The sequence below is a fragment of the Mercenaria mercenaria genome, chromosome 3 (assembly GCF_021730395.1).
Source record: "Mercenaria mercenaria strain notata chromosome 3, MADL_Memer_1, whole genome shotgun sequence".
NCBI lineage: Eukaryota > Metazoa > Mollusca > Bivalvia > Venerida > Veneridae > Mercenaria > Mercenaria mercenaria.
In genome coordinates, this window is record NC_069363.1 from 45,062,291 (window position 1) to 45,123,238 (window position 60,948).

The 60,948-nt window shown below is 34.9% G+C and overlaps 2 protein-coding genes across 3 annotated transcripts; one reads left to right on the forward strand and one right to left on the reverse strand.

Annotated features, from left to right (window-relative positions):
• Nucleotides 1–7,208: 7,208 nt before the first annotated feature.
• On the reverse strand, nucleotides 7,209–40,177 carry LOC123524923 (transmembrane protein 65-like). Its single transcript, XM_045303539.2, has 7 exons — nucleotides 39,787–40,177; nucleotides 22,376–22,417; nucleotides 18,724–18,791; nucleotides 12,475–12,529; nucleotides 11,177–11,219; nucleotides 10,403–10,508; nucleotides 7,209–8,422 (listed from the first exon to the last, which is right to left on the reverse strand). The coding sequence occupies exons 1-7, from the start codon at nucleotides 40,055–40,057 to the stop codon at nucleotides 8,321–8,323; spliced, it is 687 nt and encodes a 228-aa protein (XP_045159474.2). The 5' UTR covers nucleotides 40,058–40,177; the 3' UTR covers nucleotides 7,209–8,320.
• Nucleotides 40,178–40,363: 186 nt separating this feature from the next.
• LOC123524924 (palmitoyl-protein thioesterase 1-like) lies at nucleotides 40,364–59,569 on the forward strand. 2 transcript variants are annotated; one of them, XM_045303540.2, is made up of 10 exons: nucleotides 40,364–40,519; nucleotides 44,679–44,788; nucleotides 45,777–45,904; nucleotides 46,236–46,306; nucleotides 48,724–48,811; nucleotides 53,681–53,695; nucleotides 54,869–54,959; nucleotides 55,173–55,271; nucleotides 56,904–56,975; nucleotides 58,880–59,569. In XM_045303540.2, the coding sequence occupies exons 1-10, from the start codon at nucleotides 40,414–40,416 to the stop codon at nucleotides 59,003–59,005; spliced, it is 906 nt and encodes a 301-aa protein (XP_045159475.2). In that variant the 5' UTR covers nucleotides 40,364–40,413; the 3' UTR covers nucleotides 59,006–59,569. The 2 variants fall into 2 exon arrangements, with proteins under 2 accessions (XP_045159475.2, XP_045159476.2); XM_045303541.2 differs by lacking the exon at nucleotides 48,724–48,811 and adding an exon at nucleotides 50,880–50,964.
• The last annotated feature ends 1,379 nt before the right edge of the window (nucleotides 59,570–60,948 follow it).

The window sequence follows — 60,948 nt, forward strand, 5'->3', positions numbered from 1 at the left end:
ACATTGCAGTATCAAAGTATATATACTTACATTTGGTCAGTTAAAACTTTCAAATACACTAATTTATATTTACATAAATTTATATTTCCTTCTTTTCGTGCAGCTCGTGTTTTACGTACACTCCTTTTCAATAATAGGTTGTGCCTCATTATGTATTATAATGCAAAGGTCAACCATCGGGGTCAAGTTGCTTCCACTATATATAAAAGATATAGGCTAGATGCCAAAAAAATGACATATTTATTTTTACTTTCACCTTTGTGGTCTTGACCTTTGAAGGATCTAAGCATCAATACTTGACATATCATCTTATCATAATGAATGTTTGTGCCAAGTTCTGAGTATATAGACTGGACAAGGAAAATGAAGTGATAACCTTTAAGTGTGAAATTGACCTTTAAAGCTAGGGGTGTAAGTCTTGCATGCAACACATCGTCTAGTTATAGGGAATGTTTTTGTCAATGTATTTGAATAGACAGCCATTCATACAAAAATTATAGACTGGACAAGAAAAATTATGTAAAACATCTTTGACCTGAAAGTGTGACCATGTCCCTAAAGGTCTTTGTATGGGTCTTGAATGTTACAAGTTGTCTTTTTATGGTGAATGTTTGTGCCAAGTTACTGGATATCCATGCATGCAAAAACTTAAAGATCAGAAACAAGAAATGACTTAAAATCGTTGACCTCTAAGTGTGACCTTAACCTATATGGTAAAATGGTTTTGAATGCTACATGTCATCTTGATATGGTGAATGTTTGTGTCATTTTTTTAATATCCATGCATGCATAAAAAGTTATAAAGATGAGAGGGAAAATGACTTTTTTATTTTGAGCTCAAAGTATTACGTTGACTTTTAACCCTTACCCTGCTAAATTTCTATGATGAACTTGTCCATCTTTCAATTTGGACAGTACCATTAACTGTTAAAAGGGGTGCATACCAAAAAGATACTGACCGAATGGCGAATAGTGCAGATCATGATCAGACTGCATGGATGTGCAAGCTGATCATGATCTACACTGGTCGCAAAGGCAGAATCAATCATGTCCAGCATGCTAAGGGTTAATGTATAGGAATATGGGTCTTGAATGCTGTAAGTCATCTTCCTAATGTGGTCGTTTGTGCCAAGTTATTTCAAAATCCGACAAAGGAAACCAAAGTTATATGCCAAATATAGTTTTGTGCACAGACACGATGGACAGACACAGACAGGGCTAACACTATACAGTTGAACTTCAATGGCTCGAACTCGGATCTTTCGAACACCCGGGATCGCTCGAACTCTTCGCCCGGTCCCGGATTTATTCCTTCTTTATTCTATATAGTTCTACCTCGGATCGCTCGAACTTCGATAATTCGAACTCTCGAACTCATTTGGTGGTCCCCTCGGCTTAATTACAGTGATAATTACACCTATTCAGTCGAACAGACAATTTCTACCTGGATGGCTTGTGTTTACAAAGTTTTTCACACTTCTGCCTGACATTCGCCAAGCTTCCCCTTTAACCGGCACGTGCGTAATTTTCACACGCTTACGTAATTAGCGTCGGTATATGACAAACAAATTAAACAAAGTGACTTTCGTTCACTGCAATGCTTTAATGGGCTTTGATTTATGTGAATAAAATTATTTAAAATGATTGAGCAATGTACATACTACGTCTGTCTTTATTTTTTTCTGCATAAAAACGGGAGATCCGACGTCAATTTTCATACTGCTTTAGCATGGCTGAACAACGTAGTAAAGGACCCGGATACGGGGGGATAGCTAAGTCGGCTACTGGAAAGCAATAAATTTGATAATATTTGTACTGGACTATGATTCAAAAAGGTTTGTTATTCATGTCTTTCTATTTGATGCTGTCTTCACCAAAGTCTTATAATTATATTAGTGTTTTATTTGTGTTTTATCCGTATCATGTCATGTTTGAAAATAAATAATTAAGCATATTTCAGCGTTCGTTTTTTATTTGTCATCGTATCATACTCACATTTAGGTACAATATGACAATATATTACGATGTAAGGTTTGTAACACATCATGCCCTCGAATTCCCAAATTCAAAATGGCCGCCATTTGGATGGCTCGAACAACGGAAAACTCGAACTAATTTCCACGGGACCCTCGAGTTCGAGCCATCGAAGTTCGACTGTATGTCCCCATTTTTAACGGTTGTGGCATAAAAATAGTGACAAATTGTTCCAAATTCTAACTTAACAGACCAAATGAGTATTTACTAATTACACTTTTATCTCTAGTTACTACCCAAAGCAAATTCTGGAAAAGGATGACCATCAGATATGTAGAGCTTAAGCAATTATTAAGTACAACTTTGAATATATTTGCATAAGTTGGATTGAAAGTGAAAGAAATCTTTCTACATCTAATACTGGCAAGCTTCTGATGACAAGCAAACTGCTACACAAATATAAACCACACAAGACAATCCATTGAAATTTTAGTAAAAAGACAAGATGAGGATATCAGTCCACTGACACATAAGCAAACAGACAATACAACAGTATCAGTCTGCTGAAATATCCTTAAACAGCATAGCAAGGGTATAAGTCCACTAACAAAATGATGGTATCAGTCTACTTAAATATTAGTAAACAGACAAGACGAGGGCATCAGTCTACTTAAATATTAGTAAACAGACAATGGTACCACTCCACTGAAGTAAAACAGACAAGATGAAGGTACCAATCCACTGAAATATTAGTAAAACAGACAAGACGAGGGTACCACTCCACTGAAATATTAGTAAAACAGACAAGACGAGGGTACCACTCCACTGAAATATTAGTAAATAGTCAAGACAAGGAAACCACTCCACTGAAATATTAGTAAAACAGACAAGACGAGGGTACCACTCCACTGAAATATTAGTAAAACAGACAAGACAAGGGTATCAGTCCACTGAAATATTAGTAAAACAGACAAGACAAGGGTACCACTCCACTGAAAAATTAGTAAAACAGACAAGACAAGGGTATCAGTCCACTGAAATATCAGTAAAACAGACAAGACGAGGGCAACACTCCACTGAAATATTAGTAAAACAGAAAAGACGAGGGTACCACTCCACTGAAATATTAGTAAAACAGACAAGACGAGGGTATCAGTCCACTGAAATATTAGTAAAACAGACAAGACGAGGGTACCACTCCACTGAAATATTAGTAAAACAGACAAGACGAGGGTAACACTTAACTGAAACATTAGTAAAACAGACAAGATGAGGGCATCAGTCCAATGAAATATTAGCAAACAGACAAGACTAGGGTACCACTCCACTGAAATATTAGTAAATAGACAAAAAGAAAGTATCAATCAACTGAAAGAAGGCGTCAGTCCACTGAAACATTAAAAAACAGAAAAGAAAAGGGTATCTATCCACTAAAATATCTGTTAACAAGGCGAGGGTGTCACTCCACTGAAATAAAATTTGTACAATACAACATTATTAGAGATTAGAAGGGAAAGAAATACTGTATGACTGCACAAAGCAGCAGCAGAGAATGATCTCCCTTTCAACATATGTTAAGACCTATTTTACTAGCTATAAGTGAAAGTTATTTGCAAACTGAACATTTAAATAATTATCTATATTCTGCCCGAGAACTTTATTTTTACAATGATTGTTAAACATAACTTTTATCAAAGGGTTCTTTCAGCAAAAGAAAAATGGAAATATAACTTTCAAAACTTGAGTTTTTATAAATGTATATAAATATGAATTCTTTATTACATGTATGTTAAAAATGTTATTAAAAATGCAAAATGTCAACATACATATTATGTACCACTATGCATTAAATTGCTAAAAAAAAACACTCATCATAAGATATTGAAGGACCTGTGTAATTAAGGCTTTTAACATACACTGTAGTGAAGGGTGTATGGCACGTTGGCATTTACGACATATAGCTACAAAAAAAATGTTTCTCTTTGATAATTTTTGCATTTACATGAAAAACACAATAAAAAACAACCATGGAATGTTGGGGCTAAAAAATCAAAGGGTTTGAGAAAACACCCACTTGAACAACCTAAAACTTTCAAAATATAAAAAAAATTATACATCAGAAGAATCATATTTAACAAAACTTTATGCAATGAAACTTTTCTAGTAAAAGTAAAATTAAGAAATAATATATCTCATTTTATGACTTTTTGTTGAATAAAATCATTGTTTAGAGTTCAGATGCGAAGGAATTTTATCATAATACACATTTGAACAACAATGATTTTAATCAAGAGCAAATCACTACATGAGATGTATTATTTCAATTCTAACATGTTACCAAGGATTTTTAGGTACATCCTTGACAACATTCAACAAAAATTTGCCTTTTATTCTGTTGATTTATTTTCTAGCGTGACGCTATGCCATTTGACGTTATGAAGTAATAATTGTGACATCAGAAAAATGAATCACTGTATAATATCACACAATTTTCAGCATTCTTTGTTTAATAGGAAAATGAATCAGGTCGTATTAGAATTTTTAATTAAAAATGTATGTTCAATATGCTATCAAATACATTTGAGCCGTGTCATGAGAAAACCAACATAGTGGGTTTGCGACCAGCATGGATCCAGACCAGCCTGCGCATCCGCGCAGTCTGGTCAGGATCCATGCTGTTCGCTTTTAAAGCCTACTGGAATTGGAGAAACTGTTAGCGAACAGCATGGATCCTGACCAGACTGCGCGGATGCGCAGGCTGGTCTGGATCCATGCTGGTCGCAAACCCACTATGTTGGTTTTCTCATGATGCGGCTCATTTCCACTCTGAGGAAATAATGGTCTGAAGACCAAGAAATATATCAGATCTAATTTTGAATTCCAGGATGAAAATAACATTTTCTGAAAAGGTGTCCACTTTAAATACTTAAATTACAATATAGCAGGGCAGATGGAAAACAATCAAAACCTTACTTTGTTCTGTCTAAAATAACTAAGGTAAATAAATTTTTAAACAAATATATAAACTACTCAAACCATTAGCTGCCATGATATGTTGAGTTTAGGTATTTATACTCTACATACTGTAGATGAGTAATATTCACACTGGTTTTATTTTCCCTAATATTCATCAATAATGCAACAAACAAATTCCAAATATTCATAAATATGAACTTGCAGAATGTCCTTAAACAAAAACGGTCACATTTTGCAAGACGGACTCTTACCATCACATCGCTAAATAAAGCCAATTTTAAAGTTACTGTATCTACAGTGAACATGAAATACTAAAAACAAACTTACATCTACAAAAAGTTGTATGTAACATAACATCAGGAACAATAAAATTAAAACTGTCTAAATTGTCTAATATTAATATATACATGGTATATTACTCATTTGCAATATATGATAAAAGGCCTTCAAATGTTGCTTAGTAAAATAATATATACTTCTTAAAGTAATCTGTTTTTGTTAAAAAACCCACTTTTTATCCTTAATTTTGTATTATCTAAATGAGCCACACCATGAGAAAGCCAACATAGTGTGTTTGCGACCAGCATGGATCCAGACCAGCCTGTGCATCCGCGCAGTCTGGTCAGGATCCATGATGTTCGCTAACAGTTTCTCTAATTGCAATAGACTTTGAAAGCAAACAGCATGGATCCTGATCAGACCACGCAGATGTGCAGGCTGGTCTGGATCCATGCTGGTCGCAAACACACTATGTTGGTTTTCTCATGCATACATGTGATCTCCCGCGCGGGAGGGTCAAAATCCCGATATTTTCACCTTGCCTCCCGTCTCCCGACAAAAACCATAATTCTCCCGCTTTTCAAATTAAAAATCAGTATTATGACTGGGTTGATAATTACCGAGGAGTGCCAAACATGTTTACACAGTAATCAAAGTGTCACCGACTATTGTGTATTATACATGTTTGACACCCATGTAGCTGGAGGAAAGAGTTGTTTTTCACAGGTGAATTTTGATAACATGATTGTTTGTTTTGATAAGGGATTAGACAAGCAGGGTCTTTTCCACCTGTCTCACGGGGCCAAATGTCGGCCCATTCTCAATGCCAATTAGGCTCCATCTTTTACCAATCTGAAGCAAAAAACTCCCAGTCATAAGAAATAATTCCCTGCTGAAATAAATTTTTGATTATTCAAGGAAAAGTTTTGTTCAGTACTGTAATAAAATCGCATAACCAACCCATTACTATTTTTAGAACATGAATGTTATTTCCCTTTATGCAATTACGCCATTTTCTTCCAATGTTTACCAAATTAATTTGCTACTAAATCGGACTAATTTCATAGAAAATTGGATGAAAACACACACTCATTTATTTGATAACATCAATCTACATTATTTTGATAAGGGTAAATACATGTTGATGCATTTCTGTTTTCTGTTTTTCATGTCAAAATCATTAGTGATCAGTATTTTTATACGAAAGCGGGTGGGGTAAGGTATTTACATAATTTATGTGTTGTGTTCAGACCAATTTAGAGTCCTCGAGTAGAATAATGTTAATGCATGTTCACCTACATTTAAGACCTAAACTGAGATTTTGTTTCTACAAATTTAATCTGTTAAGAAAGTTTAAAGTTAGAACAAGAGTGAGCTTCTGGCATGCTCGACTTTTCTCAGTGATTGACTCTGAATTAAAGCTTTGCCAGTAAAAGGGGCAAAATAGTCTACAGCTTTGAATGTAACAGAGATACTGGACATTATATAAAACTTAACCAAAAAAATGTTAGTTAAAAAGTGGCATAACTGTCAAAATTCAGATCAAGAGTTATAAGGATTTTTCTTCTGGTGTAGACTTATGCATTATTGTGTGGCCTAAACTGTTGGATTTTGTCTCCAAGTTTTGTGTCCGCGCGCTTAATTTATGTCGATAAAAAACCTCCAGTTTTGAGACCCCAACTCCAGCTGAAAAATGGCAAACCTCCAGTTTTGGGATTCTGAACTTATCACGTGTATGCTCATGGTGCGGCTCAAATGTAACAATTCTTCTGCCACATGCCATAAACAGTTAAAACTATTATAGAAGGCAGTAAAAAAGGAAAAAGCATTATTGGTAAAAAGAAAATTGCTGTAGCAAAATAACCATCTGGCTACAACTTTATTTTGTGCAAGGTTAGAACTTGTGTACAAAGGGCAACACATAACATCTGCTTTGTTTCTCAAACAACAAGGCAGCTGGGTAATATTTTTTCTATTCTTAGAGTATCCATTTATTAGTATATCAAGATCAATGTTATGTATAAATCTGTACATTCCAACAAAGAAGAGATGTAAAATATTACATACGAATCTTACATCTAGAATATTACATATTATATGAATACTGCATCTAGATATTACATTTGAACACATCACATTACACCTTGAGGTAGGCAATGTTGAAGCATTCCATTTCATGTAATCAAATTAAGGGTATTTTGAAAGACATTTCTGATGTCCACATCCTACCACTAAGAGTGAGCTATTTTGAGTAAAGTCCAAGGTGAAAACTGTGCCTTAACTATTAAGTAATGTTGGTTAATTAAATTCTTGTCCTACAGATACAGACTATATTAAATTAAGCTGTACTCCATTCTTAAATATAAGGTAAAAACTAGTGTTGTATAGACAAGACTTTGTTTTAAAATTTTCCAAGATCTTCTTAAGTTTTTACCTCATGTCAGGTGGAAATATGAAATATCAATAAGGAATGCAAAAAACTATTAAATATTTAAAGCTTGACCAGTCATCCGCCACCTTAAAATTTAAAGGTCCTATCATCCTGAATATAAAAATGAAGAAGATTGGCCCTTTTAATCCTTTGTGACAAATTATCCTCATATAGGTATTTCTGACATTGAAAATCTAAATCTGCCAGCAAAAAACATTTCAGTCAATGTCAGTAAAAAAATGTTTCTGCCTAATGACTGGAAAAAAATACATAATTGTTTTTCATCTTGTGTGTTTTAAACACATTGAAAGATAAAACTTCTCTGACTGCACACTTTAAAAATGTAGCCAAGGATCAAAACATTCAAATTTCTAGAAGCTAATTAGCAATAAAAATATCTAAGTTTTAAAGTTACATACACTATTTATATCAGTTTAAAATAAGCAATTCACCTATAACTTGTGTAACATGTATAACCACATTCATTAAAACATTCCAGAAATCCATCCTCTAGCTTAAGCCTATGGAAAAGGTTCAGTGTCCTACTTGGATGAACATTACCCACTATAGTTAACAATCATCTATATGATATGCTGCAAACACCTGGGACCTCTACAAGGACTTGGATCTATTCCTACTAAATTTGTTATTAGTTTACTATCAAGATGGTTCCTCTTCTGGATTGGCCTTTTCTTTGGGTTCATAGAGCAGAAGTGGAAACATTCCTAGTATACAGCCTATAGAAACACCTATAGCTTTACCCTGAAATAACATATTGTATATAAATTGAAAAAGTATTTTTACAACAAGAAGTATATGACAGGACTAAGTATGTGCCAATATATAAGTTAACAGATATTGTCTATGCAGACAATAATTACTGCTACTAGACGAATCAAGAGGGCCATGATGGCCCTATATTGCTCAAGTTTTAGCAGGATTTCCCAAGGAACATCCAGATTTTTCCACTACATATCAAACAAGATTTTTTCACTACATATCAAACAAGAAGATTTTTCCACTACATATCAAACAAGATTTTTCCACTACATATCAAACAAGATTTTTCCACTACATATCGAACAAGTTTTTCCACTACATATCAAACAAGAAGATTTTTTCCACTACATATCAAACAAGACTTTTCCACTACATATCAAACAAGATTTTTCCACTATAATTATACATACATTATATAGGGAAAAATGACTATGCCCCGGTGGCCACAATTTTTGCCAAATTGAAATAATTTGAACAAGAGCTGTCTCCATAGGATGACACATGCCCCCGATGGCACTTTGAATGAATAGTTATGGCCGATGTTAGAGTTTAGGACCTTTGACCTACGGAGCTGGGTCTTGCGCGCGACACATCGTCTTACTGTGTCACACATTCATGCGTATTTATTTTAAAATCCATGCATGAATCACAAAGATATGGACCGGACACGCCCATCAATGCACTATCATGAAAAATGACCTTTAACGTCTAAGTGTGACCTGGACCTTTGAGCTACGGACCTGGGTCTTGCGCACGACACGTCGTCTTACTGTGGTACACATTCATGCCAAGTTATTTGAAAATCCATCCATGGATGACAAAGATATGGACCGGACACGCCCATCAATGCACTATCCTTTAACGTCTAAGTGTGACCTTGACCTTTCAGCTACAGACCTGGGTCTTGCGCGCGACACGTCGTCTTACTGTGGTACACATTCATGCCAAGTTATTTGAAAATCCATCCATGGATGACAAAGATATGGACCGGACACGCCCATCAATGCACTATCCTTTAAAGTCTAAGTGTGACCTTGACCTTTGAGCTACGGACCTGGGTCTTGCGCACGACACGTCGTCTTACTGTGGTACACATTCATGCCAAGTTATTTGAAAATCCATCCATCGATGACAAAGATATGGACCGGACACGAAAATTGCGGACAGGCTGACAGACCGACAGACCGACGGACGGACAGACGGTTCAAAAACTATATGCCTCCCTTTGGGGGCATAAAAATTTCTGTAGACAGTCAAAGAAGGACCATTTGTGTGAAATTATTGTAAAATCTGGCCAGCAATTTCATATAAGAATTTTTTTTAAGTTTCCACTATATACATATAGGGAAAAGTGACCATGCCCTTTGACAGCCATGTTTTTTGACAAATAGATTAATTTGAACAATCTTGGCAGAGGGTCAAACAAAGATCATTTGGGGTGAAATTATCTTAAAAATTGGCCAGCTGCAGTGAGTTTCATACAGAAAGATTTTTGTAAATTCCATTTAATACATAGTTACAGGGAAAAGCGACCACTCCCCCTGGTTGCCATGCTTTTTGTAGAATCCGAATAATTAGAAACATTTTGGTAGAGGGTTACAAAAGGACCATTTGTGTGAAATTATTTCAAAATAGGGCAAGCAGTTTAGATGTTGTTTGAAGATATTTCTATTTTTAGCTCTGGCGGCCCCTATGTGCAACCAAGCAGAACAGCTTGAACAATTTTGGAAGAAGACCACCCAAGAAACATCCTGGCCAGTTATAATCAACTTTTATCACAAGGTTTCAGTGGATATGTCGTTTAAACAAAAGTGTGGACAGATGGACCCTGGACAGTGAGTGATCACAATAGCTCACCCCAAGCACTTTGTGCTCAGGTTAGCTAAAAAAGGATAATTTACAAATTATAATCTCAACTTGTGAGATTTGTTCATTATTGAGGCAAGATAGATATATTCTTACTATATTGGAAGCCCATCTTGTGGAAGACATGTCAACTTGTTCTGGAGTTAGTGCTGGTGCTTTCACTCCAAATTTACTTGTAACCACCTCAACATAATGTGCAGTTCTACAATAGGAAGACAAACAAGGTTGAAGCATTAGCCTTATAGCCAATTCTGGATTTATACATTTGAGCCGTGCCATGGGAAAACCAACATAGTGGGTGTGCGACCAGCATGGATCCAGACCAGCCTGCGCATCCGCGCAGTCTGGTCAGGATCCATGCTGTTCGCTAACAGTTTCTTCAATTCCAATAGGCTTTAAAAGCGAACAGCATGGAGCCTGACCAGACTGCGCGGATGCGCAGGCTGGTCTGGATCCATGCTGGTCGCACACGCACTATGTTGGTTTTCCCATGGCACGGCTCATTTGCTTAATAACAGAATGGCTATGATTTAATCAATTTCAGACACAAACTTGTAAGAATGTAAGGTTGCTTAGTAATGAAGGAAAGGTCCTTTTTACAATCAAGTTCCATACCAGCTATTTATTTAACATGATCCTGGGGTTTATAAGGCAGCAAAATGTTTTTATACATGTATATCAACTGTAACTGAGTAGACAGTAGAGGCTCATCTGCCAAACTAACAATGACAAAGGAATCACCTACACGTTTCCATAGTGGCACTATATACAGATTGTCGAAGTTACAAATAATATAAAATAACAGATGATGGCGATATTTAATGATTTGTTTATCATTTCTTCTGTGTTTCCCCTGTTCAAGTTACTTACTGTACACCAGCCAAATCTGAGATCCAGTTCCCAAGGGCAGCAGCTAAAAGAAAAGAAATGTAAATGTGAAAATAAAATACATAAATACAAAATAGAGGTTATACAAAATTGATGGACTGTTACTTCAAGGTTTCAAAAGATTTCTCCTTCCTTGAAATCATTTGCTATGTTAATTACAAATACTTTTCCTTCCAACTAAATGCAATTAATACCCCACAATGTCCCTCTGTCTCAGGGAAAGTGAAATGTAGTGATACTGACCTTTGACCTTCAAGTGTAACTTTGACCTTGGACCTTGTGACTAGGGTAACACTGACACAAAGACATGCTCTTTGCATGTCATCTTGATGCGGTCAACAATTAATGCTAATTTCTTCAGTGGTAATAGAAGATAAGGAGTAGATACAAATTTAAGCTATTTAATGATAATTGACATTTATCTGTGACCTTGACCTGCATTGTACACTCTGCATGTCATGGCGTAGAGGTTAACAACTGATGCTAATTTTATGACATTCATTCAGTGGTTTAGAGGATATGGAGCTAAAATGAATTTAAGCTATTTCATATCTGACCTGTAACCTTGACCTTGGACATAGTGACCTGGCTTGTATGCTCTGCACCTTATATTGATGAAATAAACTACTGGTGTTAGTTTTATGAAAATAATATTCCAAGCAATTTAGACAGTATTGAGCTGACACAACGACTACCGTATTTGACTTTTCACCTCCAATTGTGGCACTGACCATGGACCTAGTGTTATGGGTTGTGTGTTCTGCATATAGTCTTGATGTGGGTGCAAACTGATGCTAGTTTTATAAAAGAAAAATCACAGCAGTTAAGGTGGGGGGGGGGGGGGGGGGAGTGTAATACGTCGTACAAATAATTTCACTCTGGCTGCGCCCTCGTAAAATTATTGCGCCCGACGTATAACCGCCCATTGTGCATAAATAGTGTTAAAACACTCTTTTGCTATAAATTATTTCTTAAGCATAGTACATATACTGCAGCAAACTGGATGATGATCAATATCTAACTTTCTTCATTTAGAAGGAGTCAGAAGGAGTCTTTTGGACTAGTAAGAGAGCAGCTGGTTTACAGCTTGCCGTTCAATTATTACAAAAAAGCAAGTTAAAAATAACCTCATGGGTACTCTTAACCTTCGGTCATTTTTTTGTTGTTTCCAAACAAATTTTAATTATACTGACCTGTAGAGATGGGCTGGAATAATTAATTTAAGTGTAATTAATTTAAAATTATAAAAGTATGCTGGTATGTGATTTTGCTGTAATTACCTGCCATAGTAGAGATACCGAACATAGCACCAAACTTAAACTCAATGTACTCTCCCTGTAAAGAAAACAACAATTTATTATACAACATGTATGCTTTGTCTAGTAAGTGATCAATACACCAATTCATTCATTTTGAACAATCAGAGAACAGCTGTATTCGAGTGGATCACTCCTTACAGTAATATTATTTGTCCTGAACAACTCTTAGTCACAACTTTTTTGTATTATAACACACAGATATTATATGTTTTAATTATATATAATGGAAAACAACGATCAATAATTTTCCTTATAATCATTTCTGTTGTGGTGTTGTTCATGGTGCTCAAATCTACCGAGACCAACAACGTCGTTCTTTAAATTGTGCTGCAGAAATGTGGAAAAGAAATGAAGCTACCGGTATTTGAGCCGCACCATAAGAAAACCAACATAGTGCATTTGCGACCAGCATGGATCCAGACCAGCCTGCGCATCTGCGCAGTCTGGTCAGAATCCATGCTGTTCGCTGTCAAAGCCTATAGTAATTAGAGAAACCATTAGCGAACAGCATCACCAGGATCCTGACCAGACTGTGCAGATGCGCAGGCTGGTCTGGATCCATGCTGGTCGCAAATGTACTATGTTGGTTTTCTCATGGCGCGGCTGACTTGTCTCAGCTATATCAACTTCCTTTCTTTTCAAGTCCTACTGTAACAGTGAACTGCTCCAAGTTTGTGTGTAGTAATGAAAGTATACAAGTGCTTTTCTAACTAAATAAGTATGCATAATATCAATTTTGATAGCTTTTTAAGATTTATAGAAATGTCAAAAAGAATTCTGTTTTTCTAAAAAAATGTTTTCTGAAAAGTATATCATCACAGGAGCTACAAACAAAAACATGAAGAAATATATAATATTTTGGACAGTCAGGGGTGTAACTGTTTTAAGTTATGTAACCTGTTTCAGTGTCTTTTTCAAGCATTTTATAACTTGTATTTTAATACAGTCAAACTTGTGCTAGCGACCACCTGTGAATAGCGACCACCTGTCGACAACGACCGGTCTCTGGTCCCCCCGTAGAAAAATGCTCATAAAAAGGCCGTGAATAGCGACCATCTGGCGACCGTGACCAGCGACCGGCCTAATTCATTCCCAAGAGCCATATTTGCCCCCCAATAACGACCAAGCTGGACCGTTCCGGCATGAAAATATTTGAAATCCACCTAAATTTCACGACTTTCGCATTATAGCAAACATAATAAGTACTGCGTGATTGATGTTTGCAAGTTTGCACCGGCCGAATTAATATATAGAACATAAAGAAAGCAAGAAGCTGTAAAAATACTTTTTATCAGCATGATAATGGCGAACTGAGAAGTGACCCTTCCCCCCGAATAAAGATCACCTGTGAACAAAGACCACTTTTGCTTGTTCCGAAGAGTGGTCTTTGTTCACAGGTTTGACTGTAGTTATAAAATATAGTTAACTCAGGTAAGTTATTAAAAAAAAAGTCCTTTTGCTGTTCTCACAAAGTGACCTTTAAAGTGAAATTAGTAGCAAACTGTGGTTAATTCAATTCTCTTTTAGTCTGATCATGACCTGATAAGCATAATGGGATGTAAAGAGTTTTATGGCTTTAAAACTTTTGCATAAAACATTATCAGCCTTGGTAAAAAAGTTTACTGTATAGCTAGAAAGATAAAAGTTCAAGGATTCAGGAAATAATTGCATTAGTCTCATTCAAAATGAGGAATTTGCACAGGAGGGCTTTGTAATATTTTATGATAACTGAAACAAGTACTGAAAGTATTAGCAATAACTCAAATCGTGGCCTCAACGCGAAACTAGTCTATCTGCTTCTATTTCTATATACACATAGACTAATTTCGCGTTGAGGCCACGAAATGGGTTATAAACTAGGCTAACTTGAAACAGTTACACCCCTGACTGTTGGACAAAGTGATTTTCAGAACATAACTATTCTTTGCACCATTGTGATAAGAAAACTGTATATTTACATGACTGATGGCTTACATAAAGATTGAAACATTGTTCCATAATGTACACAGTAATTCCTTTTAACAGAATTTCACTGTGTTTCATTTCGGACTGTAATGAGACCATCCTATTTTCCATAGCAAAAATCGAGAAGCTGACAAATAACAATCAAGAGGCTGTGTTTATTTAATGCCCCCAAGATGGAAAAGTTCTGAGAGGTTCGATCTGCCAGATAATTGAGGTCTGACAATGAAAATCAATCAGGAAATTTCCCATCTAAAGCTACAATACTGTAAGGGAAACTAACAGTGCAAATCAAATTTACACCATTGTCTTCTGGCATTTCTGTTCTTCAATAGCATATAACCTTTAGACAGTTTGACAGAAGTATTATATTGTCTATACAGGAGAAGAATACTGATGCAAATATTGTCACTGCCCTGTCTTTTGGTGCCATTTTAAGCAACTGATTTCAGTTATATCTTTGCAAGAATAAATAACTGGCTTTAAGCCTTTTACATTTTACAGACTATATTGGCAAGCAATAAAGGTCCATACCAGAAGGGGAATTTATGCATGCTGCTCTGGGAACTACAATTTTTTATATTAAAACTTCAAACTGAAGGACCAGTCACTAAATTACCCCAAAAAAGACCCATCTTGTACTTGTAAATTATATAATTAACCACTGAGTCCAACATTCTTGTGTGACTGACAAAGGCATAGAAATAGACAAATGGATGGACAAATGGACGAAGTAAAATACTGTCCATATTCTACCTATGACTTTCTATTAAATGTTTCAGGTTTCATGAAAATATCTCTAAAAGACTTGTACTTTATAAGTTACTGCAGAATCCAACACCAGGGACTAGAAAACCAACAAACAAACTGCATGTAAGTCCTCTTTGTTGACAGACATGAGTGGCAACCTGACTTTAGTTAAACATTGCAAGTTAAGAACATGCCACAAGTCTGTAGAACCCTGTCTTAAATTACAACAGTATTCCTACAGATTTGCACATTTTTTTTTAATGTGAAAAAAAGTTCTTTCATACCAGTAATATGTTGAAAATTGGATAATAGAGACAGCAAGGTGATTCAATCAATACAGTTACTGTACACTCAAACAACAAGTGAATCTGCTTATAGAAAGTATCCCAGATCCTATTAACATCCTAATTAGCCTTTCTATCTGACGTGATAACGGCTAAAGCAGTAGCTCCACTATCTGAACATTTCTTAGTTAAAGGAGGGCCATACTTACATTATATTGTTAGGAAAGACTAATTACGAGGGGTGTTCAATAAATACCCGGAAAAGTGCTCTCATTTCTTTATTTCTAGTCTCATTTTGCTAAAATTTAAAAATATGACGGAAATGAACAACTGAATTCAAATACCTAAATTACAGATTTCAGAACATGCACAATATTTATTTGTCGTCTCCTAGGCAACGCCATCACTTCAAAAGCGGCCCAACGTCATTATGATGCTGTCATATCACACTCAATTAATCAATACTACTTGTGATTACCATTGATTCAATGTTTATCACCATTAAATGCATTTTACACCTTCCTAAGAATAAATACCGTATTTTCCCGTATTAACGCCCCCGGGGGCGTAACATTTTCCAAAGAGGGGGCGTTTATTTGAGGTAAAAAAAAATAAAAAATGAAATTTTTTACAAAACTTAAAAACATGGTTCAAACTAGCTGTAAAGTGTTTCTGTGTTGTTTAATCCCCCCAAAACGTAACTATTTGGCATCCAATTTAATGCAGTGTGTCTTTTATGCATTTAAATACGGTACCTCGTGTATTTCATGTCTGGCTTTTTGACACGCTCGCGACACTACACATTACGTCATTACCCAAACAGCTGTGTACACCGATAACATTTTCCTTAGTACATGCGGGTAGCTAATTGCGCAATACACAATGTCAATGGTTTGACACGCTGCTGGGCCTGCTTTTAAATTAAAAGTTCTTAAAACTGCCGAAGAAAAGGGTATATCGTAGACACATTGCTGCAAGTTTGTTTAAAGTCGGCAGGAAGTGTGTGCGCGAGTGGAGTAAAAACAAAATAAAAAATGTATTTACCGTTTAATTTTCTGTTACGTACCGTACTTAGTACAAATGTTTTGGACTTACGGTACATGGACTGTTTAAAAGTGTGTTTAATTTTTAATACATTGGACTTTAGTACTGTAAATTACTTAATTATGTGGACTTATAAAAAAGAGGTAGGTGATTTTTTCCCTTCTTGTTGACTTTCTTTCCCTCCAAAATGGGTGGGGGGCGTTAATTAGAGGGGGGGCCTTAATTCGGGAAAATACGGTAAATACTGTTCATATGATGTTGGTGTCGTACTGGAGAAATTGTACTCTGAACTGATGCCCTATCAAGGAGCTCTTTAATTTATTAAATGTGACTGAACGTTATTTTTCATGTCTGTAACACAAGTCCTCAGCTTGACCACTTTTAAACGTCATGTCCCACTAATAAAATTTTGTTTTCTTCAGGGCATTGTCCCTTAAACCTTTTTCAGCATAGCATTTGTCTCTTTCCTTGATTTTCGATTCAAAACACAAAATGTTATCTCACATATCCGTTCAACACTGATTTTCAAGCGATGACCAACTCAATATGCCTGCCAAATAATTTAATGATGTCACATTTATAATTTGACATTATTGGCGTAACGCTTACTTTTCATATCAATATTCACCCAATTTAAGAAAAGGTAGCTTGAAAACTACGTAAGTGGCAAGTAATGTTTTAGCCCATGTAAAATAGAAAAAGAGACAAAATTGGGCCGGATGACGTCACATGACGTTGCCATGGGGACTCACATTTACTTATTATTTATCCAAAGACAATCTAATTTTGACATATCAACTCAGTATTCCCTAATCTATATTTTGTAGCATTTTCATTTATTTTTGATGATACATGAAGAATTGAGAGCACTTTTCCGGAAATTTATTGAACGCCCCTCGTACATAACCAAGTTATTTTATCAATTTTTTTATTATTAAGGCAATGATAATAACTTGCATGAAAAACTGTAACCAAAAACTTTCTAAGTTAAACAAGGGCCATAATTTACATTAAATTCAACCAAAAGTTATATTCCTTGGTTATTTTAGTATGTGTGAAGAAACAGAAGTCCTGCAAGTTTGTACAGTTTCAATCCAAAACATACAATGGTTACTGAGATATGACCTTGAACACAAAATGTTAACCAAAGTGATTTCAACTAATGCAAAGGTGAGCAGAATAGGTCTCACTTATTCTTCAAATTGTCCAGCTAAAATCATTCTACATGCCATTTTTTTATCGCCATGGCAACTATTTGAATACAGCTTGATAATTACTGCTAAAACCTTTGAATCACCATCATCATTTCACTAATGAGTCGCATTGCAGGCAAGTCAATGATTTTTCTTCTTATTTATACCTGTGTTTGATTTCATGAAGGACACAATATTGTAGTCAATAAGAACAAAAATAAAATGTTAGGAAAATAAAGTAACTCAGCCATACTGCTTTTACTTTGATATTCCAAACACTGGAACATCTCCCAAACACTGTCTTTTTATAATGTAGCTGTCAGCAATACATCAGTTTACAAAATGCTGTATGGCTTCTTTGGAGTATGGAAGACACAATAATGGGATGTAATCAGGAATAACTCAATTATTAAAATTGATGGTGGTCTCAAATTTTCTGAGAAAGTAAAACATGGGACATTGACAGAAGCTTAAAGATACTGCTGCAAAGCCTCTTCAGGGCGTAATGTGTATGCTCTCTTGAAAAAAAGTCTATATTTTGTTGTTCCTAAAGGACACTTGTGCATTTACTGCCAAATGGTATATGTCACAAAAAAGCAACATCAATAAAATTTTTGAAGATAAAGAGATACAATTTAATAAGGTTTTTTATTTACTAAGTATTTCATTTAAAAACAGCAGCCATTTTAGACAAAGTTATCACACCGTGTTAATTTAGTAACAGAACAGAAATGATCCAGGCAACAACTGGTTTCAAGAGCAATTTCCGTTAAAACAGACCTTGCGGATAAAATCAAGACAGATTATTGACTAAGCTTGGAATGGAAATGAAGGTCTACAGAGAAATTTCTGCCAACACAGATCTTGATGACAAGATTACTATACAAAAATAACTAACTGAGGAAATTACAAGTAAAATCACCTCAGCTAAAAGCTCGAGTGAATTATTGCAACCTTCTGAAAAATGTTGTACTTACAGCAAGAATCATCAAGAAGTTGTCGAGGAAACCAAAACCAATAAATGGTAGAGCATTATGAAGAGCCACTGAAAAACAAAACATATCTTCATGGAATATGATACTGTAATGTAAGGAAAAGGTATCAATTTTCAAAACTAATTTATATTCTATAACATAAAATGATACCTCGATCCATTCAGATTCTGGAATTCTTTGTTATAGTTAGTTTGTGCAAATTCCATGGGAATCTATTTGGGCCATTTTGAAAGTTATGTTTGTTCGATATATAGTTCTGTTTACAAGGTATAGTCTCAAAATGAATAAATGTCAAAAAATCTTTTATATCATGTGTTTTTTCTTAAGTTAAAACACCTGGTTTTTACCAAACACTAATAAATTTTGTTGAACACAAGCTATATATATATCCCTGAAGGTAACTGATACCCCCAGGTATCACTTTGGTATTAGGGGACACAAAATGATATCATCATGACCTTTAACCCCACAAGTGAGACCTTGACATAAGACCTAGTGACCTGGGTCATGCACTAAGAACGCATGACCCAATGTGGTTTTTTTTAGCAACTGATGCTAATATGTTTTATGAAAATCCTTTGATATAAAGAAGACCAGAGGCACAGTAAATAGATCTGGACCTGGGATGAAATAAATACAACAAAACAGATAAAATACTCTGTTTTCAAAGAAGAGACAACATCTGTCTGTCTGGTCATAATTTTTCATCCTATAGGTCCAACTCTAGTACCTGTGGAGCAAACACCAATCTCTATTATAATGAGCTAGTGACCTTGGTTATATCTTATGTATTTCTTGTGTTATTACAATGGTGAACATAAATCTTAATATGTGTATCTATTTGAAAATCAATGGACTTATTCAGTTAATAAATTCTATCAGTGGGTCATTTTTTATGCCAGTAATTATTATTGGAAAATATCAAAACTCAGAGAAAGCTGAAGGAAATTAATGATATCATCACCAATTTAATCAAAGGACAGCTGTGGGAAATTACTGTTATTATCTTCAGGACAAAACTGTGTTGCTTAGTTACAACAGTTTGTGCGTCTGAATATTACAAGGGAATACAGAAATCAGGCTGTGACTTTCCTGCAACATATGATTTATTCATGAACTCTTTATGGTGTACCGGATTGTTATGTTTTCTGAAATAATTCAACAATTATTGAAGTACTATACTAGATATTATTACAAGTACATATTCATTTTTAAAGTAAGTTCAGTTACATGAAACCTCAAGCATCAACATTTTTCCATACTGACATTCAAATTTATTTTCGGGTGTGTCATGTCATCAAATCAAGAGGCACCGTGCAGCTGGATATACAGCTGACATTTTGACACTGTTTCTTCCTCTTTACATGATTATGTAGTCACCAAATGGCAAATGAGCCACAAATTTCAATTTAAATGGTTTTTTTAAAACTTCCAGAATTTGTCGATGATATTAAAAAAATGACAAGGTTACATATAAGTTCTCATGCCATTTTTTCAACCAATGGAAGTGGATTGAATCCAGTTTGGCAATGCAAACGATAAAATCTGGGAGGATAGGTAACAAGAGCGACATTCCCAGAGTTCACAAGCCTTTTCATTGCCAAGTCGGGCTCAATCCACTTCCGTTGGTTGAAAAAAAAAGGCGTAAGAGTTAAAATTGTAACCTTGTCATTTTTTTAATATCATCGGCAAATTCTGAATATTTTAAAGAAGCATTTAAATCGAAAGCTGTGTATTTAGTGAGTATAAGTGTAAAGAATTTCAAATTGGAGAAATAACAGTTAAATCACTGCGGGTAGTCAACATGGCAGCTTTAATTTATGTCCAGCCGCAGAGTACCTATGATCAAATCATAAGCAGTAATCAGTCAGGGGCATTTTTAAGTTATGCAACCTATTTCAGTCACTTTTTCAAGCATTTTATAACCTGTATTAGTTATGAAAATATAGTTAACTGAGATAAGTTATTCAAAAAAAAGTCTTTTTGCTGTTCTCACAAAGTGACCTTTAAAGTGTAATTAGTAGCAAACTGTGGTTAATCAAATTCTCTTTTAGTCTGATCATGACCTGATAAGCATAATGGGATGTTAAGAGTTTTATAGCTTTAAAACTTTTGCCTAAAATCTTATCAGCCTTGCATAAAAAAATTTACTACATAATTGGAAAGATAAAAGGTCAAGGATGCAGGAAATAATTGCATTAGTCTCATTCAAAATGAGGAATTGGCACAGGAGGGGTTTGTAATATTTTATGATAACTGAAACAAGTTATGAAAGTATAGGCAGTAACTGAAATGAGTTATAAACTGCTATAACTTGAAACAGTTACACCCCTGACTGGTAATGTCTGTTTAATGTAATTGTCTCAGTGATAAAAATCAATCTTAGTCTTGTTCTTTCATGGATTAAAACTGCACCCCTAAAGTTGTGTCATATTTTGTCTGCACAACTCAAGCATATTTCTTAAATCTAATAATCTATAGATAATTCATGAACAAATCTCTGAACTATTCACTGCCTGCTCATGCTGAAAAAAATGACACAGTTAACAGCAGCTGTCTAAAGACATGGCGTTCGACTATTTGAGGTCCTTCCACCTAATATTTAGCTTAAAAGCTTTAGCAAAGGTCTCTATAAAGTTGAAAATTGGGCATATTTTTTGTCAAAGTGTAAACCTGAGTAACGCAACTTGCCATGTCAGGTCACCTCATGACTCCTAAAAGACATGACTTTTGGATACATGTAATCTAAAAATGGTAGCTTCTTAAAAACATACTTACATGCAAAACTTGCACAAAGCTTTTATCTTTGAAAGAAGCATTATTTATAAAGGGACATAATTCTTATAAAATAAAAGCTAGAGTTATGTAACTTGCCCTGTAAAGCTACAGTCACTCATACGGATATGTCCGTGCGTTGAGGTACGGTGCGGATACGATTAGTCTGTGGGTGTATAACTACGGAGCAGTACGTCTTAGTACGGCAAAAATGATGAGAAACAGGAAACAAACAAAACAATACAGGACGCGAATAAGTACAGATAGGTACGAGGTACTACGTTGAATTACGTTTTACTTCGCCTTGCAACTTGCCCAGTGCACGGACGGGTCTGCAGTAAACTACAATGGACTATGCTTAAGTATGAGCAGCCTCGGACAACTATGTTCAGCTACGGCGAGATACGTTACTGCATGGATAACTACGTTTAAGTATGTTTAACTACGGATGAATAAGTTTCAGCCAAGATGGCCTGAAGTCATGCTCAAATGGCTACGGATTAATACGAATGACTACTCTGAGGTACGGTTCAGGTACGGATCAATACGGATTACTACGTTTCTGTCCGTAGCTAGACGTAGTATCCGCGCCGTATGTGTGACTGGGGTATAAGGTCATCTCAGAATGCTGAAGACATGATATGTAAACAAATATTTTAATTAACCTTTAGCCTGCTAAATTTCTAAAATGGACTGGTCAATCATTCAATTTTAGCAATACCATTTATTATTCTAAGGGGTTTTCACTGAAAATTTACTGGCTGAATAGCGAACAGTGCAGACCATGATCAGACTGCACAGATGTGCAGTGCAGGCTGATCTTGGTCTGCACCCAGGGTTAAAATACAGTTCCAATTACCTTTTTTCAACTGTTCACCAGTTGGAGGTGCATGTGTTGAACCTGAAAAATATAATAAACATAAATAAGCTAATTTATATCTAAAAATTACTTACCCCTGAAAGTTTATCTCCTGCCAAGTTACGTTGAAGTATAATATCTGATACACTGACATACAACTGTATCTCAAATAATTATCTCAAAGTGTTTGGTGGGCTTCAAATAAATGAGTAATCTAAAGTGAACTGTTTTTCTCCAAATAAGAACAAACAGAAAAAAAATCTTCTGATAAAATAGAAAAGAGAACATAAATAAAGTGAAAACCTGCTTAATGTTTTCAACATTAATATTTTTCTATTTACGTCTTGAAGATATTATCTGCCCTTTACATTTTCTAAGTTACTGGAATTTTCTGCCAACATAATTAATTATATAATATCCCATTAAAACACAAGACTTTTTTAATAACAAGAGCTGTCCGTAAGACAGCCAAGCTCGACTATTCGAAATATTGACCCAGACGCAGGAAAATATTACCCAAAAAAGTTAAATATCAAAAGAGTTTTAAGTTCAAAAGCGGGAATAATTTGACCAAAATGCATATCAGTTATGGGAATTGCTGCTATCAACTAGTTTTATAACCCCGAAGGCACATGAGAAGTTTCAATTCAATATCTGCATTAGTTTTGGAGATAGAAACTTGCATGTAAAACTTTAACCAGTTTTCAAAGTCCAAAAGGGGGCATAATTTGCCCAGAATACATGCCAGAGTTATGGGACTTGATCCAGTGAGGTTAGTAATTGATCTAGAAAAAGAAACAAGAGATCACAGAGAGATCTTGGCGCCCACCAATGTGCCATTTTTGAGTGTTCCAAATTTCAAGACTTATTGACTACCTCAAGGTCAAATTTCATTTCCGTACACAACACTGTGCATGTGGTCCAAATTCGAAAGCTGTAGCTCGAGAAATGTGAAAGTAGGTCACTAGGTCAATGTCAAGGTCAAAGTTTGTTTCGGTACACAATCCTATGCATGTGGTCCAAATTTGAAGCCTGTAGCTACAGAAATGTGAAAGTAGGTCACTAGGTCAATCTTAAGGTCAAAGTTCTTTTCGGTATAAAAAACTATGCAAGTGGTCCAGATTTGAAGGCTGTAGCTTGAGAAATGACCTAGTAGGTCACTAGGTCAAAATCAAGTTCAAATTCTATTTGGAATACAAAACTATGCATGTGGTCCAAATTTGAAGCCTGTACCTTCAAAAATGTGAAAGTAGGTCACTAGGTCAATGTAAAGGTCAAAGTTCATTTCGGTACACAAAACTATGCAAGTGGTCCAAATTTGAAGGCTATAGCTTGAGAAATGTAAAAGCAGGTCACTAGGTCAAAATCAAGGTCAAATTTTATTTCAGAATACAAAACTATGCATGTGTTCCAAATTTGAAGCCTGTACCTTAAAAATGTGAAAGTAGGTCACTAGGTCAATCTTAAGGTCAAAGTTCCTTTCGGTACACAAAACTATGCAAGTGGTCCAAATTTGAAGGCTATAGCTTGAGAAATGTAAAAGCAGGTCACTAGGTCAAAATCAAGGTCAAATTTTATTTCAGAATACAAAACTATGCATGTGGTCCAAATTTTAAGCCTGTACCTTAAAAATGTGAAAGTAGGTCACTAGGTCAATGTGAAGGTCAAAATTTTTTTTCGGTACACAAAACTATGCATGTGGTCCAAATTTGAAGGCTGTAGCTTGAGTCACTAGGTCAAAATCAATGTCAAATTTCATTTTGAAACATGGAACTATGCATATGGTCCAAATTTGATGTCTGTACCTTCAAAAATGTGAAAGTAGGTCACTAGGTCAAAATCAAGGTCAAAGATTTTTCCAGTGCACAAAACTATGCATGTGGTCCAAATTTGAAGGCTGTAGCTACAGAAACGTGAAAGTAGGTCACTAGGTCAAAATCAAGGTCAACTCATGTCAAGGTTCATCTTGCCACTCAAAAATATACATGTGGTCCAAATTTGAAGGCTGTAGCTACAGAAATGTGAAAATAGGTCACTAGGTCAAAATCAAGGTCAACTCATGTCAAGGTTCATCTTGCCACTAAAACATATACATGTGGTCCAAATTTGAAGGCTGTAGCTACAGAAATGTGAAAGTAGGTCACTAGGTCAAAATCAAGGTCAACTCATGTCAAGGTTCATCTTGCCACTCAAAAATATACATGTGGTCCAAATTTGAAGGCTGTAGCTACAGAAATGTGAAAGTAGGTCACAAGGTCAAAATCAAGGTCAACTCATGTCAAGGTTCATCTTGCCACTCAAAATATACATGTGGTCCAAATTTGAATGTTGTAGTTATTGACAAGAACATTTTAAAAGCTTTTCCCTATATAAGTCTATATGAACCATGTGACCCCTGGGGAGGGGCCATTTTTGACCCTAGGGCGATAATTTGAACAAACTTGGTAGAGAACTTCTAGATGATGCTACATTACAAGTATCAAAGCCTTAGGCTTTGTGGTTTGGACAAGAAGATTTTCAAAGTTTTTCCTTATGTAAGTCTATGTAAACCATATGACCCCCAGGGCGGGGCCATATTTGACCCTAGGGGTATAATATGAACAATCTTAGTTGAAGACCACTAGATGATGACACATACAAAATATCAACGCCCTAGGCCCAGTGGTTTTGGACAAGGGGTTATTCAAAGTTTTTCCCTATATAAGTCATTATAAACTATGTGACCCCCAGGGCGGGGCCATATTTGACCCCAGAGAAATAATTTGAATCATCTTGGTAGAGGACCACTAGATGATGCTTCAAACCAAATATCAAAGCCCTAGGCTCTGTGGTTTTGGATAAGAAGGTTTTCAAAGTTTTTCCCTATATAAATCTATGTAAAATATTGAAATAAACAAAGGGCCATAACTCACTCATAAATTGTTGAACCAGTCTGATTTTCAGGGGGACACAACTAAGGTACCAATACATCATTCTGACAAAGTTTGGTCAAAATCCCCCCAGTAGTTTCTGAGGAGATGCGATAACGAGAAATTGTTAACGGACGGACGGACGGACGGATGGAATGACGGACGGACGGACCATGGACGCAGAGTGAATTTAATAGCCCACCATCTGATGATGGTGGGCTAAAAATAAGTTTCAAATCTATATGCATTTTAGTAATAGCTGTATGTACTTGCACGCAAAACTTTAACCAGAATTTGCTAAGTCCAAAAGGGGGCATAATTTGGCCAAAATGAAGGTCAGAGTTATGGGACTTGATCCTATCAACTAGTTTTATAACCCCGAAGACACATGTGAAGTTTTAAATCAATATCTGTATTAGTTTTGGAGATAATAACTTGCATGTAAAACTTTAACCAAAATTTTCTAAGTCTAAAAGGGGGCATAATTTGCTAAAAAAACGTCAGAGTTATGGGACTTGACCCAGTGAGGTTGGTAATTGATCTAGAAAAAGAAAAAAGAAATTTTAAATCTATATGCCTTTTAGAAATAGTTGTATGTACTTGCACGCAAAACTTTAACCAGAATTTTCTAAGTCCAAAAGGGGGCATAATTTGGCCAAAATGAAAGTCAGAGTTATGGGACTTGCTGCTATCAACTAGTTTTATAACCCCGAAGACACATGTGAAGTTTCAAATCAATATCTGCATTAGTTTTGGAGATAGTAACTTGCATGTAAAACTTTAACCAAAATTTTCTAAGTCCAAAAGGGGGCATAATTTGCTCAAAATACATGTCAGAGTTATGGGACTTGACCCAGAGAGGTTGGTAATTGACCTAGAAAAAGAAGAAATAAGTTTCAAAGCTATATGCCTTTCATTGATGACTGTATGTACTTGCATGCAAAAACTTAACCAAGGTGTGACGCCGACGCCTATGCCAGGGTGAGTAGAATAGCTAGACTATTCTTCGAATAGTCGAGCTAAAAACTTTCCTTAATCTAATTGAACTGGCAGATCTAAATTAATAATTTAGTAAATTATTGCTTCATTGTCTGGTTTATGCAAAATGCAAAATCATTAGTTGATACTAGAAGATATTTAAAATCTTTTAACATAAACTTGTAGTAACATCAATAGTAGAAAGCTGACAATGTATACTATATTATTTAGTTTAGTTTAATTTAGTTTACACTAATATTTTTATGCTTGATTGTGATGAAAGCTTCAAGCTTATTGTAACCACTGACTCGAGTCCGCTTCCTGGAAAACCCAGTACTGGTGTCATATGAGGTCCAGTGGGGCTCGAACCCATGACCCCTGGATTGAGCGGCCGACACCTTATCCACTAGACCACCCCTCCCCTTAAATACTATTACTTAATAGGGAACAGCACTTTAAAGGTCAAACTTTAATCCTTGTTATTCCATCATTAAGGATGACAGCTAATGATAATTAATGTTAAATCCATGTATAAAAATCTGTCATTGTACACTGAGGGTAATTTGTACCTTAATGTCAATTAAAAAACTTGAGCTTAGTATTTTCTATCTTAGTTTGATCATGACACTGATAACTGCAGTTTTTTCTCTAAATTACATGTCACTAGGGCTTCATTAACTTTCTCAGAAAAGGAAACACACAATTTGAATCAGGAAAAGGTTTGACAGAATCTCAGTTAATCAGACAGCTTTTCTTAAGTTGCACAAATACTGCTTTCATTCTATCAATATCTAGCTTCTAGAATGTGATTTCAAATTTTTGTTTTTACAAACCAGAATTATAAGAAACAAGAGGTCAATGAATACCCTGTACTACACACCTGACTTACTTTTTATTTTTTCAAATTTGACCTAGTTTTCAGAAAGACAACAAACCAGACAAGGCTTCCTAAAGGTTTATTTGACACAGTGACTTAGATTACATTAGGATGAACATTTTGTGCAGTAAAACTTTAGGGAACTTGACACTGTTTTACTGTCATTTGTCATTTGCACATTTCTGGGTAGGACTGCAACAAATGTCAGTTATGGCAATATTTAACCAATTTTACACGAACACTGCATGAGAAAGATAGGTCTGCAGCATTTGAAAAAGAAAGAAAAATTGAGCCGTGCCATGAGAAAACCAACATAGTGCGTTTGCGACCAGCATGGATCCAGACCAGCCTGGGCATCCGCGTTTATGTCTGGTCAGGATCCATGCTGTTCACTAAAGGTTTCTCTAATTTCAATAGGCTTTGAAAGTGACCAGCATGGATCCAGACCAGCCTGGGCATCTGGGCAGTCTGGTCAGGATCCGTGCTGTTCGCTAACGGTTTCTCGAATTGCAATAGGCTTTGAAAGCCAACAGCATGGATCCTGACCAGACTGCGTGGATGCGCAGGCTGGTCTGGGTCCATGCTGGTCGCAAACACACTATGCTGGTTTTCTCATGGCACGGCTCAAATATTCTGACAAGAATTCATCAAGGCTAGGTACTTAAGTAGGTAGAAATCATAGTCTCCAAAGTGATGACAAGGTTTCTTCATGATTTGACTCAGTGACCTAGCTTTTGAACCCATATGACACAGTCTCAAACTCAACCTATATTTCATTAAGACAAACATTCTTACTTTGATACATAAAGACCAAGTAAAAACTATGACCTCCTAGAGGCATTTCAACAATTTGAACTAAATACAGTCGAGTCCACTTAATACGAACTCGCTTGATACGAATTTTCGGATTAAACGAACAAAGTCCGAATTCCCCGGCCGAGTCCTTCTATTTTCTTTGTCAAATTATTTCGGTAATAGCGAACTCGCTTCATACGAATAATCGGTAGATACGAACACATTTTGGAAGCACCAATAAGCTTAAATATTATACTTTTCCATTTTTTGATATGAATTAATTTTAGAAGTCGGGGCCGTTATAAAATGTGTTGCAAATAATAAAAGTTGACCTAAACATAAAACTTAACCAAGAAATCTGATATTTTCTAAGTACAAAAGGGGTCATAAATCTTGCAAAAAGCAAGATGGAGTTATGTTTCTTGCTATACAGGGTCAGCTTATGATGGTGAACAAGTATTCAAAGTTTCAAAGCAATAGCTTTGATAGTTTAGGAGAAAAGCTGACCTAAACATAAAACTTAACCAGGCAACAGACGCCGACACCGACGCCGACAACCGCTCAAGTGATGACACTAACTCATCATTTTTTTTTCAAAAAATCAGATGAGCTAAAAATGATTTTTTTATTATTTAAGGGCAGCTCCCAAGGCATTGCAGATGTTTCATGAAAAAGTGAAGACTAGAAAATAGAGGGGGATCTAGGGATCCATTCATTTTGAACTTTACTTAATTGCTGCAACAAAAGTAGCCAGAGATTCAGACTGTTACAGTAGGGGAAAATCCCAAGAGAGACATCTCTAACAGATATCTGGTGTCTCAGACATAAGGAAATTCAAGCAGACTGATTAATTTCTGTATATCAAATTATCTCCACAAAAAATTTACATTGTCCCACTTCAAATTTTCCAAATCAATTTACACTGAGAAATGCCAGAAAAAGCAAGTGTCCCATAGGAATTTTTTTCATTAATATGATTGCAAAAAAGGAAGTTCCAGCAGTCTTTATAAAATGTTAACATCATAAAGAATGGAGAAAATTTTATTCACTTTATAAAATATACCTTTTTATCCTGTGCCTACTTTGATTTTTTAACTAATACAGGGGTGACTGAACAAAAATGTTAATATCTTAACAGAAATGGTTTATCCAGTCACCGCTGATGTACATTCCTACATGCCGTAGTGCAAGGATAAATCAAATACATGGTTCCTGCCGAGATGGAGGACATTCATCCCATTGGGCAAGCTTCACCGGAAAAGTTTCTTCTAATTATGACAGGAACCATGTACTGTATTCTCTATGTCGATGACCTATCTAAAATGGCAGTTTCCAACTCAACTCACAGCAGAATTTAAAATTTTAAATGATATAAGAACAGGTAGACAATTTGCCTTCTAGCAAGTTAACAAATTGAATATGCATTTCAATTGTTGTTGTATTCAGACAGAATATTAATTGAAATTTTATCTGTTTGATAAAGGCTATGAGGCCGAAACTTTTGAAATAAAATAGGCTGAAATCTAGAGTCTATAAAGAATACTTAAGTTTTAAAGTAGAATGTGTCTGTAGGACACAGGGTGTGTCCCCACTAGTATATTTGTCACAAATAAGGGGCAATAATTCAAATGTTGGCAGTCTTAAGGGGGTTATAGCCTCAACAAACATTTTATATAAAGGATTCATTATTCTAAACCATATACTTTTTGAGTTATGAGCAGCACAAACGAAAAATCCACCATTTTTGACTATTTCAAGGCCTGTAACTCTGTAATTAGCTTTAAAATCTCAAGAAGAAGGCCAAGTGTGCAAGGTCATATCATGATTAAGACTCATACAAGGTTTCATGAATTTATATCAAATACTTTTTGAGCTAGGCACATCATTAGGTGAAAATGTGCATTTTCGACTATTTCAAGGGCCATAACTCTGGAAATAAGGGGCGAAGCCAGACAAAAAAAGAAGGTGCGCAAGTTCATATCATGATAAAGACTCATGCAAGTTTTCATCAATTTATATCAAATTCTTTTTGAGCTAGGCACATCACAAGGTGAAAATGTGCATTTTTGACTATTTCAGGGGCCATAACTCTGGAAATAGGGGGCAGAGCCAGACGAAAAATAGGAGGTGCGCAAGTTCATATCATGATAAAGACTCATGCAAGGTTTCATCAATTTATATCGAATTCTTTTTGAGCTAGGCGCGTCACAAGGTGAAAATGTGCATTTTTGACTATTTCAGGGGCCATAACTCTGAAAATAAGGGGCATAGCCAGATAAAAAATAGTAGGTGCGCAAGTTCATATCATGATAAAGACTCATGCAAGGTTTCATCAATTTATATGAAATACTTTTTGAGCTAGGCACGTCACAAGGTGAAAATGTGCATTTTTGACTATTTCAGGGGCCATAACTCTGGAAATAGGGGGCAGAGCCAGACGAAAAATAGGAGGTGCAAAAGTTCATATTATGATAAAGACTCACGCAAGGTTTCATCAATTTATATGAAATCCTTCTTGAGCTAGGCGTGTCACAAACTTCGGACACACGGACGCACAGACAAGACCAAATCTATATGCCCCCTCCACTCTGTTGTGGGGGCACAAAAAGCATTTGAGTGGTTTCGTTATAACATTAAGACCAAACAATACTTATAAAGTCTTGATTTGATCACTTTAAGCTACTGTTAAGCAATTCTGAAACCTCTTATATTCCATACCGATCAAGCCATTGATAAATATGTAAACCCCAATATAACTGGATTTGTCATTGCAGGAAGAAGTTGATCGTATTTGACTGTGAAATATATAGTAACTGTTGTCAAATACATGCATATTACATGCATATGAAATTATTTTTCTGAATATTTCTGACACCAAGTTTTGGATATCCTCAAACAGTTGATTGATTAGAAAAGTTGTGGGTTTTGAGATCAAAAGAACATGTAACTTTTATAAGGAAGAAATACATGAAATAGCTGGAGGTATTGACAGTTCATTAATACAAAGACTGATGCTGTCAGTAAATGGAAGGTCCACATGCTGCTGATTTGTATGTATATTTAAATCATGCAGACTCAGCCTAGATGCTTTTTTATATCATTATCATTACACAGGCATGAAGTTTTGGACTCTCGCAGGATTTGTACTTGTCAATTTTAGTCTTTTTTAATACACAATGTGTTAAATAAAAGAACTTTAAAAGATTTACAACAAAAATTCAGAGACTACGTATACTAAATAAAATTCTGCGAAATATCGAAATAATTGAATAATAAAAAGTACTTTAAATCAGTTAACCTATCTAAAAACAATTTTATTTTTTTTATTTATGATGGATGTGGGTCTTGAACCCATGCTTTATAAAATGATCACTATTATATCATCTTACTTCTCTGTGTTACCACTGCCCATATTTTCCCATTTAGGTCACATGTCAGTTCAATTTAAGTGACAATAATAACAAGTCTGTAATCTTTTAGTTTAGCAACTTGTTCAAGGATATCCAAAACTCCTCCTTGAGCACTGTTAAAATGGACTTAGCTGCTGATCCATTAAACCTAGTTGTTGTACTATAGTACAATGATTCTCTAACAAAGCCCTGCTCAAGGGCTTACAAATTTACAGTATTCACCCATTTGTTACAGAACAGGATAGTGGTCTCAAAGAAAAACTTGTTATCTAATCTGCCTTAAATTTTGCAAATGCTTTGACAGGAATGTACTTTACACACAAGAATGCAACACAATTTATACAGTACCAAAATACTGAGAATGTAAATGATGTTTTTAGAAGATGGATGCAAAAATGTTGACAGTATAATTATTTATGACTCACTGCAGTGATAATGAGAATACTAGAGAAGAGAAAAAAATGTATTCTGTGTGTGAAATCAACAGAAACCACTCAAAACATTGTCAATACAAATAAAGCATACTAAAATCTTTTTTTCTTTTTTGGTGTTTTGATGTTTGGTATATTTACTAACCATTTTCTTTAACCTGATCGAGACACCCGAGATTCTGCTTTCTGAATCAGAAAAAGATCATGTACATAATATAGGAATTTTGCTTTGAAACAATCCTAGAAACCATTGTACCATGGCCTTAATTAACAGAGAAAGAGCATTGTTAAATATTTAAATAGTGATAACATTTTTCTTTCCAAGTCATTGCATGTGAACAGAATTTCAGAACATAAATTTTATAACTGGAAATTAGTTTTATTGATTTCATGAAATGTATCTGCATAGAATACACAAATTGCAGTCCTCAAAAGCAATGACTTGCAGATTTACTGAATACAGTTTAACCTCTATATGAAACAAGAGGGCCAAGATGGCCCTAGGTCGTTCACCTGAAAAACACACCATGTTTGACCTAGTGATTTCATGGAGACAAAATATTGTGACCAATTTTCATTAAGACTGGACCAAAAATGTGGCAAGTCTTGAATGTGAACAAGTATTTTCTTTGATTTTACCTAGTGACCTAGTTTTTGACCCCACATGACCCAGATTCCTGCATGTCCATTTAGATTCCATAAAAACAAACACTCTGACAAAGTTTCAGGAAGATTGGAGCAAAAAAGTGGCCTCAAGACTGTATACAAGCTTTTCCTTTGATTAGACCTAGTGACCTAGTTTTTGGTCCCATGTGACCTAGATTCGAAATCATCCAAGACTTTATGATAAAAAATATCCTGACCATGTTTTATGAAGATAGAATAAAAAATGTGACCCCTGGAGTGTAAACAAGCTTATTCTTTGATCTGACCTGGTTTTTAATCCCACATGACCCAGATAAAAATTCACCTGAGATTTCATGCAGACAAACATTCTGACAAAGTTTCATGCACTTCAAATATAAATTGCAGCCCCCGGTATTGCATACACAAGGTTTTTATTTTATTTTAAAAGGTGACGTAGTTTTTGACCCCAGATGACCCAGACTGGAAGCTGGGCTAAGGATCATCAAGATAAACATTTTGACCAAATTTCAGGAAGATGTGGTCATAAATGTGGCTTATAGAGTGTTATCAAGCTTTTCCTTTTATTTGACTGGATGACCTCGTTTTTGATCCAACATGACACAGATTCAAACTTGACCTAGAGGTCATCAAGACAAACATTTGACCAATTCTCAGGAGTTTCAAACTTAAACAGTGGACTCTGGAGTGTTAACAAGATTTTCCTTCAATCTCGCCTAGCGACCTAGTTTCTGACCCCACATGAGCCTGTTTCAAATCATCAAGACAAACATTCTGACCAAGTTTTGTAAAGATTGAGTCACAACTGTGGCCTCTATAGTGTTCACAAGCTTTTCCTTTGATCTGGCCTACTGACCTAGTTTCTGATCCCACATGACCCAGTTTCGAACTTGACCTAGAGATCATCAAGACAAACATTCTGACCAAGTTTCATAAAGATTGGGTCACAACTGTGGCCTCTAGACTGTTCACACTTGGCAAATGTGGATCCATGGACGCCGGACAATGACCGGTCACGATACTTCACCTAATGAGCACTTTATAATTGTACATTTTGGCTAGGAACAAGGGCGTAGCGCCCATTACGCAGTTTACGCAACTGCGTAATACTTTTTTGGCTGACTTGACTTTTTGAAATATGAAATATTGAAGAGCATGTTTTTTTTTAAAAAAATCAAGTTCATATCCAATGTATTTCATTTACTACACGTATAATTTATAAACATGATATGGTGTAAACGGGTTTGAACTTAGTGCAAGAGTACTGGGTACCGAAAGTAACCTAAATCAATAATCTGGGTCAGTTTTGACACCTGCCAAAATGTCACATTTAACTCCGTCTATACCGATGACGTCACTCCTACGTAGCACTAACTTATCGTTTACATGTATGTGTAGCGATTCCGTTCTGGTCTGACTATTTAGAGTACAGCATTATATTAATATAATACACGTACGAGTACGCAAATATCTAACTGAATTTTTTTTCATACTTTGTAATTTCTGTAAAAATTACAGATTATATATGTGATAAATATATATCTATATACATGTATATATATTACAAAGGCATTTTTGAGCTCTATATAGATCTCTCTATATATATTTTTAATAGAGATGAGCTCCAGAAAACCTCCTCGACCTCTTCCTGGACAAAAGTCCATTTTTCAGTGTTTTAAAACCGCAAATTCTACTCCAGATGACAGTGAAAGTTCAGCAACTGTTCCTGCTGATAATTCTCAGTCATTTTCGGATGACAACACAAAATCTTCTCCCAAAGAGTCCACATCTTCCCCAAAACAATTTCAGGCAGATCACTGCCATAATGATGGGTACTCAGCGGTTTGCTCCCTGGGTGCGCGGTTTCTAGACATTGGAACCATTTATGTCACAAGAAGACTCCGGATGTCTGATTCCATGAAAATGTCGACTTTAATATCAAGGTTTGAGCCTTCGCGGAGTTGGGTAAAGCCTAAAAGCACTCACAGCAAAAGCGGGGCAGCTAGGCGTGTACCTGACCTAGTGTTTGATACTGAAAACTACCCGTATTTAAGGTATAGTCCTTCAGTCAATGGTGTTTTTTGTGCACATATTTTTCTTTGTTTTTTTTGTTTTGTCTTTAATTCATCTGAAAACACTCTCGTTGCTAAGCCCCTTGTAGACTGGAGCAATGTGTCTAGGATTATAGGGATGCATAAAAAATCACCTGATCCATGACAGCAATGACTAAAGCTGACAAATTCATGAAAATATGTCAAAATCAAGAAAAAAGTGTTGTTGAGTTTGGCTCGAACGCTTACAGTAACAAAGTCGATAAAAATAAGAAAGCCTTGACATCTATTGTTAAAACAATAGTTTTGCTGGGAAAACAAAACATAGCCTTTCGTGGCAAAACAGAAGAAAAAAGTAACTTCAGAGCTTTGATAAATTATCGCGCTGAAGTAGACAGTGATTTGCACGACCATCTAGCAAATTCTCCCAAACATGCACAGTATTTAAGCCCCTCTATTCAAAACGAATTCATACATATATGCGGCAATCAGATTTCGGACTCTATCGTGCACCGTTGCCAAGATGCGAGGTACTTTTCTATTCTTGCAGATGAATCTGCTGATGTCAGCAATACAGAACAGTTTGCTTTTTGTCTGCGTTATATTGAACGTCAGAGTTCCGGGAAGCATGTGCTCCACGAGGATTTTCTTTCATTTGTTCAGACAACAGAAACAACAGGTGAAACACTACACCAGTTGCTACTAGATGAAATACACAAACACAACCTGAACCCAAACTTTATCATTGGACAAGGTTACGACGGTGCTGGGAACATGTCCGGTTGTCACCGTTGAGTGCAGGCAAGATTTTCTGCAGAATTTCCAAACGCAAAGTATATTCACTGTCGCAACCACCGTCTAAACTTAGCAATATGTCATGCTTGCAGGGTAGCGTTTGTGCAGTCGATGTTTACCGTTGTTGGGGATGTATTGTTTTTTATCACAAGTTCTCCGAAACGTCTCGGAGTTTATAGCTCTCATAACGATGACGGAGAAGCCTTAAAGAAGTTCTGCCCAACACGGTGGTCTCAGCACTCGGAAAACATCACTGCTTTCTATACCCACTTCAAGTCAATTCTAGAAACACTTACTGACCTTCAAGTTGGCATGGACACCAAAACTATGTCCACAGCGTCAAGCCTTCAAAAGGCTGTCCTGTCTTTTGACTTTGTTGTCGCTTTGTGTTGCGTCAGCGGTCCCTTAGATACATTGAATCCTTTGACGGATTCAATGCAAGACCCTCAATGTGACTTGGTCAAAGCAGCACAGCATGCTAAAGTTCTTCATGGGTTGCTATATGCGTTTCTTAAAATGCACCAGAATGCGTCTTTTCATGTTCTTTTTTTCAAAATTTTCCCGGGGGAGGTCCTCCGCACCCCCACCGGTGGGAGGGGGAGACCCCCTCCCACACTCTCCCCCCTCGGCACTTCATGCCTCGTACTGCGTACATTTTTCAAAATCCTGGCTACGCCCCTGAGGAATCCTATTGAACCAATCCAAACAGCAAACTTTTTCATTTGGTCTAATTTAAAAATTACTAATATAAATCAGTCTAGAAAAAAGGGCATAAAGTGTAGATATCATTTATAGTTTAATGAAAGCTGCAATTTGCCATTACAGACTCAACATTTGACAAGAACAAAATTATACATCAAAGTGCATGCAGTTTCTTGCTGTCATAATTCTTAAGACAGTATAATGGATTCTTAGTACAAACATAATTAAACTGAAATTGATATTGAATGATAAACAATTTTTCAACACATTTTCTTTATTTTTTAAGCCACAAGACTGCCATAAAATGTTCTTGTTCCCCAATATTACGAAAAAAAAATCTATATATTGAGGTCATAGGATTTTTAATGCGGTGAAATGTCATACTGACATTGACTGTCGGCCCCCCTTTGGTGCGCCACCAAAAAACAATATGTAAAAGGATTGCACCAAGGGTGTTTCCTCCAAAAGTTACTAGCATTTACATTGTACAGGTTCCGAAGGAGTGTAAATTATAGAGGATATTGTGAAAGAGCATAGAAGTTTGTAGACTGGTACAGGCCAGAATGGCTATTTCTTGGTGATGTGGATTTTAAATTTTGAACATAAAGTATTTAAATGGGAATTTCACTTGTTCACTGGGATTTAATTAATACTGATTCTACCACAGAATCAAAAACAATTATTCCACATGAACATTAATAATTTTACAGTACCTCAATTCCAGAAGTTTGTCATATTATTTTATTTGCCAGAAATGTAAAATCTTGATTTAAAGCTAAAATCCAAAGTGTGAGACATTTAGAAATGAGTGGGACAGGGGATCAAACACTATTATACCCTTACAGCTTAGTCTTATAAGGCATTTTCCCCAAGCAGGCCACAAATCTACTCTGTTTTTGTTACTTATGTCAGGTACATGGGTGTATAAGGTCAAGATTTGAAGACAACCATATACTGATCACACTGCATTACAGTTTTATAAACATATAACCATAATTATATTGTTTTATTGAAACATATAAAATTTGTCCTGACTTCAAACTTATTAAATTTATTTTCAAGTAAGGCAATAAAACAGAATCTGACTTCAACATGATGCCATAAATTGACATGGGTACAATATATTAACATCTTTATTGCATCACTGAGTTCTACCAGATTTTCTCTGAAATTGACATTGTGATTATACTGTTCACCCAGCAGAGAGTCACAAAATACTCAGCCCTCAGCAGCTAACACTGTATGAGATTATATTCCTTCTTTTGATGTCTCTCCAGAGAATTTTAACATCACATTCTGTAAAACAGTTTCTGATACATGTGTACATGTAAATTAGGCATGGAAATTTTGGTTTGGAAATTACACCTAATTTCCTTTCTCATATACAATTATAAATGAATATAAATGAATGGATTAAATTTTGGAGACACAGTCATCTTAACCATTAAATGCAACTTCATCAATATTGCATTAGCAGTGAATTCCAATACAATAATAATAACAATAGAAGTTGCAGTGAAAAACTTGCTTTTTAACATTTTTGAGGCGAAATTCTTCATTGTAATATTTATTAAAGCAAATGCTTGAAATTAATAATCAATTATAACACTATAAATTAAAATTGTTATTGTTTCTCTTATATTATCTCACATAAAATTTATGAGCTCAACTACTCAAGAAAAATAGCCTTAAAGGGTCAATTGTTTCACCCGACCCAGGATACATTGGTCATATGAGCATGTAGCGAGAAAAATGCTGCTGCTACGTGAGCTGCAAGTAAAACATGTAAATAAAACAACAAAATTCTTATTCGTTCTGATTTTTTATTGCAACCTTCAACTCAGTCCTTTTCAAAGATCCAAATAATATTTTAATGTTTGAATACTGAAATCTTCCTTTTCATATGTTTCTATCATTACTGGTGTTTGAAAAAATCAGGGTTAATATGAACCAAGAAATCCCAAGCCTAAGCTAAACATTAAACAGACCTTCTAAAATTATTGAAATAAATTAATCCAATGTATCACAGCAGCTTATATAATTGTAAGCCAATAAAAAAAATTAACTTTGAAATTGAATTCTAATCTCATAATATGATTAGGAGATCAATAACAGCATAAAACTGGAAGCTACTATAGCAAGAACAATTAAGGGCATGTGAAGCAAACAAACTACATTGTAATTTAACTTCATTCTGATCACTATGTACATTAAAGTTCAGCAAAATGCGCATGTAGTCACCTACATCATGGTAATTTAATGACCCTGCCATCATACTGTAACCAGGTTCATTTCTGTCAATTAAGGGTTCAAGTAGAGCAAGCAAAATTACTTCAAATAGATCCTAATACAAAATATGGAACAGACTATAAGGTAGATCTGCAACCTCACGACTGTGTGATATACCGTATGTGAGATGTTTCATATCGAACTTCAGTTGGTGCATGCATTTTAGATTGGAAAGTTAGTTTTTTTCATTTTCAATACTTCACCCAGCAGCCTCTGAAAATGCCAGCCAGAAATCTTGAGGTCACTCCTAGGTTCGTAGCTTTAAAAGGCTTAAAAATGGAAAGAAGCTATAAATCAGATCAGGAGAGGGTATGAGGTTAGTGTCAACACCACCTAGATCTACATGTGAACTTCAAACTGAAAATCTTTTCATATCACTGAAGAAAGTATGGTATCATCCTCATTTGAGCAGGTTATTTTGCCCGGTGAACATCTTTAGTGAAATAAAAATGCATGCCTGCAGTCCATGAAAAATGTGAAATATTTACTAAGCTGTAGGTGGCCTGATTATGTTACCAACATCTGCATTTAGGCCAACATCAAATCCATATTCACCTACATATATTTTGACTGTATCCTAAATTTCAAATATATGCGTAATGCATCAGAAATGTTTTATCACTCACTGTACCAATAAACTTCATTAAAAACAGAATGGTTGAAACATCAAGATCTGATATTTCTTCAAACATGTCCTTGTAACCAGCTAGGAGACTGAAATAGATGGAATCTAAAGCATTTGTGCAATGACTTGTGACAGTTTTACCGGGGGGGCATAGGGTGGATGGAGAGAGGTAGCCTTCAGTGTCTACAGATCTGAGCTGATAATCAATTATCTGAATACAGAAAATTGTTAAAATTTGCAGAGGATACTGTAATGAAGTAAATAAAATAATTTCAAATGACAAATTTTTTAAAAGACATTTACAGCTTTTGGTAAAATTAACTCTTGATCATTATTTCTTTGTCTACTTATAATATTTGATAGGATTAACAGAAGTATTACAATACTTATAATTCTTCAAAAAGCACAAATTTGATAAATTATTCACACTTATTAGCAATTTGTGTGATGCAAAGGAAGCTTTTATCAAATTCCTGTTTTTGTCTTTTTTGAATTAAGAATTATAATAATAATAAATTAACATTTCTTTTATTAGTATTAAAATTTGCACTTGCAATGTTCTCTTTTATAAACTGTTTAATTTCTTGTACTTTCTTAGTGATACAATTGTTATAATTTCATAATAACTCATGCATTCGGCTAATCTGGATGGCTTATTTTATAAATTCATGACTCTAATATTTTTAAGCTGCGATCCTTAGTAACATGACAGCAGAAGTCGGAAGTTATCACGCGGTCCCTAATCATTCTTTTATTTGGACTTTATAACAGCTTTTTGAAAAAAAACAAATTATTGCCCTTTCCCTGCCATTACAATACCGTAAACACAAGTACAAATAATTGTAAATTGTATTTGTTAATGGAGCCCTAATTTCACTCTTCCATCAAATTATTTCATACTTACTAATGTCCTGCATATCCAACTGAAATTTCTGAAGTTCTAAATATAAAAGCTGGCGTTCTTTCTTGCTTAATGCAAAGACAAAATCTTTAGCAGTTGACGGTTCTTCGATTGCCCCATGAAGATCTCTATAAACAGCCTTAAATTTATTTGGTTTCACATCCGCTTGAGCATATTTGTGTGCCACTCTAACATTCGTCAATGAAACAAAGTTTGTTCCAAGTTTAAATCGTCTAAAACATTGTCCACACTGACGAGCACAATTAACAGCCATTTTTTTCTAATTACCTGACATACAATTCACATAATTATAACACATTACATCATTAAGTATAACTGTCGATGTCATAACTGTCTCTGATTCACATGTTTATTTGAAAGACATTGATCATGTGACTATTAACTTTTGTCACGTGACTGCTTAGGGAGCGAACGTTATCTTTTTTAAAAAAATAAAATATGACACTTTTTAAGAACTCAAATAGTTTGTTTTGTATTAGCAGTAACGGTGTGAAACAAATAAATAAATTTTAATTTGTATTTTATGTTTTAGAACACATTATTTGTTTCAAAGAATTTATAATAACAAAGTGGTGTGCCTTCTCCCAGTTCAAGTCATATGATACGAAAATGGCTGCTGACATGAAAATTCTCGCTGCGGTGTTTTTGTTCTGTTTCGCTGACTGTGCATCTGTCTCAAACGGTCCAGTGCCAGTAGTAATCTGGCATGGCATGGGTATATATTGATTCATTTAAAATTCAGTTCAAATTTCTGTTGACAATCGATAAAAGTAGAGTCATACTGAATTATCACAGAGTCTATTGCGGAAATAAAATTTTAAAAAGGAAGTGTCTAGGGGTACGGATCCGTACCTCTAGACAAGCCTGTTAGGTGTTTTCTAGGGGTACGGACCTCCGTTTTTCTGGAGATTAAGGGTCATTTACATTTCAAATTTTGTTGAAAATGAAATAACAAATAACATTTCACCAGAATTCACCTTAAACTTGGATCTAAATGGTTTACAGATAACAACGTTCATCCGATTTGTTACATTTTCTTTCGGAACGTAAATAACCGAGGAACACCAAATAAATCACGAGGATTCGAACTGACAGAAAAAAAGATATAAAGCTTAAACAAAATAATGTTAAATATGTTGGGGGAAAAACTGTTTTTAATTGATAATTAACCCTTAGTGTATTTATGTTTTTCACACATTTGGTAGCCGTTACGAGATACATGGGGCGTTTTCACAAACAGTTTCTTTTACTTAATGTCGCTTAATTGATTATTAAACAATCAGTTCCGTGCCGATTATCATTATACCTTGTTAAATAACAAAATTAATTGGTGCATATTATTATGCCTAATATTTATTTATTTTTTTTTGCTGAATTTGAAAAAGACTTTATTTAAGGGATAGATTCATTCATTAATCTAACTGTTATCAACAGTTTATTTGACAACAAACTAATCGGCACGGAACAGTTTATTCATTTGGAAATCCTCGGTTATTTAGGTTTTGAAAGAGAAGGTAAACAATCAGGTGAACGCTGGTATCTGTAAACCAATTAGATCCAAGTTTTAAGTGAAGACTAGTTAAAACTTATCTGTTATTTCATTTTCAACAAAAAATAAGATATAAATAACCCTAAATCTCTAGAAAAAGGAGGTCCGTACCCCTAGAAAACCCCTAACAGGCTTGTCTAGAGGTACGGATCCGTACCTCTAGAATCTGATTCTAGAGGTACGGATCGTACCTCTAGACACTTCCTTTTAAAAATGTACGCAGAATGTGAAATTGACAGGTAGTAAAATAATTATAGATTGTTCTAGTTTATTATTTGAGAACAGCAGTGCATTTTCAATATGAGAATGTTTTTTTACTACTAATATTTTAACAGTCAAAGTGACTTAATATATGATATCAGGTTATGTAATGTAATAACTCTTTTACTGCTTATAGTGCATGGGTGTGACAAATTAAGACAGATAACCATCAGGTTTAAATAAATAAATCTAGATCGAAGGCAGTGGTCCAGTGGTAACACTGTTTGATTAGGAAACCAGGGTTTGTGAGTTCGAGGCCCCGCTCCTCCAACTAAAAATTACTAACATTAAATTGGGATAAGAGTCCCGTATGTGGGTGCTTTAAACCTGGCATGCTAAAGAACCAGGGAAGCTTCTGGAATTGGAGCATCTCCTGTATCTTGCATCCTCCGACTAACATTACTTACAGTCTTGAAGGCTGGAGGAGTAGCCCATATGGGTTACCGGTGGTGACTATAAGTATAATTAGCTTACATACAAATTTAACAAACAATTAATTTATCTCAAAAATTTAATAGGAATCATTACGTAATTATAAAATTAAGCTTTCAAAACAAGTTATATGCATTTTAATTCATTTTATAAAATAATCATTTTTTCAACTAAATTGAATGATGTTCTGTAATTGCTGCAGAGAAAACTACTTCCTCGCTGCTAGGTGTGCCTTAATTGTTAGCTTTGGACAAAAAATTTAAAATCCACCGCTAAGTGTGAAAGTATACTTGCTTTGCCATAAAGTTCAGTTCTCAAGCTGAGGCGCTATAAAATGTACAGCTTGGTGCATTTTAAGATAGCTTCCTAGTAGCCTTGCTTGTCTAACTTATTGGGATGGCTTATTTTATGATTTAATATTTCATAGTTGCCATCATTATGTGTTTCCAATTTATTTTTAAATTATTGGTAAGTTCTTTTTATCAAAGACTTGGAGTTACCCGGTAGTTTTCATGCTGTTCATCCTTGAGTATCAGGATGAAAAAAGTTATATAATGATCAGATCAACAAAAAATGGGTTTTTATACCAACTATCAAGACAGAATGAAAAATGCATATAGTGAAACAGAAGTTGCCCCTTTCAAATGATATATGAGAATATGCCATTTGGTATATGTCATTTGAAAGGTGTTGATATTACTGTACTTATTTTTCATTTAAACTTGATTGTCTTACGTTTTTGTACCAGGTCATAGCATGCCTGTGGGTTATTGATGAAGATGGCTTATTTTTTAGCTCGACTGTTCAAAGAATAGTCAAGATTAGCCATTCTATTCACCCAGGCTTCGGCGTCGGCGTCACACTTTGGTTGAAGTTTGCATGCAAGTACATATATGGCTATCATTTAAAGGCATATATATAGCTTTGAAACTTATTTTTACTTTTTCTAGGTTAATTACCAACCTCACTGGGACAAGTCCCATAACTGTGACATGTATTTTGGCCAACTTATGCCCCCTTTTGTACTTTGTAATCCTGGTTAAAGTTTTACATGTATGCAAGTTACTATCTCTAAACTGATGCAGATATTGAATTGAAACTTCACTGTGTCTTCGGGGTCATAAAACTAGGTGATAGCATAGTAACTATTTTACAACTACTGATACCCAACTTATTTTGTGTAAATTCATAGATTATAAAAATAAAAAGATACGAAGTCATTTTGATAAAACAGTATCTGTTGCACAGGCACAAGTTTCAGATCTGGGATGAAAAAAGTATGATCAGGCCCGTTGATCACAGAACAATTTTCGGTGAGCTGAGTTTGAGTTTGAAATTTTGATATCAATTTTACTAAAACTTCAAGGTAAAATTCCAGCTGAAACTGGCTATCAGTACTGAATAGCCACCTGAAAATAGTTATTAACTTAAAAAAATTTTTTAACCCTTACCCTGCTAAATTTCTAAAATGGACTGGTCCATCATTCAATTTGGGTAATACCATTTATTATTCGAAGGGGAGTTCACTGGAAATTTACTGACTGAATAGTGAACAGTGCAGACCATGATCAGCCTGCACAGATGTGCAGGCTGATCTTGGTCTGCACTGTTGGCAAAGGCAGAATCACTTGCCGCCAGGCTGAAGGTTAAACAAAAACTTTACATATTAAATGACAAATATTTTTAAGTTTGATTACAAACTCAGTTGAGACTGAAAATGTTCTGTTTTTCGATAAAAAACATGTTTTCATACCAAATGTCATGGCAAATACATACCGGTATATAGTGAAACTTAAGCCCTTTTCAAATGATGTATAAGAATATAGCATTTAGTATGTATCATTTGAAAGGTGTTCATATTTCTGTACTTTTTATGAAAATTTGAATTTCTTGGTTAAATTTTTTGTTTAGGTTCACCATTTCTTAAAAAAAACTATAAGTGCTACAGCTTTGAATCTTTGCACTTGTTTATCATCATTAGGTGACTGTGTAGGCCAGAACCCATAACTCTGATGTGCGTTTGTCAGAATTATGGCCCTTTTTGTACTTAAATAATTTGAGTTTCTTGGTTAAAATTTTTGTTTAGGTCTGCCTTTTCTCAAAAACTATAAGAGCTACAGCTTTGAAACTTTGCACACTTGTTTATCATCGTTAGATGACTATGCAGGCCAAGAACCATAACTCTTACCTGCATTTTGTTAGAACTATGGCCCTTTTTGTACTTAGAAATCCTAAATTGTAACTCTTTTTCTTACATAGTGTCCAGCACTTGCAGACGAGCAATGGCACCTGTAGGCAGTGCTGTTTTTTTAAACCAATGCTGTAATTCACTTATTATTGAAACTCTTTTGGATTTTTTTTTCTTTTTAACTTTTCAAAACTCCCTAGCCATGAAATTGGTGTTATATCCCCCCCCCCCCCCTGTAAAGAGTACTGACAACCCTTCCCTTGGGCTAAAAGATCTCTATAAAGGCATATATTTTTTTCCTGGCTTTCACCTTGGCATAATACATTTTAATAATCAAAAAAAGTTACAGGAAAAGTGTTATAATGACACGATACTGGTAATTCGTAGAAGTGCATTTCTAGCTATATGGAACAATGAGATATGAATGTTACACTAATTTTGCAGGTGACAGCTGCTGTAACCCACTCAGTATGGGCTCCATAAAAAGACTCATAGAGAAAAATATCCGAGATGTGTATGTAAGGTCTCTTGAAATAGGATCCAGTATTGAAGAGGTAAGCAAGTAATTCCAGTTCAGGACCAATATTGAACCAGGTTTTAAGTATGAATTTTAAACTTACACTTTGAAATGTTAAATTTTCTTTTCACTTTCACAGTGACTGTTAAATCAGCAAAAATGGTTATTTCCCAGGTCATACAGACATAAATATTATTCCCTTTATATTTTAAATAGATCAGTTTTCACATAGCTGCCACACATAGCTAGATACATATCAGAGTACAAATCCTTACTCTATGTTAAAGAATGTGACAAAACTGACATAAAATGAAGAGAAAGTAGGGGTCATACATAGTATATCTTCTGAGAGATATTTTTCCTGTCATATTTGCTTATTGCAAAATCACATCAATGTCACACTGCTGCAACCTGATATAACTTCTCATCCTCAACAAAACAAAATACAACCCTCCCTACCTTTTCTACCAAAATTTCAAAACTACAGTCTCATGAAATTTAAACAAAAATTAGCTTTAACTTAGACCTCTGTGGCCTCTCCAAGCGAAAAAGTTATTTGCAAGAACCTGTCTGCCACTACGCAACTAGATCAGATGGCTCTTGGCTCAGATGGCTCCAGAGCTTGTTCTTTTAGTACATTCTCACATACCAGAGGCCAGCCACTGTTCCCTGGTCGGGATTATGACAACTTTAAAAAATGTGAGAATGCTTTAATGCTGTTAGGCTTGTATGGCATACTGTTAGACATATTGTTAGGATTTTTTTAAATCTTGCTTATTTCATGTGGATGTTTCTTGCTCATGGGGTAATTTCTTAATTTAAAATGTAGTTTAAAACTTGATATAATACTTTATAATCCTAAAAAACTAGAAAGAGATGCAGAATTTAAAAATTTTATTTTTCAACAATATTGTCTATCGTAAATATATAGATGTATATAAATTTTGAAAAATTACAATTTATATACATAAATATTTTAATTAAATCATTTTTGACATTTATATATGATATGTATTTCATCACAGGATACCTTGAATGGTTTCTTCATGAATGTGAATGACCAAATCAACATGGTGTGTCAGAAGCTTGCTACAGACAAGAAACTTCAGGCAGGATACAATGCTATAGGATTTTCTCAAGGGGGACAATTCTTGTATGTTGTAAATTATTCAAGCCTATCGTGTTTATTGAGAGAAGAGTGTTAAGAATGTCAGTGTGATCACCTGTTGAAACAAATAGTAATTTTTGTCTTTTAAACATATAAAATACTAGACTCAACATGTTACTGACAAATTATATTAATAATTATAATATGATATCTACAACTTTTCATGTAGATGTCTAAAACATTTGCAAAGATCTGTACATTATGACTGGCGCATTGCATCTTTTGTTCATTTAAGGAAAATATACCATTCATTTCAAATGGTTATAAATGTACAAAAGTATTGCATATTTCCAGTTTCACAACTGTATAATTTCAGGAGAGCTGTTGCGCAGAGATGCCCAACACCGCCTATGCTTAACCTGATCTCAGTTGGTGGACAACACCAAGGTAACAATAATGCATAACACTGTCTTATGCAGAGATGAATAATTATTGAGCAATGTTTCATAATCTACTTAATCATTTACTCATGCTTAGCTCAAAGACAGAGTTAACTATTTACTCAGCATTCATGTTCCATCTAAGTTTAGAGATAATGTTTTACTTGCATTTATTCCAAACCTTGGGTTAAAGATAATATTTTACTCGGTATTCATACTCAACCTGAGTTAATCGAGAGATAATATTACTCAGTATTCATGCTCAGCCTGAGTTAATCGAGAGATAATATTACTCAGTATTCATGCTGAACCTGAGTTAATCGAGAGATAATATTACTCAGTATTCATGCTGAACCTGAGTTAATTGAGATATAATATTACTCAGTATTTATGCTGAACCTGAGTTAATTGAGAGATAATATTACTCAGTATTCATGCTGAACCTGAGTTAATCGAGAGATAATATTACTCAGTATTCATGCTGAACCTGAGTTAATTGAGATATAATATTACTCAGTATTTATGCTGAACCTGAGTTAATTGAGAGATAATATAACTCAGTATTCATGCTGAACCTGAGTTAATCGAGAGATAACATTACTCAGTTTTCATGCTCAACCCGAGTTAATCAAGAGATAAATTTTTACTCAGTATTCATGCTCAACCTGGAGTAATATGTAGTTCATGATTTACTCAGTGTTCATGCTCAACCTGAGTAATTGGGAGGTAATTTTTTACTCAGTATTCATGCGTAACCTGGTGTAATCTATAGATCATGATTTACTCAGTATTCGTGCTCAACCAGAGTAAATCGAGAGATAATATTTTACTCAGTATTCATGCTCAACCTGAGGTAATCTGTAGATCATGATTTACTTAGTGTTCATGCTCAACCTGAGGTATTCTTAAAGTTTCTGTTTTTTTGCCCTGCTAGGATCAAGTTAAGTCTTGTCGTTTGATAAAATTTTCCTTGTAATTGGTGGTTATATTGAGTCTGTAACGTTTGTTATCTAGGAACCACAGATCTTAAATATCTAAGTGTAAGCTAAACTTAGATGTTCATACCACATATTTCCAGACAGAATATATTATTTTTCAAACTGAAATTGAGGTGAGATGTTTAAGATAACTTCATTTTTTTATGAAAATTTTACACAGTAAATACTACATATTAGGAAAACTGATAGGAGTGTAGAAAATGCATATTCATAAAAGCATGTCATTCAAGTGGTGTGTAGTGTGTCTGGCTAGCTTTGTAGACTGAGCACAAAACTATGAAAGGAAAGTTTAATCTTTGGACCAGTCTCTTATACTCATAACCCTCAAATGTAGAACTAGTGGGGGTAGTCACTGCCGGGAGTTTGACCCCTAGGCAAGTCCTGTGTTTTCTTGGCCAGTCTGATAGAACCCATTGTGTTAGCAATCATTCCTCTTCACCTCTGATGCATGTGGAAAAGTTGGCAGTGAGAGAACAGGTTAGTACAGGTACAGAATCCAGGAACATTTGTTAGAATAATTGTTGTGCGTTCATTGATTTAAAATTTTGTATCAATATATCAACTGATTTATATGGTCAATACTTCTATATTTCCATAAGACTGTTCTGGAGAAAAATGGCAGGAAGAAAAAAGTTCAATCTGAGCTAATTTAAAGATTAAATAACAGTTTTTAGCCTTGTAACATAAGGAGAATACCTGTTAAAAGGAAGCATAGTATAAGAAATAATAAAATGACCCATGCCATGGGAAAACCAACATAGTGGTTGTGCGACCAGCATGGATCCAGACCAGCCTGCGCATCCGCGCAGTCTGGTCAGGCTCCATGCTGTTCGCTTTTAAAGCCTATTGGAATTGGAGAAACTGTTAGCGAACAGCATGGATCCTGACCAGACTGCGCGGATGCGCAGGCTGGTCTGGATCCATGCTGGTCGCACACCCACTATGTTGGTTTTCCCATGGCACGGCTCAATTTAATGTTCACTTAAGACTAAAGTTATTTAGTAATATTCATCTTCTTTTGGATATTAAAAGGAAATAAATTTCATTTATATTTGCTATTTCAGCTTCATTTAACGTTTTGTGACTGCAGCAGTATCCACAGTTACATCATTACAATATTATACTAATGAAAAACCATGTAAAATAAAAAACAAAAAAAGAGTCCTGTGACAAGAAATATTTACAGGCCGAGAATTGATTAGTATTAAGTTAATACCTGAATGCAGACAATAATTTCAGGACTAAGCGTAAATCTGTTTTTTTGCCCTTTTTACTGAATATGAGTAACGGCAGTTTTCCATTCCTCCACTGTGCTGTTGCGTAACTGGAATATAACAAGCAATAAAATTTTCATGTGTCATGTGGGACCAGTACATTGAAAGTCCTGTTTGTGGTGTCTCTAAATATTGCTATATTTATCATGTAGGAGTGTTTGGCTTTCCTCATTGTCCTGGGGATAATGAAACCTTATGTGAATATGTGAGGAAACTGCTAAATTTTGGAGCCTATGTTGAGTGAGTTACTTCCCTTTAAAACAGCATCATATACTTACCCTTGCACAGTTATTTCCTTTATATATTGTAATACCTAAACACCTGAACAGTTTCTGCACTGTTCCCAAAATTTACTTTAAGCTGGGTTTGAAGTTTGAACTTTATGAAAAATATTCTTTATATGCGCTAATGGCATTTTCCATTTTTGAGTGGTGGGGGCATATAGATTTGGTCTTGTCCGTGCATCCGTCCGTCCGTCCGAAGTTTGTGACACGCCTAGCTCAAAAAGTAATTGATATAAATTGATGAAACCTTGCATGAGTCTTTATCATGATATGAACTTGCGCACCTCCTGTTTTTTGGTCTGGCTACACCCCCTATTTTCAGAGTTATGGCCCCTGAAATAGTCAAAAATGCACATTTTCACCTTGTGACGCGCCTAGCTCAAAAAGTATTTGATATAAATTGATGAAACCTTGCACGAGTCTTTATCATGATATGAACTTGCGCACCTTCTACTTTTCGTCTAGCTCCACCGCCTATTTTCTGAGTTATGGCCCATGAAATAGTCAAAAATGCACATTTTCACGTTGTGGCGCTCCTAGCTCAAAAAGTATTTGATATAAATTGATGAAACCTTGCATGAGTCTTTATCATGATATGAACTTGCGCACCTACTATTTTTTGTCTGGCTCCGCCCCCTATTTTCAGAGTTATGGCCCCTGAAATAGTCAAAAATGCACATTTTCACCTTGTGACACGCCTAGCTCAAAAAGTATTTGATACAGATTCATGAAACCTTGCATGAGTCTTAATCATGACATGAACTTGTGCACCTCCTATTTTTCATTTTGGTCTGTCCCCTATTTTCAGAGTTATGGCCCCTGAAATAGTCAAAAATGCACATTTTCACCTTGTGATGCACCTAGCTCAAAAAGTATTTAATATAAATGGTTGAAAACTTGCATAAGTCTTTATCATGATATAAACTTGCACACCTCTTATTTTTGCCTGGCTCCACCCCCTATTTTTAAAGTTATGGCCCCTGAAATAGTATAAAAATGCACATTTTCACCTAATTATGTGCCTAGCTCAAAAAGTAAATTCATGAAATCATGTGTCCTTGCACACTAAGTCTTGGCATTCTTCCTGAGAATCTTCGCATTTATTACAGAGTTATGGCCCTTGAAATAGCCAAAATAGTGGATTTTTTGTTTGTGATGCTCATAGCTCAAAAAGTATGCTCATAGCTCAAAAAGTATATGGCCTAGAATAATAAATCCATTTCATAAAATGTTTGTTGAGGCTATACCCCATTAAGACTGCAAACATTTGAATTATTCCCCCTTATTTTTGACAAATGTACCAGTGGGGGGGCACACCCTGTGTCCTACAGACACATTCTAGTTATGTGCACATTGTGCTACTTTATGTCCAAAAAATGTTGAATCGCCGAACAAGAATATGTAATCACACAGAAATCGTGTCATAACGGGAACGCATCTTTAAACAGGGGAAAACATAGAAAACTGTAGAATAGGTTATATTTCGGACAGATTTACTTTCAGGACACACAGACACACAAATTTTAAGTCAGTAGTGAATATCAACAATCCTGCACAGTGTCCGACAAATCAATTGCCCGGAACCCGTGGGCTACCAGAAATTTTCGTCAGGCTACCAAATAAATCCTGACATAACAATGAGCAAATATACTCTCACAATATATTGATTCTGCTTTATTGAGGTTTTTGCATTACACTTTGAAAACCAAGAAACAATTGGGAAGCTAACTCACATTGTTGGAATCCAGCTGTATAGTTACATGTATTGAAATAGGTCACTAGTCATATTAGAGAAATTGTTAAAGGAAATATATTTTTACAGTTCCACAGTTTCATTCATGATGCTAGTCAAATCACATTTTGCCTTAATGATTTACGGAAATGTTTTAAAAAGTTTTTGCAGGATGATTAAGGATGTAATTCTGTTTTAGAAGAAATAGTTCTTGTTCATTTTCTGTATACTCACCTTTGTTTCCAAACATTTCATATCCTGTATTTTCCATACCTGTATTATATTATCCCAGGTGTATTTGGTCTCCCACACTGCCCTGTAAACAGCACCATCTGTGAGTATGTAAGGAAACTACTAGATGAGGGAGCATATCTGTCGTAAGTTTTTCCTTATTTTTAATTGAGACTTCTTTTAGTATACAATAACCATAGGCATGTATATCAGTTGGGGTATAATAATATACTTAAATTTTCAATTACATTACATGTATAATTGAGCCGTGCCATGAGAAAACCAACATAGTGCGTTTGCGACAAGCATGGATCCAGACCAGCCTGCGCATCCATGCAGTCTGTTCAGGATCCATGCTGTTCGCTAACAGTTTCTCTAATTGCAGTATGCTTTTAAAACAAACAGTATGGATCCTGACGAAACTGCGTGGATGCGCAGTCTGGTCTGGATCCATGCAGGTCGCAAACGCACTATGTTGGTTTTCTCATGGTGCGGCTCGTATTAATATTTCAGAAGTGCTATTGCTTTTTCTCTTGTTTCATTTGGGGTTAGAGTTACAATGGTACAATTTAGGTTATTTGACCACAGTTTCCTGCCTTTATGACGGAGGATGACAGCAGAATGCTCCTCTGGCATTGTTTCATGCATGAAAGGGCACCTGGGTAGAACCTGCACTGACCTTCCATAAGCCATTTCTACACCCTGAGCAAGGTTTTGAATGGACATAGATGAGCAGACAGCAGTTCCAAGTTAGCAACCTCAAAATTTAAGGCACAAGAATGCCACAATGTAATAAATTTAAGGCATTAAAATCTATAATACTAGTGAAAGTTAATACTCCCTAATAGTCATTTTTAACAGCAGTAAAAAGACAAATTGTACTTTTAAATTAGATTTTCTCTCAGGAAATGTTGTAAGATAATTTGATAATATTAAACATATAGAATATTAACAGGATTGATTGTGTTCGATTATTTTGAAATATAAGAAGATATTACTGAAAAATAGATCAATATATTAGTTAACCTTTAGCCTGCTGATGGCAAGTGTTTCTGCTATTGTGACCAGTGCAGACCATGATTAGCCTGCACATCCGTGCAGGCTAATTATGGTCTGCACTGTTCGTTATTCAGTCAGTAAATTTTCATTGAACACCCTTTCGAATAATGAATGGCACTACCAAAAATGAATGATGGACCATTCCATTATAGAAATTTAGCAGGGTAAAGGTTAAGGAGCATGTCGTGTTTGTATTCACAGTTTTGCTCTTTACATTAATATTTTACTGATGTTTTAGCAAAACTTTTTTTGCGAAAATTTGATAACAGTACCTGGTATACAATGTCATTATTTATTTGATTTTGAAAGTTGTTCATGCTTTAGGATGAAGTGAATAATTTAGCACTAATCTTATATCATGATATAAATGTAAAGAGCGATTTTCTGAAATGGATTGGTGTCAAATACAGTGAATTTTATCTTATAAATATACTGCTGACTTTGCCATACCTAAACAATCCTCTTAACTATGATCTATGTTTCAGTAATCCAGTTTAAATAAAAAAATTTATCACATTGTGACTTTCAGTTTTACAATGGGTTTCTTCTGTAGCACTTGCAATGTAGTTACAAGAATATATCATCTTCATGACACTTTGCTAAAAAAAGAGTGACATAAACTGGCCTTTAAGGTAGTTCTGCTTCTTTGATTAAGCGGTAGTGACAGCGTAATGTTATTTATTTGGAAAACCTAGTAGATGAATGCCTTGGTAGATCTTACATGGGTTGTATAAATTTTGCCAGCATTATCTATTATATCCTGTGTAAACTATAAAACTGTCAGAGTTACTTTCTTTCTGAAGGGTTTATTTTGATTAGATAGGATGTTAGATATTTAAAAATGATAATAAAATAATCATCACATTGTAAGAACTTCAATTGATTTATAACAAATTGTGAAAAATTAAGCCCACACAAATATATATTTTATTTGACTTGAAGTATGTGATTAAAATCAAGTAAATCTGAAATGTAAGCTTCATTAAAATCGACATTGCGGAACTTTTTTGCATATTAATTGAATATGTCATCAGAAGTGTTTTTTTTCCAGCAAACACCCATTGATTTGAAACTAAAAATGGTTATTTACTATCAAAGTTTACACCAAGAGAAATAATTCCCATAACTCTGATTTGAATTTTGACAAAGTTATGCCCCTTTTTAACATAGAATTTTTTGGTTCAAGTTTTTGATAAAGTCAAATATCTCTGTTTCTGTCAAAGCCTTTGACTTGAAACTTAAAATAGTTATATACTATCAAAGTCTACACCAGGAGAAATAATCCCAATAACTCTGTTTGAATTTTGACAGAGTTATGCCCATTTTTTGGTTAAAGCTTTATATAACGTCCAGTATCTCTGTTACCTTCAAAGCTATTGACTTGAAACTTAAAAAATAGTTATTTACTATCAAAGTCTACACCAGAAAAAACAGTCTCAGTAACTCTGATTATATATTTGATTGAGTTAAGCTCCTTTTACTGGCAAAGCTCTAATTCATAGTCAAGCACTGAGAAAAGTTTAGCGTGCTGTCTTATGGACAGCTCTTGTTATTGGCTGAAATTTCTTTTGATTCAGTGATGCTTTGAAAAAAGTGTGGTTAAATTAAATTCTAAATTGTAGAACAATGCTATTTTCAAAGATGCAGAACTACCTTAACTTGAAATACATTTATTTAAGTTCATCTAAGTTTTGCATTATTCAAGTATAATATGTTTCCATTGTTTGCAACATGCTATCTGTCAGTTCTGTGTGCTGATTATAGAAAATTAGTGTAATTGTTTATGGTCTCTTATATTTTCAGTGAAATCCAAGATCGGTAAGTGGCATCTCTTTTTAACTTACATGGGCAAAAAATTCTCAAACTGAGATATTGTGATCACCCTGTGTCCATTGTCTGTCATTCGTTGTCAGTTGTCCATCATCAGCATTTTGTTTCAAATAAAATCTCCTCCTTTAACAGTAAGCCAATTTCAAACAAACATCATGGCTTTTTTCCAAGGGTGGTCCACTTTCAGCTTCCTTTAAATCTAGGTCAAAGTTCACAAAATTGTTCCTTGGGTAAACTATTCTGTTTTGTTAGCAAAATTATGGCAACCAGAAGACAAGTCAAGTTTTCACTATGTAGACAACTTGAAAAGTCTTCTCTGAAACCACAGGCTCAATTTCAAAATAATTTCACAGCAGTATTTCTTAGGTGATCCTCTATCAAATTATTTCAAATTATTCTGTTTTGTTAAAAAACATGCCTGTCAGGGGGACAGGATAGTTTCCCCTGTATAGCTATATGGAAGATTTTGATTATCTCCCCTGAAACCAATCTGGTCTGATTTTAGAATAATTAGCAATGTTCCTTTAGTGACCCTCTACCACATTCATTTAAATTGAAAAAAGTGACTGCTAGGGAGTTGGGCTGGTTTTCTCTATAATGGCTGTCTAGAAAAAAAAATTGTCTTGTCAGAAATTTGTTTCTATTTTAAAAATGATTATATCAGAGATATTTTCCTTGTGTGACCCTCTGTCAAAAGAGTTCAAGCATGTTGTGAAAATCAGACAAGCGGTCTAGAGGGATAATGTTCCTCTAGCTGTAATTTAGATTTATTGTGACATTAAAGTTGCTTTTCATATTCTGTGTTTTAAGATTTAATCAATAATCTGGTATTTTAAGAATGCTCTAAGTTTTCAGTTTCTGAAACTTTTATAGGTAAAAATGTTTGAAAATATTCTTAACGGCTTTGGTAATATTAAGATAATTATTATATTTACAATGGTTGACATTTTTGTTAATCATTTCATTAAGTGCAGACTGGTATAAAAACATTGTATAATAATCAAATGTGTAATTGCAGACTGGTATAAGAACAATTTGTATAATTATTTAGCAAATGCATAATTGCAGACTGGTACGATTAAAATTGTATAGTTATTACATGTATGATTGCAAACTGGTACAAAAACATTTTATGATTATTATATGACTGTATGATTACAGACTGGTTCAGGCAGAGTACTGGCATGATCCACTCAATGAGGATGAGTACAGGACAAAAAGTGTCTTCCTGGCTGATATCAATCAAGAACAGGTAAGTTTTGCATATATTGTTGAACTGGTAACAAAACTGAAAAGAAGGGTTTACTGCCAAAACAGATAGTTTCAAGGAATTAATGTTTGTTTATGTAGCTGTCTTGGTTTTTGTTCCTGAAATTTTGTCCTCCATTTTTTTACTTTTTAAAGGAATAGATTAAGCTTACCAGAGGATTTAATGAAAACATACTTTATAAATGGAATTTTTCAGTCTGTCAATCAAACATACAGGAACAACCTGATGAAGCTGAAGAATATGGTACTTGTTAAGTTTCTGCAAGACACTATGGTGGAGCCAAGAGAAAGTGAAGTAAGTAAATGTTACACAAACATCATTTTACCAAATTATCAAACAAAAATGCCTTGAAAATGATTAGTTATACTGAAATATTTCTTACCTTTGTGATCTTCAAAAGTAGTAATTATGTGTTTGCTCAAACTAAACTTTTTTAAGATATGAATACCAAAGTAAAGATTCTTTTAGAATTAAAATTTTGGTAACAAGTATGATATCAGTATAGAAGAGATATTGTACAATATGAAGTGGAAAAATCAGAGATTATGTATAGTTCCATACACATTGCTATGGAATTCGGTAACTGAAAAAGATAAAATTAATGTATGAAGTGACTGTTAAAGTTCATTTTTAGATCCAAGTACTGTATTCTATGTTCTTAATCACAAATAATTGTTAGTATCTATATATTGTATTTTGAGCAATGAAATTAGTTCTGTCACTAAGGCAACTGTGTCTTAGACTGCCTAACAATATTAGGTGACATGTCTATTGTTAACTCATAGATCTGATAAGACTAGTATATCTCTCGTATAGTATTCCTCTGGCTACCTAGTCATAATGGTTCTCATACCAATGATTTTCATATGATTTAGATTGTGAACTCAATAATATCATGGATCAGACAAATCACTCAGTGTTTTAATATAATAGTATTTATTTGTTGGGTTTAACGTCACTCAGACATAATTATAGGTCATATGGCAGCTGTCCAGGTTTGATGGTGGAGGAAGTCCGCAGGTGCCCCTCCGTGTATTATTTCATCATGAGCGGGCACTTTGGTAGAACCACCGACCTTACGTAAGCCAGCTGGATGGCTTCTTCACATGAAGAATTTGATGCCCAGAGTGCAGCTCGAATCCACATCAATGAGGGGAAAGTGATTTGAAGTCAGCGACCTTAACCACTCGGCCACGGAGGCCCCCTAATATAATAGCATACTGCTTATGACATTCAGTTTAACTTCCTGCTGGTTGGAACTACTATACTAGATAGTCTGTATTTGAGTTCCTGTCAAATGATATCTTTCTAGATAGATGTTCAGCTTACGTCTTTCTATTTAAAGCAGCAACTAGATATATTTGCCATGATTCCTTGATACTCAGCTCATATCATATTGCGCAGGCTGGTCTGGATCCATGCTGGTCGCAAATGCACTATGTTGGTTTTCTAATGGTGCCACTCATATAGCATTCATCTACCATGATAAAGGTTTAACCATGATGCCTTGGCTGTTCCTTGCCAATAATGCTAGATTTTGTCTACCTGTAAGCTGAAAATCTCCTGCTGCCTCAAAAGATTTGTCTGATAATGAACCTTCTTATCTTTGTCTCATTTTACTGATGCTCGGCTCATATAATTATGCGGATGTTTAATGTTTAAGCGTTTGACCACAGTAACTGTAAAGGCATTTGAATTGATGTTATTAATAAGATTTGGGTACTTTAAGGTTAGTGCTATTATAATCAAACCACATCAACCACAAAGGACACAAATCTTATTATTTACAGCAATTCAACTATAATTATGGCAATGCTAGAATGCAAATGGAGTCAAGCACTATCTGTGCAATGCATCAAAAGTAGAAATTATTCTGACATTTAGAGATCCCAGATTGTTATACCATATTTAATGTCTATGTTTCAGTGGTTTGGTTATTATGTGCCAGGACAGGACAAGAAACTTTACACATTGTTTGACAGTCCTCTCTACACACAGGTAGGCTTTAAATCTTCTCTCCTACAGGTTTTGCAGCTCTCACTGTACTTATGTATGCTTTAGTTGATATACTTGTGTATCCTTTAGTTAAGGCACTGCCTTGTCCAGTTTAGGTCAAGAGATATTGTTTGACATCTCTCCCTGTACTCGGACTGCTTCAATTATAACACTTTGTACTACACTTAATTTTCTATTTGTAAGCTTATTTATAGTTGCCACTAGTAACCCATATTGGCAACTCCTCAAGAAGTGTTATAATTGGTATAAGACATGCTAGGTGTGATGCACCCATTCTCAATGTTTATGACTTTAGTTGAAGGAATGGGGGCTTGAACTAACGATCCATGGTTTCATTGTCAGTCACTGTGCTCTGTTCACTACGCTCGAGTGCAGTCACTGTGCTCTGTTCACTACGCTCGAGTGCAGTCACTGTGCTCTTTTCACTACGCTCGAGTGCAGTCACTGTGCTCTGTTCACTACGCTCGAGTGCAGTCACTGTGCTCTGTTCACTACGCTCGAGTGCAGTCACTGTGCTCTGTTCACTACGCTCAAGTGTACTTTACATTTGTAGGCTACACATGCAACCTGGTATGCCTGGAAATTATGACAGCCATGTCCTCTTTGTGTTAGAGAGGTTGTCTACCAGGGTCAGTCTTCCATACACTCAGATGTCTTGTCCATTTTTTCAGTGTTACACATGCTGTTTAACAATCTTCCTTACACTCGGGTACCAGCACCTTTCCTGCCTTTTACCTCATTTCTTAAATTTTAAATACACCATTTTTGTGTTGCCCATAGTGATGTACACTGTCTTTCTTTATGATAGAGATGCTGCTTCACACACTTCAGCACAGTTTGGTATAGTTTAAAGTATATCACTGCTTTGTCCATTTTAGTTTAACAAGGTTGTTTAATGAATGAATTATTGCCACTGTAGTATCTCAGTTACTCTGTTTAAAACAAGGTCATACATTGAGCTCATCTGTCAGATAGAATACGTTCCCTGTCTGATATGTGTCATCTTAACCCTAAGGCTTGAACAGTTTTAGGCCCTCTTTCAAAAAGGGTTATATTGTGTTACTCGTTAGAGCCCGTTACAGTTAATTAAACATAAAAATCAGTAATTGTGTTCATTTTGGCTTTAAAAAGAATGGATATTGAAATTTGTACTTTTTCCCAATTTGGTAAAAATGCCGCGAAAATTCCTAGTCCCAGGGGTATGGGTCATGTTCCCAAAATAGTGAGAAAAAACACTGCAGTGACGTGGACGCAGACGCCGGGGCGAGTAGAATAGCAACCCTATTCTCCAAATAGTGGAACTAAAAAGTCATCCTACTAAGCCAAGCAGCATTCTAACCTTACTAATCGGAAATCAAATGATATGGGTTTGTTCCTCGGACAAGGCGCCTGTTCTCCATATAAATTTGATAGAAGACATTGTGTCTGAAGTCGTTCATCCTACACCTCATGTGAAGAAGTTGTTAGTTATTTGGAGTAAACAAAAAAAAATAGTGCTGGTACAGGATGCAGGAAGTTTTTTAGGTAAACTGCCCAGTGGCACCATTTTATAACTGAAATACGGATGAAAAAAAAATGTTAATGGCACTAAATCCAAAACAAAGAAAGAAATAAAACTCGCAGTTTGAATAATGAGATTCCATAGAAATTTCATTATTGGGGCTACACCACTGGCTTTTTGATTGGTTCACATCTTGACCATCATATGTTTGTATATTGTAGGAAGAGCTTTTGTAGAATTCACATCGTTTCTGTAATGTTTTTGCATATTTTAGGAAAAACTTTCGTTGAATTCACATTTTGACCATACATGTAATGTTTCTGTATATGTTAGTATAAACTTTTGTTGAATTCACAACTTGGCCTAATGTTTTCATATATTTCAGGACAAGCTTGGCTTGAAGAGCCTAAATGCAACAGGACGCCTTCACTTCCTCACTTCAAACACAGACCACCTGCAGTTTACAGAGCAATGGTTCATTGATAATATCCTTGATAAATTTTTGAAGTAAAATTTATCAGCAAAGATGCTTTCAGTCACTAGCCTTACAGCAACAACTTTCATTATCTTAACTGATCTAAGATATGCAAAATGGAACAGGAAATTGTATTGAATAGTATACTTAATCTAAAATCAAACATTTGCCTAGATGAAGTTCAGAATAAGCAGTTGACAGAGGCTAATTTTCCTGCACATTTTATCACATTTTTCAGTATTAATTTTGCTGTGTTGAATTGATTGTTAATGCTGTGATTAAACTTGCTTTTGGATCATTTTGGTGATAATTCTGAATGACTATAATTACTAATCGTTAGATTTGAAATTTGAAACTGATTTCTTAGAAATGTGTCAAAATTCGTCAACATTTACGTTAAAACCATGTTGACAGGGTAGATAATTTGTTATGAAAGTTAACTTAATATATATATAATTTTGAAGTTTAATTTGTAAATTTGTAAGTGAAATTTGACTGACTATAAAACAAAATTAATATGCTTCGCAAAAGTTTATACATGTACATTTATAAATATTTTTAAAAGTCTTTCCCACCAAATAGATGAAGTAAATTTTGAATACAATTTGAATTTAAATGACCAAAAGCTATTTCTCCAAAGTGTTTGATACACGAAAGTCTGAGATAACTTGTATGTACGCATGTGGTCGCGCGTCTGGTTGGCATTTATCGAATACTTACATGCAAAAATATTTAGTAGCGTGCATGTACCTCCCATATATTGTCATAATTGAGGAAAAATGAAAATTGCAAAAGGCAATTTTTAATAATCTGTTGTCATAGCAAAGTGTATGATTTACATTTTCATCGCAGCATCAGCTGTTTTGTTGGCCTATTTCCTGGAAAACCATTTCAATCAGCTCCATATTTTATAGGCAAGCCAACATGTTTTACTTGTAGCACAAGGTCACACCTATAAACAGGTATTTTAGTATATGTAGCATGAAACAAGATTTAATGTCACATTTTTTAGTATTATTTACGTAAGTCACAAGTTCATTTCATTATTCGATTGAAATAATAGTGTTGTTGTGGTGTTCTATGTTATAATGCGTACGAGTTACAACTGTTTGATGCAATAGACTTAGTTTGGACTTAATATCATTATGCACTCACATTGAAATGGCTGAGACAAAATGTAGAAGAATGCAAGAGGACTGTAACATTTCTATGATACAAACTGTTTGTAACAGTACACATCTAAGAAATCCGTAATGTTGATAGACATTGTGATAAAGAAACTGTTGTAACAAGTGGCTCTCATTCAGCGTAATTTTCTTTATTATTGTTTAAAATTTAAAAAAATAAAGTGGTTTCTTTTCATTTGTGTCATATACCATTAAATGTAGAATATGATCAGTATGTATATATAACACATGGAAAGGCATTGACTCTACACTGAAAGATGATATATAATTCGTTGACGAATTTTAAATTTTCTAGTTGTATCTCGCTTGAACCACAAAAACTTGCCATTTGTATCAAACTGTGCTAAGCCCCATCTTCCTAGGTAAAATGCAATTTTTTCCATAAAGATAATTTTACACCATCTAGAGAGAACTGCCAAAATGACCAGCCCATTGCTTTCTGATATATATAATCATTTAATCCAGGAAAAACTAACCACTCGTCGAGTAGATTTTCCGAGCAATACACGAGTTTTAATAATAACTGAATTTTTGTTTGTTTGTTGTTTTGTTTTAAATTTTGGATGACGTTGATTATTATCCAAACAACGCAATATTGGTTTCAAATAAATATTTAGGCTGCCGTGCTACATATGATGCATCCGCAAAATAACCATGGAGTCCGACACTTATGCACAGTGATATCAAATATTGGTGATAAAGCCCGTGAAGTCAACACGAAGCCATTTTGTTTTAGATTAAAACAAAAACTGCATTTAAGTATTTTGCCTAAAAAATACACGATCCGCAAAT

Bases quoted from the DNA above. Each gene is read 5' to 3' on its own strand.
- LOC123524924 (XM_045303540.2), top strand. From the start codon at position 40,414: ATGGCTGCTGACATGAAAATTCTCGCTGCGGTGTTTTTGTTCTGTTTC. The intron at 45,905-46,235 runs GTATGTTGTAAA...GTATAATTTCAG, and splicing joins TCTCAAGGGGGACAATTCTT to GAGAGCTGTTGCGCAGAGAT. The intron at 54,960-55,172 runs GTAAGTTTTGCA...GGAATTTTTCAG, and splicing joins CTGATATCAATCAAGAACAG to TCTGTCAATCAAACATACAG.
- LOC123524923 (XM_045303539.2), bottom strand. From the start codon at position 40,057: ATGGCTGTTAATTGTGCTCGTCAGTGTGGACAATGTTTTAGACGATTT. The intron at 18,792-22,375 runs GTAATTGGAACT...TTTGTTTTTCAG, and splicing joins TGGTGAACAGTTGAAAAAAG to TGGCTCTTCATAATGCTCTA. The intron at 8,423-10,402 runs GTAAGAATATAT...ATGTTATTTCAG, and splicing joins CAAGATGGGCTTCCAATATA to GGTAAAGCTATAGGTGTTTC.